Below are 62802 nucleotides of genomic sequence, written 5' to 3' on the forward strand. Positions count from 1 at the left end.
AATGGTCCGACTGTTTATTCTTATGGAAAAAGCTATGTATGATTTAGGTATTTTTAAAGACAACCACTCATCTATATAATTGAATAACCCCTAAAAAGTGAAACCTTATACTCATTGTTCTATTTGGATATTTGAATTCCAAGAGCATGATGGAAGATTGGAAGGAATCTATATTCACAAATTAGTTGGGAGGACAAGAGAGGACAAAGGATGAGAAGAAATTTTTAAAACTAACAAAGCGCGAATACTAAATGATGAGGAATATGATATATAACTTCCGCAGTTTTTAATTAAGATTGTGATGGATTAAGATCGAATATAAAGTATCCCTCCACACTCATGAATGAGTTTGATTCTTACTCTTTTTGCTATCTCTTATCTGATTAGCAATTCAAAAGGAGTTTATTCTTAACTAATACACCTCATCCACTAATATAATAAAAAAAGAGACATTATGTACACAAAAAAAAAAAAAAAAAAGTGATTTCTCTACTTCAGTCATTGTGAACGATGTTTGTATGCTTCTATGCAATTTTTTTTGACGCAACTACTCTATATGTTTCATAGTTGTTTTTCAACTACATCTTGGTTTGATGACGTCTAATATTATTTGGGATGTTTTGTTAGAGGCATAACTACTATTTGCTAAAATTCTTAGCAAAGGGATGGCCGGAAGACTTTCACTCTCAATTATACAATCCACACTTCATGTTTTTTTTTTTTTTTAATATTTTAAGTTTTGTCTTTTTGTAGTATGGATTGTAAAACAAGTAATGTTAAGATACTAAAAAAAACATAGTGTAGATTGTAAAATAGAGAGTGTGAATTTCACTCCTCAATTCTTAATTATGTGTAATTCCTTATGAAAGAAAAGAATTATGTGTGGATATTCTCTTTTTGGACCAGATTGTTTATTTTTCAGGAGTCGAAAGAAATGAATCTTATCTCACTGGCTTGGACATGAAACTGGGACATAAAAGGCGTCAGCAAAATGTGCCACTAAGGCAGACGTGGACATGAAAATGGGACATAAAGGCAAATTCAAAAGCAATGAAATTTGAGTCATCTTGTCACACCAATTAAGGTGCTTAGTGTTTTGTATGGATCTCTATATCACTTTCCGACCAGATAAACAGACCAAACATTAAATAGGAAATGAAAGAATCAATTTCTCATTCTCTTCTGACATATTCATTCAATACTTGCCTCTCTTGTCCCAACCAGGCTAGCTACTAACTTACCAAGTATTATTCATGTGGACCGGTTCTACCTATCATCATATTCAATCTTTCACCAATAGAAAAGAGGTCCAGGTTTATAGCTTAGGTATCAAATTTAGTACTATGCAGTCTAAAGAACCATTTGAAACCAACCTACAATTTATGGTGGATGTACTGTTAAAAAATTATTGACATCATAGAGAGAATTTACATGCACCGAGGTTTATGCTATCTATCACCAGTTCACCACATATGTTTCTCACATCAGTCCTGATCACCTGGTCAGTTGCTGACCAGGTGATCAGGATCGTTCTCACATATACAGGTTGAGAATTCTCAAAAAAAAAAAAAAAAAAAAAAGGTAATCCCTAACAATCATTCGGCATCTTGAATTAGCTTTTAAGGAATGCTAGATATTCCTTAATTATTCATACCACCCATATATATCACCTATTCCTACGTACCTAGGCATTTTGGTATCAGTGCATTTCAAGCAAGTTGAAGAAATGAATCATGAATGGCTTGAATTGCATGTAAGTTCTCTATCACCTTGATTTGAAATGCATTAATAATGGTCTCAAAAATTAATACTTGATTTGATTTGATGAAATATGATAATTTGTTGCTGGTCATCGACATGTTGATGATGGACAATTAGATTCTTAAGATGTAGTCATTTTCTTGTTTGACTATTAGGCCACAATCCCAAGGCTTTATTACAAAATTAAATTAAAGCATCCTATCCTAGTGGACACACTGGACGGCTAAGAACAAAGGAGGGTCGATAACAATACCTTCGTATGGATATGAATTAACTGAAGATTGATGACTTGTTGAGTTGGGGAAATAGAAGATGAGATTGGTAGCTTCTAATAAATTCCTACTTTAGTACATACACTTGTCGAGAAAAGTCTTGCATGAGCCTTTGATAGTCGTTATATATATATTCAATTGATCATGGTAAAAAAAGAGAATTGATCTAGAGTCAAGTTTTAGTGCGTCAAAAGACTGGTTTTCTCTCTTCCTCTCTAAATAAGTATAGAAGATGATGCTCGAGGTAACAGTACGTGTAACACATACCAACTCTAGGCCTTAGTACACTATTTGAATTTTTAAGCTTGATTCTTAGAGAGTTTTTATTTTTTAACAGGTATTTAACCTCATTTCTCAAGTAATCTCTACAACTTATTAAAGCGAAAACTTTTGGCACCCACATCTACAGATACTGATATATATTTGGCAGATAGGATAGAAATTAAGAAAAATTAAAATAGGAAGATAGTTAACATTGGGGAGTGAAATTCACACTCCCTGTTTGATAATCCACACCCATGTTTTTTTTTTTTTTTTTTAGTAACATAATTTTGTATCTTTAGTAATTTAGTTTTGTTTTCTTATAAGAATTTTAATTAAAAAATAAAAATAAAAAGTGTGGATTGTAAAATAGATAGTGTAGATTTTATTCCCTTTAATATTTTTTACATCATATATGCTGCTAATCTATATATATGATCCATTCACATACAATGTCAATAAGTTTGATAATGTACAGTTGCCCACATGAGTAAATTATTGATGTACCTCTAGAATCAAAATGCAGGCAGGAATCTCTGCTTCTAAGCAGTGGCCTATGGACTTTTGCAGCAACCAACCCTCTGAAAAAGAAACCCTAGCTACAAAACAAGAAAATCTAGTTACAAGAATCTCTACCCCCTTTGGATTTTCTTTTTCAACTGACAGTAATTATTTCTAGCCAAGAAAAAGAAATTGCTTTCACAATCAAATTGTATCAACTTTCTACAGTTAGTAATTTGGGAGTTGGGAGTTGGTAGTTGGATCAGTTAGCATGGTAATATTTTCAAACAAACAATTTAACTTTTTACTAAGGAAGTGGTCCACTCATAAACATTTTCAAGTGCTAATAATATATGCTTTGTGCAATTGGAGTATTGGACCGTGATGGTTTTCTTTTTTAATGGAACCAAATTTTTAATTCAGAACTGGGAACTGTATATGATAAACTATTTGTCTACTTGGATTGATTCATTTACTGCCTTTTTAGCCAAAGATTTGAATAAGAGGAAAAGTTTGTCAATGTTGTCACATTGAGGACTCAGCAATTTTGTCAATGTAGCCGTTACATTTGAATTCTAGAAGATTGATTGATGGCAGTTAGATGGATTCAATTTTCGTTTCCGGTGGGGTGAGATGTTTGAAAATATGTCCTTTTTTTGGTTTTCTACTTAATCGTCATAGAAAAATTTGTCATTGTTCATTCTAATTTTATTGTATGTTTTTATCAAAAGAAACTCATGGCTGTCGATAGAATAAAAAGTACAATTACAGGCTCCGAGAATAAAGGGAAGCACCTAGGGTTTTGGAAAAGCACAGAAGAGGTTGTTGTTGCCTGTCCGGCGGCGCCCCAGCGTCGATCATAGGTCCAGGCCTCATCGATGAGTAGTGGGTGTTGCCGGACGGGATTGTGGGGTCTTGGGGCTCCAGGTTTTGGTATCCAGTTCAACCTTCTTGGTCGTGTATGACGTTTCTTTCTTCTCAGGCGGCGGTGCAGGCGGGCAGGATGGCTGGTTGGCGATCGGCGCAGGGTTGGAGCAGGTGGTCAGAGGCTGGATCGTGGCGGCGGTTTGCCATGGATCGTACGGCGCTGATTCCCTCTCCGAGTTTGGTCGATCGGCGAAGAGTGCAAGGGTGTCGAACTTTCTGGCGGTTGGATGAAGCCGGGCGACAAGGCACGGCGAGTTTCTCACTGATACTCGGTGTGGGCTCATCGAGATCTGGCTTTATGCCTGGCTCTGGCCGACAAAAGGTGAGGTTGGTGTGGCTTGTTGCGTGGATGGAGTCTTTTCGGCGGTGCGAGTTCGACGGGACAGATCTATGGTGGTGGTCTGCAGGCGGGTCAACTGAAGAGGAGGAAGATGATTGCGACGGCTGGTCTATGTTTTTGTTTAAAGTAGTTTTCTTGGTTAGGAGTTTGATTAGGGTTTTGGTTAGGTTTTTCTGGTTTTTAGCATGTCCCTACTCTGTTGAGATAGGGTTGGGTCAAATTGAGGTGCCATGGATGTTGTGTTTTTCCTGGGGACGAATTGGTTTATTGTCGGTTTTATCTTATGGTCAATGTGCTGACGAGCGATCCTTGCATGTGGTCTGGCATCTTTGGGACACGATGTGGAAGAGGGCGTTGGTTGTTGTTGCGGTTGTCTATGAGGTGATATCGATATTCTCGGGATTCTCGGTAGCCCAAGGTGTTGGGCGGTATAGGTGGTTAGGGGTTGGGCCCTTTCGGCTCATGGAAGTCATTTATGGTGATGGACCCGTAACTAAACTAGGTTTTAGGGAGGAGAGTGGGGAATTCTTGTCCACCACCGGTCATTCCCGTGTTATGTAATTTGGTTTCATTTTAATAAAGGATCTTATTCTCAAAAAAGAAAGAAAAAGAAACTCATAAGATAAATATTCTATAAAAAAAACATAACTTCAATTAATTGTTTGAGATAACGACTTAATAAGATTATGGTTCATATTATATACACACACGCAAGTTAATTAGATTTCTTGACTTCTTGTGATGAGAAGATTCTTTTTCTTTCCCCAAAATAGACTAACCATTTTTTTCTTCCCCATGCCATCAAGTCATGAAGCAAACACTTGTTGGCTTTCTATAACAAAATCCTAATCACAACTAAATTAGACTTAGCTCTACCTCAATGACATTGGGTAGGGTGAGGACTGGTAAAACCTAAGTTTAAATGTAATCATCAGTAAATGAACAATCGTAGTTGAATAAGAGAAAATGACGAGTATGTGACTCTCGCTCACTATGAATAGATAGCAAATCACAGGGAAAAGGGAAAAAAAAAAAACTATCTCTGCAATTGTTAGTGATATTTTATTAATTTACAGACCTGGCAAGAGTTCAATCCTAACTTATTATCTCATGAAATTTTTAGAATAAATGTAAAAAAAACAGAGAAAATGATAGGCATATTGCAGCTCCAAATATCCCAAAAGCAATGGTTCTAGTTCTGTTTAGGGCCCAAATCATCACTTTCCGTGTTCAAGATCACAATTTAACTGTGCAATTCTGTAAAGCTTGATTAGGGACCTTAATGCTGCCCTAGCTAGTGTTGCTTGGTGTTGTCATTTTCTTTCTTTTTCTCATACCTCAGAATGGTGACTGTTGGAATGACACAAAGTAAAAGCTAGCATATGGAATTCCCTTGAAGAAACCGAAAAATACATAGAAAGAAAGAGGACAAAAGCAATGAGCTGGTGTGTCTTCAAGGATATCATCCAGAAGTTGTTGAAGGGTTTGTGTTGCTTGCTTCGCTGGAATTCAGACCCTAATGTGCCTTTCGTATAATTCAACTTCAAACCAGAAAGGTAATCCAAAAGAGAATGTTTCGAGGAAAGTTCTACTTCTTGGATGGAGGGTACGGTGCATGGTTGTCTATGGTTTGCTTTGTTCTCTTCAGTGTCTTTTAGACTACGAGTACAGGATTTGGTAAGGACTAGTTTCCAATAGTAGGAAAGACTACACGAGTTTCAAGTATCCTTGCAAAAAGTTAACTAAAATGAAAGATCCTTTGTTCATTTGTTCGTTGCCGTTATATGGTTTGTACTTTGTAGATAAACATAATCTCTTGAACAAAATTAAAATAATAATCGTGGTAATCAACCGATTAAACAATCTCTAATTTAAATAATTTTTATCTAAATAATTCTTAAAACTTAAAATGTAAACAGTTCTGATCGTTAATAAGAATCCAGATAAAGACGTCCTAACTTTTAAATTTTAAAATTTTAGCTTCCTCACTTTTTCCCCAATTTTAGTTTCTAAAATTTTCAAACAACTTATTTCCTTTTCCTTTTCTTTTTTCTTTAATTTATTTTAACTTCACAATTTCATATACCTACAGCGCTGTAAGCAAAGCAAGCAAACGGGATTTTTGTTGCTTGTGGGCTGCCCAGACAAGTTTGGTCGAGAGGCCCAAAATCTGTAAAATATCCAGCTTCTGTTCACATATTTTTTTTTAATTTACTCACATTTGTAACAAAATAAATTTTATTCTCAACAACTTCCTTCAGAATCTCTAACCGCTAAACTCTATCTATCTCCCATGAGACTATCTTGCTTCGTTTATCTTTCTGTTGCAATTGTTAATTTGCTGCGAAATTTGAGTGTTGACCAAGTGTATTGATATTGGTATATATACCTAGGGCTTGAGCTTACAGAGTGATGCTGTATGTTATATCTGAATTTCGGATTTTCGATCGGTACGTCTTCTGTCTTTTCTTTTGGAGTTTGATATTTTTGTTAGGGTCTAGGTATAAGACTTCGTTTTTGGGGTTTTATATTCTTGGTGGGTTGGGAGTAGTGCTCTTTCTTGTTGTGTTTTGTTTTTGAGATTTGTGTAGTATTCATTTAACTTCAGTCTTTTACTCTCATTTCAGTGTACTGTACGTTCTTGGTATGTGGTTTCCTTGTTCATACCGGTAGCAAAGGATTAATTGTGACACACACACACACGTATGTATATATGCTCCAACAACTTGTTTCTATACAGTCATGTTATTGTCCATCCCTAAGAGTTTACAGTCCTGATATTCTTTAGCCAATATTTGAAGTTAATGTGGGTTATTAGAAATGTCTGATGACACATGTTTGTCTCTGGTTTTAGTCAATCTTGATCCGAAGTTAAAAAGTTCTTCATTTCTAAACAATTAAAAATCGAAATGATACTTCAAGTGTAGCTAATCGTTGTCTTTTTTTTTTAGATAAATGATTCTTCTGATCATTAGAACTATACGCTGGAGAGTGGAGTCAAAAGGTCTGAAAATAAAAAAAAATAAAAATAAAAAATCTCTCTTGCATTGCAGTGTTGGATCTCTAAATCCATTCTGTTGTGTATATATAAACATACATACATGCATGTGTACATCTAAATCTCTTAATTGTGTATTTGGTGGTATTCATTCGTTTGTTTTGTATTTAATCAATTCATCTATTGTTATTTGTTGAGCAGCAAGAAAGCTTTTCTCAACTGATGGTGGCTACTGCTTCGCAAGCTGCTTCTTTTTGTCCTTAGGGGGTTTGTCTATCCGTTAAAAAAATGAGCTTAAATAACTCAAGGTATCATTATACTTCTCACTATGATAACTTATGTTTTAATCTAGGCTGCAATTTGTCTACACTTGATCATGTGCATGCAGTTCATAATGGTTTTAGCTAGTTTCTTGACTAAGATGAGCAATGACCTTACTGTCATAACTTATGTTTTGATCTAGGCTGCAATATGTCTACACTTGATCATGTGCATACAATTCATAATGATTTTAACTAGTTTCTTGACTAAGATGTGCAATGACCTTTGTTATATACTATCATTTTACTCATAAGTTTTTTTTTAAAAATTATTTATTTATTATTATTATTATTATTATTATTTTAGGGAAGGAGGTCACACTTGTATTGAAATTTAGTAATTAGTACAAAAATAACCCACCCTATTGGGGTTGTCAAAAATAGTCATTTTGCAGAGTACAAAACCTATTCTAGTAACCAGAACAAGCTCCCAACACCCATAATACGCCCACATTTTTGAAAGTCCATGCACTTTTATTATAACAAAAAACCTAGTACTCCAAAATAGTTTAAATGGTCTAACAGGGTAACTAGATCTTTTGTGATTGGAAAAACTTAAAAAGTAATAGGAGCAGAGGATGAAAATCCACCCTAAAGTCCTAAACTCATTCATCTGGAAAAAAAAAAGGGAACAAATCTTTAATTGCCTTTTGGGCCCAAGACAACCCAATCCAGCAACCATCTTTAAGGCCCTTATCCAATATGGCAGCTGTCACGGACACGTTCTTGAATAGGGAATTTTTTGCTTCCCTCAAGTCCGTGATGGCACCTTGCTGCCTCCCATACGACACCAAGACCAGCCTATTAAGCCTCACCTCAGAGTAAAGTGTGCTTTTCACTCGAGTGTTTCTCTCACACAAAGTAGTCCCTCACACCTAAGTGGACAACAATATGGAACAAGAATGTCAACCCACAATACACACACGAAGTACTGAAAAATCCCATCCTTTTATTAACTCACACTTAATTAACAAAGGAATTCGTATTTGGATCTCCACAATACAACCCAGTGCTCTAATACCAGATTGTCACAGACACGTTCTTGAATAGGAAAATTTTCGCTTCCCTCAAGTTCGTGATGGCGCCTTGCTGCCCCCTATATGACAACAAGACCAGCCTATTAAGCAACACCTCAGAGTAAAGTGTGCTTTACACTCAAGTGTTTCGTTCACACCATATAGTTCCCCACACTCAAGTGGACACCAAGATGGAATATGAATCTCAATCCACAACACATATAAGGTACCACGCACACTCTAAGCAGACCACGCAGCTTCAAAAAGACATCAAGCTTGAGAGGCTTTGTCATTATATCAGCAACTTGCTCCTGTGTATTACAATGCACTAGCTCTACGACTCCATCCTTCGTAAGATCACGAAGAAAATGAAATCTAACATCAATTTGCTTATTGTGTCCATGCATCACAGGATTCTTAGAAAGCTTAATCGTTGAACTATTGTCACAAAGCACAGTAATGCATCTGTTCTAAGCATGGCCAAGCTTTTCAAGAACCTTTCTCATCCACACCCCTTGACACGCACATGAGGCAGCTGCTATAAACTCAGCCTCAGTAGTAGATAGAGTAACCATAGGTTGTTTCTTAGATGACCATGACAAATCTCTAGAACTAAGCAAAAACACATAGCTTGATGTACTCTTCCTATCATCCAAGTCCCCAGCGTAGTCACTATCAGTGTAAGCCAACAACTTCTTATTACCCCTTTTCTTGTAAAGAACCCCAAGATTAATTGTTCCCTTCAAATAACTGAGAATTCTCTTTGATACTGCCAAGTGAAGCTCTGTGGGACTCCCCATAAACCTGCTAATAAGGCTCACAACATACATTAAGTCCGGTCTGGTCGCAGTTAAATACATGAGGCTGCCAACAACTTGTTTATACATAGTAGCATCAACCTTAACTCCTTCTTCATCCTTCGACATTTTGACACTAGGAACTATGAGATTCTTCACCGAGTTACTCTTATCCATTCCAAACCTTTCCAATAGCTCTCGAGCAAATTTCTTTTGACTAATATAGATACCATCAGAACTCGAAACACCTTAACACCAAGAAAATATCTCATTTATCCCAAATCAGTCATATCAAACTCAAGCTTTATGGATTTTTTGAACTCATCAAACATGCTATCATCATTACCGGTGAAAATAAGATCATCAACATATAAATTGACAATCAAAAGCTTACCTCCACCATTTGACTTTATGAACAAAGTATGCTCACAATCACATCTCTCAAAGCCCTCCTTGACAAAATAAGCTTCAATCCGACTGTACCAAGCTCGTGGAGCTTGTTTGAGTCCATACAATGCCTTCTTCAGCTTATACACTTTGTGCTGCTCAACTTTCTTCACATAGCCTTGAGGTTGTTCAACGAACACCTCTTCATTCAACTCATCGTGCAAGAAAGCACTCTTAACATCTAGTTGATAGATGTTCCAACCCTTTTGAGCTACTAGAGCAATCACCATTCAAATTGTATCTAGCCTTGCAACAGGTGCGAAAACTTCTGTATAATCAACTCCATGCTGCTGTGCATAACCCTTTGGAACAAGTCGAGCTTTTCATTTGTCAATTTCACCATTCTCATTGAGTTTTGCCTTGAAAACCCACTTCACTCCTGCAGGCAAGCTCGTCAATTCCCATGTCTGGTTTCTTTCAATTGCTTCAATCTCCAAGTCCATGGCATCCCTCCATTTATCACTTTTAACAGCCTCCTTAAATGCAACCGGATCAGCACAAGTGAACATGACCAAGTTGTTTGCATCTTCTTCCTCAGACAAGCCTTCTCCACTCTCATAATCTCGCATCCAAACTAGTGGTCTCCTAGTCCTCCCCTCATCTGAACTTGGTGAACTTTGTTCAAGTGACTCAGTTGAAGGTGAACTAACCACTCCATCTTCTTCTGCATCTGCTCTGCCTTCATCTTCTCTTCCATTTTGATCAACTTCATCCTTCTCTTCATCATTGTCATCCCATTCTAGAACATCAAGGCTAGCTTCTTTACTACTCTTTCCCTAATTCCAACTCACATCCTCCTCAAAGACAACATCCCTACTAATAACAATTTTTTTAGAAACTGGATCATAAAGTCGATATACCTTCTATTCTTCACTCACTCCCAGCAAGACACACTTGAAACTTTTGTCATCTAGCTTTGTTCTTCTGTTATCCGGCACATGCACATGAGCTACACAACCAAATACCCGAAAGTAATCAATTGTAAGCTTTACTGCACTTTAAGCCTCTTCTAGAGTCATCTCTTTCACTACTAGAGTTGGACTGCGATTGAGAACATGCACTGTCCAATTCACCACCTCAGGCCAAAAAGCCTTTGAAACTTGCTTCTTAGATAGCATACTACGAACCATGTTCATTATGGTTCTGTTCTTTCTCTCAGCAAATCCGTTTTGCTAAGAAGTGTAAGCTACTAATGCCATAAGTCTTGCAAAACTCATTGAAGTCAAGGGAAGTAAACTCACCTCCTCTATCAGTTCGTACACAATGAATGTGTGCTCCTGCTTTCTTCTCAACACAATTCTTGTAATTCTTGAAGGTAGTAAAGGCCTCTGACTTCTCACACAAGAAATATATCCAAGTCTTACGGCTATAGTCATCAATGAAGCTTATCAAATACCTCTTGTTACTTTTGGAGATGGGCTTGATTGGACCACAGATGTTTGCATGCACGAGTTGAAGTCTTTATGAAGCTCTCCATAAACTCTTCTTTAGAATGGAGTCCCTGTGTTGTTTCCCCACCATACAATCTGTACACAACTTGGATGGAGTTTTGAGTTGTGGCAAACTATTAACCATCTTCTTGTATTCGAGTGTTCTCAGACCCTTGAAACTCAAGTGACCATATCTGCAGTGCCATAGATGAGTCTTATCTTCTTAAATAGTTTGAAAGCATGTGGAGGTCTTAGGTAGCATCGTAGCAAGCAACACAAACATCCTATTTGCAGTCATTTCAGTTTGCATGATCAAGCCCTTCCTTAGATGGTAAAGTTTGCATCTTCCATGTTGAATCAAAATAGCAAGGCCCTTCTCTTGTAGCTCTCCGATGCTCAACAAGTTATTTTTCAAATCTGGAATATAAAACACTTCAGTGATTACTTGTGTAGCACCACCGACTTGAAGCCTTATGTTTCCTCTTCCTATAACTGCCATTCTTGAGTTATTCCCCAACTTGACAGTCTGCCTGAAATGTTCATTAAAGTCTGAGAACCGCCTTGTTCCCACTCATATGGTTGCTGCAGCCTGAATCAAGAAACCAAACTTCTTCTCTCTTAGCATTGTTAAGCTTCACATAAGATATCAACAACATATTCTCTTCTTCCTCAAGTACTGCGTAGTTTGCTCCTTTTTCCCAACTAGGACACTCATACTGAAAATGCCCTAGTTTGTGACACTTGTAACATTCAACAATGGACTTATTGAAAGGTTGTCTCCCTCTGCCTCTAAAAGCTCCTCAACCTCTTCCTCTACCTCCCGACCTTTCTTTATAAGTAATCTTTAGAGCTTGCTCCTCTCCTCCATGTCCCATCATCCTTTGCTTATGTACAAGAAGACTGCTCTGCAACTCATCAATAGTCAAGGTGTCTAAATTATTAGACTCCTCAATAGAGCACACAACATAATCAAATTTTGAGGTCATCAATCTCAAAATTTTCTCATTGATAACAACTGCTCCCATATTTCTCTCACCATGAACCTTCATCTTGTTAGCTATTGTGAGGGTACGAGCAAAGTATTCATCCACAGTTTCTCCTTCCTTCATGTGGAGAATCTCAAACTTCTTTCGAAGAGCCTGTAATTAAGCACATTTGACCTTTGTTGATCCATGGTACTTTTGCTTCATTGAATCCTAAATATGCTTTGCAGTGTCATTGTTAAGGATGGTCTCCATGATGGTTCGGTCTATTGCTTGAAATAGGTAGTTCTTGACCTTCAAGTCCTTTAATTTATGATCTTCAATTCCCTTGCGCTGTACTTCAGTGAGTTCAACGCCTTCTGCTGCTGCAGGCATCTTATTCTCTACCAAACTCCAGTACTATTTTGATCTCAGAAAATTCTCCATGAGCATGGACCAATGATCGTAATGTCCATCGAACCTCGGAATTGCTGGTTGCACAAAATTGATCTCTGCTGCCATTCTTTTTATCCCTACTTTCCAAGAAAATTGTTGTTTCTTAGCACACAACCAGGCCCCGTGATGGGGCTCTGATACCAAATTGTTGAGAACCTTAAACCAAATACAGTAAAACACAATATTGGGAGAATAATCCTTATTGATTCAAAAGCAAAATCATGGCTTATAAACAGCCTTACAAGATAACTGAATTGGAAATAGCAGCCCACGTTTGCACTACCTATAAACGTGGTATGTAGTTGAAGAAGAATTGAAATCCTAATGCACCACCCTAATAAATAGGGATTATTAACAGAACATTAAAAGCACCAAACCCTAACAACTTGAATAACAAGCAAACCTAACAGTTTCAACAACGCCAACCTTTTATTAACTCACACTTAACAAAGGAACTCGTGTTTGGATCTTTACAATGCCACTCCAATTGGATGGATCTTTCTGAAACTTAGATGTAGTTAGAGTCTCAAGCACTTGGCTATTTATAGAGGGCAGCCTACCTTCAGAAGTTGACAACCCCAACTCCCCTAGGTTCGTGTGTCAAGTAACACACGATTTTATCAAACAGTTGACACCCCTAACCATTTAGGGATTAGATAGATTAACTGCTCGATCTTGCGTGGTTGACAACCTCAACCACCTAGGCTTATCCAAAGGGGAGTTACCCTAAATAATTTTCTTTGACTTCCTTTAGATGAATAGGAGCTACTAACTTTCGCTAACTGCTGCTTGCATCGCTCCTGCATCAGCTTGTTTACACGCGCGCGCGTCAGTTACTTGTTTGCTTGCTTGCTTGTTGCCTTGGCTGCCTGGACGGACGTGGCCGGCAAGTTGCGGCCATTCTAGACAGATGATTGTCAGCTCCGTTTGTCTTGTCGCTCGTTGTGTGCTGCCTCTAGCAGTCCCTCACGTAGGCCATGCATTGCTTACTCTCAATGCATGGGCTTACCATTAGTGCTTAGTGAGGCTAACTTCTTGCCTACTGATGTTGCCGGTGTTAGCTACCTATTGCCTGCATGCTTGGTTAGCGAGGCTAACGCCTTGCACATCCTGTGCCTAGAGAGGCCATCTCTCCGTGCATCCTTGTGCCTAGCAAGGCTAGCTCCTTGCACACTGACTTCCACTTGTCTTGTCTTCACTTGGGCAATCCTGTTGCCCATCAGCACCTAAGGTTGGCGTAAGACATGCTAACGCTTAGTGCTTTCACTCTAGGCACCTTCAAGGGTGTAACAAACCTCCCAACTTGATCTTGACAACGCCCTTATTGTCAATGGGGACTGATTCATCGACTCCGCCTCACTGGCATCGCCCTTTTGACGACCTTCATCAGCTTGAAACTCTTCCCAGAGTTGGTTGACCTTGGCTTGCTCTTCCCTGATCCTCACCCCATCACACATTTTGTCCACTAGGTTGTCAAACCTTGCTTGCCTCTCCATGGCAGCAAGATCGAACCAATCATGTAGTTCCTCATGGACCTGCCCTTGGTGGCCTTCTGCCTCCAAGTCTTTATTGCGAATCTGTGCTTGGTTGCCTCTTACTCCCAAGTCTTCGTTGAGCGACCCAGCGTCAAGCAGCGTGGTCAACAAGGTCACTTGGCTGCTGTTTGAGTGATTACATACGTCAATGAAGACTTCCAAGGCATTTGGATCGTCTTCTAGCATCTCCATCTTGTGCTCAACCCCAACCAGTGGGTTCAACACTAATTGTGTTCAGCAACACCATTGTATTGATCTCGGGTTTGGTTTCTTGGTTGTAAGTGTCTTGTTCTTCGACTATCAAAGGCTGCATTGGTTTCTTTCTTGGTGGAATCTCGTGCCTAATGATTTCCTTAACATAAATAGCAGCGTTGGTGCGATTTCCTTTCTTGAATAGCAATTCAATAGGTGGTTATGGCAGTTTTGTTTGAGGAATAAATGCCCGTATTTGCCTTGGGCTATTGAAAACTGTCTTTGCCACTTGTCATGCCCCTATTTATTCAACCTACATGCCATGCATGTGTGCTGACAGCACCCCCAGGCAGGTCTAGGATGCCTCCATGCATGCTATGACAGACACAGACACGCCCCAAGTTCGTGATGGCGCCTTGCTGACTCCCATACGACACGAAGACCAGCCTATTAAGCAACACCTCAGAGTAAAGTTTACTTTTCACTCGAGTGTTTCTCTCACACAAAGTAGTCTCTAACACCCAAGTGGACACCAATATGGAATAAGAATGTCAACCCACAATACACACGAAATACAGCAAAATCCCAACCTTTTATTAACTCACACTTAACAAAGGAACTCGTGTTTGGATCTCCACAGTACACTCCCAAGATTTGGATGTGTCTCCCAAATTGGATGTGTTTAGAGTCTTAGGCACTTGGCTATTTATAGAGGGCAACCTACCCTCGGAAGTTGACCACCTCAACTCCCTAGGTACGCACGCTTTTCTCAAATGGTTGACACCCCAACCGCCTAGGGATTAGATCGGTTGACCGTTCGATCTTATGGTTTACTGATCCAAGAGGATCTTATATCTATTATAACACAATTATAAAAAATTATAATTATGTTATAATTAGTTATAACTATGAAAACAGTTTCGTAGTTATAATTAGTTAAGTGTTCGAAACTATTGATTGTTAATGGTTTAAACTGATTCTTTTATTTTTAGTTTTCTATTTTAGGAAATCATCTATAGTTGAATGAATTAATCAAGCAATTGAGAGCAGTTTCATAGCTTCAATACTTTTCTTTCTCCAGTCTTTCATATATTTCCTCTCATATTAAGAAGTCAACTTCTAAAGAGAAGTAACGACTCTTTATTCCTACTAAAAGTTCTATCTCCTAGAAGTTTTGGATCAAGTGGTATCAGAGCACCAGATCCGAAAAGGGTAAAGGTGGTTTATGGTCCTAACTCGCGACCGACGCAAAATTTCTAAAGAAGAACTTGTAGGTCCTTTACTTGTTCATCGAAAGCCAAGGATAAAGAGATGAGCAATGACAGGAAAAGTTCCAACACCAAATGGTGACGGTGAGCGTATCACCAAGCTAGAACAATAGGTGGAACTATTATCAGCATCTATTTATGAACTGGTGGAAAGTCTGAAAGCCTCAAAACTTTCACATACATCCCCTTCAAAAAGGAAGGTTGACAATGACAGCGAAGACGAGGAGGACACCATCACAGAAGATATCATTGAAGAAGCGGGTAACCGCAAAAAACCCGTGAAATTCCTGAGTATAATGGTGTCGTTGATGCTAAAAAAATTAGATAATTGGATTGACACATTAAAAACTTATTTAACTATATGTAAGCATTCTAATGCTGAAAAGATCCAATTTGCAAGCTTGAAACTCTCAAGCCATGCTGTTACATGGTGGAAGTCATACCGAAAATGGTACAACGTTTCAGAATTGACTTGGAGTAAATTCAAGAAATTGTTAAGAAAACAATTTTATCCTATTGGTTACGAGGAAGAAACATGGTATAGGTGGCAGCACTTCAATCAAAAGTTCGGTCAATCAGTACAAGATTATACCTCTAAATTCCATAACCAAACTTTGGTTTTGGATATAGATGTTGACGATTATGATGTCTTCATGAAATATATTGGAGGTCTAGCCGAATACATATGGAAAGAACTGAAATTGTTCACCTTGGAGCCACTGTATCGCCATCGAGGCCAAGTACAAAAAACTTGACAAGAAGGATGACAAAGTACAAACAAACAACTGCAAGTAAATCTGATTGGAAGGATAAAGGTAAGCAGATCAAGGATCGTCCAAAACAGAAGAAATATTGTAATCACTGTCATACTAGTGGACTTGTTAAAGACAAGTGCTGGATACTTCATCCCGAGTTGAAACCCAAGAACCAGAGGAACAACCAAGGTAGGAACGACAAAAAGGTCACATTGACAGTGCAACAGGCAGAAGAGCTTCTAGATTTGAAGCAAACCTGACACTACACTTGCCCTAATGACGACACCAACAGAGGCTGCAGTTGCTTACAATTGTGAAGAACTATTCCACTTGAACATTCAAGTGAAGCAGAGTGTTGTCTAAGCAATTATCGATCCTGGAAGCCAGAAGAATATGATTTCAGAGGCTCTAGTAAGAAAGGTAGGCTTAGAAACAATGCCTCACCCTAAGCCTTATCCACTAGGGTAGATTCAGAAGGATATTGACATGCAGATAACAAAGCAATGTACCTTCAAATTTGCGATCACTAATTGTTACAATCGATGAAGTGACATGTGAGGTGGTTCCATTGGACGTATGCCAAGTCATATTGGGTAGTCCATATTTATGGGATCGTGATGCCATAGGAGGCTTCGCAAGTATCATTTGCTGAAGGATGGAAAGGAGTTTCACATCAACGCTTGTAGGCCTCAATCTACAGACAGCTTATTAACAGCTAATCAAGCCAAAAGATTAGTTAATTTTTGTGGACGATTCATTTTGTTAATGATTCGACCCCAAGATCAATATGTTGATGCTGTGACTTTGTCAGCAATGAGTTTGACGCCTTCATAATGTTCTGATATTGGAAAATTGCCGAAGGATTTCAAGGATCTTTTTTAGGATGTGCAAGGATTGCCATTGCAGAGAGCCGTAGAACATGAAATTCAATTAGTCGGAGATTTACCTCTACCAAACTTAGGTTTATATCACACTTCTTTGATGGAGAGTGTAGAGATCAAGAATCAAATACGAGGACTTCTTGAACAAGGAGTTATCAAGCCCATTTGCTCACCATGTGGTTCACCAGTGCTACTTGTGCCCAAGAAAATGGAGGGTGGCGTATGTGCGTTGACTATAGAGCACTTAATAAGATTACCATCAAGAATCGGTTTTCGTTACCGAGGATTGATGATCTTTTAGATCAATTGCATGGTGTTCGTTACTTCACCAAACTTGATCTCAAATTTGGTTACCACTAGGTACACATCCATGAAGAAGAACTTGGAAAACTGCTTTTAAGACAAAGCAGGGTTTGTTTGAGTGGTTGGTTATGCCCTTCGGATTATGTAACGCTCCAGCTACCTTTATGCGGTTGATGAATGAAGTACTTCGGCCTTTCATTGATGACTTTGTCATTGTTTATCTAGATGACATCCTTATTTACAGTGTCACATGGGAGAACCATATTCTTCATATTGCTCAGGTTATGGAGGTTTTACAAGCTAGTTAGCTACGGTTGAACGATAAGAAATGTGAATTTGGGAAGCAACAACTTGTATTCTTGGGGTTCATTGTTGGTGCAGGAGAGCTCAAAGTGGATCCAGAGAAAGTACAGGTTATCTCTCAATGGCCCATACCCTGTTCAGTGACCGAAGTTAGAAGCTTTACAGGTGCATGCCAATATTTGAGAAAGTTTATTCGACATTTCTCTCAAATTGCAGAACCATTACATTCTCTTACAAAGGCCAATCAAAAATTTGAATGGTCAAATAAAAATGAAGAATCTTTCAAGTTATTTAAACGGAAGATTACTCAGGCCCCAGTGTTAGCATTGTCAAATCTGCAGAAAGCATTTGAAGTGGAAGCAGACGCATCTAATTTCGCAATGGGAGCCGTATTATTTCAGGATGGCAAACCAGTTGCATACCATTATGAGATGTTTGGTAGACCAGTTCAGAACTTGGTAGACCAGTTCAGAACTCTCCAACTTACGACAATGAGCTTTATGCACTGCATCAAGTAGTCAAACATTGGAGAGCTTACTTGTTGGGGAAAGAAGTTGTGGTTCATTCAGATCATAAACCTCTTCAGTATCTAACTACACAATCTAAGTTACAGCAAGCTCGGCATATGAAATGGATGTCTTACCTACAACAAGTCAATATTGTGATTAAGTACAAGAAGGGAATGACTAATAAGTTGGCAGATATGTTATCTCGACGCCCTACACTAATAAGCTCTGCATTATTGGTGGCTATGCAGATCCAACCTATAGTTCCTTCAGAGTACGGAAAAGGGTATGAGACAGATTTAGATTTTCACTTAGCTTATGGAAAGCTGCAACAAGGAAAGACTAGTGAGTTTCAACTGAAGGATGGACTAATGTAAAAATGAGCAGAATTATGCATTCCAGAAGACAACGATAGATTGCAGTGGATTCGATAAGCTCATACTTCCAAAGTAGCAGGACATTTTGGGGTAGAGATGAATTTATTGAATCTTCGTCATTATGTCTATTGGCCAAAGATGCATCTCGATGTTTGAAGATACATTCGAGGTTGTGTTTTGTGCAACACATCGAAGCCTTCTAGTAGGAAGTTAGGATGGTATCTTCCACTACCAGTACGTAGCCGACCTTAGGAGAGCATTTCAATGGATTTTCTTGGTGGATTACCTAAGACCAAGTCTGGATTAGACTACTTATTTGTTGTAGTAGATCGATACAGCAAAATGGTGATCCTCATTCCATGCAAGAAGACTATCATAGCAGAAGGAGCAGCTAAGTTGTTTTTCCAACATGTTTGGAAATATTTTGGCCTCCCAACATCGATTATATCTGATAGAGATAGTCGATTTTTAGGGCACTGGAGATGATGGATACCAGGCTAAAACGAAGCACTGCTTTTCATCCACAGACTGATGGAAAAACAAAGGTCGTTAACCGGACAATGGTGCATTTATTAAGGGGTTATAATTCCAATCATTCAAAAACTTGGGATGAAAGTCTCCCTTACTTGCAATTTGCTTATAATCGAGCAATTCATAATTCTACACTGAAATCTCCTTTTGAGGTTTGTTTGGGCTACTTACCTCAAACCCCTATGATTTGGCATTCACTACAAGTGATCAGCTAATGGCTGGAAAGGAAGAAGAAGAACATGTTCGAGCACATAAATTTCTCGAACGAGTTAGTAAGATTCACAATGAGGTCGAGGCACAATTGCAACGGTCACAGCAGCGATATAAAGCTCGTCATGACAAGCATCGTGTGCCATGTACCTTTAAAGAAGGCGACTTAGTATGGTTACACCTTGGAAAAGAACTGTAATTGGAGAAGGCAAGAAGCTCAAACCTATCCGTTATGGACCATTCAACATCATCAAACAAATTGGTGATAATGCCATTAAGCTTGAACTACCACCATACATGCACATGTACTCGGTTATTAATGCTAAGAACTTGAAGTTGTTCGAACCATCTCTCTTGGATGATGATGACAATGATTCCAACAAAGACATTCGTCTCCCGTCACTTGATGACTTGAAGATTGAACGAGAAGACCCTTTGCAGGAGGATTGCATCTTAGAGAAGAAGGTCAATGAAACATGACATGGAAAGTATGAGTATTTCTGCATAGGCAGAAAATGTCAACTTCCCAGCAAATCTAAGTGGTACATTCGGGCTAAGGCAACTACGGAGTTTCCTCATCTCAAGATAGCTTGAGCAGGACCACAAGGTTCCTAAATGGGGGGAGCCATGATCCAGGAAGATCTAATATCTATTATAACACAATTATAAAAATTATAATTATGTTATAATTAGTTATAACTATGAAAACAGTTTCGTAGTTATAAATAGTTTAATTATAATTAGTTAAGTGTTCGAAGCCATTGATTGTTAATGGTTTAAACTAATTCTTTTATTTTTAGTTTTCTTTTTTAGGAAATCATCTTTGTATATAAACTGGAATAGTTGAATGAATTAATCAAGCAATTGAAAGCAGTTTCATAGCTTCAATACTTTTCTTTCTCCAGTCTTTCATATATTTCCTCTCATATTAAGAAGTCAACTTCTAAAGAGAAGTAACGACTCTTTATTCCTACTAAAAGTTCTATCTCCTAGAAGTTTTGGATCATTGACAACCCCAACCACCTTGGTTTATCCAAAAGGGAGTTACCCTATGTAACCTCCTCTAACTTCCTTTGGATAGGAGCTACTAACCTACGCTAACAGCGGCTCGCATTGCATCCACATCAGCTTGCTTGTTCGCTCTCGCGTCACGTGCTTATTGCTTGCTTGCTTATTGCCTTGGCCAGCCTTGCCAGATGCTTGTCAGGGTTGTCATCCTTGCTCCTCGCTGTCTGCTGCCCCTGGCAGTCCCCCATACAGGCCCTGTATTGCCTACTCTCAATGCATGGGCTTTCCATTAGTGCTTAGCGAGGCTCTCAAGTGGCTAACCCAGCGAGGCTAACTCCTTGCCTACTGATGGTACCAACCATCAGCACTTAGCGGGGCTCTCGGCGAGGCTAACTTAGCGAGGTTAACTTCTCGCACATTGGACTTCCTTGTCTTGTCTTCCTTTGGACAATCCTGCTGCCCATCAACACCCAAGGTTGGCACAAGACATGCTGAACCTTGATGATTTCAACCCTTGCACCTTCAAGGGTGTAACAAACCTCCCCTACTTGATTTTGGCAACGCCCTCGTTGCCAATTGCGTCTAATTTGTCGACTCCGCTTCACTTTCAGTGCCCTCTTGATGACCTGCATCGGCTTGATACTCCTCCCAAAGTTGGTTAACGTTGGCTTGTTCCTCCTTGAGCCTCACCTCGTCGCACACCTTGTCCACAAGGGTGTTCAACCTTGCCTGCCTCTCCATGGCAGCAAGATCGAACCAACCAGGTGGTCCCTTAGAGCAAGTTCACCAGTGGGTCACCAGGTCACCTACTATTCACTGCTTTATATGTGTATTTTCACTCTCTGGGTCACAGACACAGTGTATTTCTTGCCCTGTGTCGCCATGTGTAACCCTGGGTCACTTTCTAGGTCACCCTAGTGACCTACAAGCTGAACTGGTGACCAAGGTCTTATTGGAAATTGTGCATGTGACCCAGAGAGTCGAAATAAACACTAAAAAGCAGTGAATAGTAGGTGACCTGGTGACCCAACGGGTGAACTTGCTCTTATGGATCCGCCCTTGGTGGTCTCCTGCCCCCAAGTCTCCATTGCTTGCTTGGTTACCTCCTGCTCCCAAGTCTTTGTTGCCATTCTCATAATAAACTTCATTGCTCCTATCGTTGATTTCAATTACTCTGGGGCTTGCCATGGGTCGTCCACCCAGGTCTTTGTCGTCATCTATCTCGATGACTTCCACTTGTGGTTGTGGCACCACATTGGTCTCATCATGTAGGGCGGCCCATCTCTTCTAAGAGACTCGAATGCCTCGAGTGCTTTCTTGTACAGTGCATACTTCGTGCTCCACTTCTTGTATGGGGCATAGCTTGCTCTTTACCTTCGAAACAGGGCTGAGCATAAGCTAAAATGATTGCCTAGCAAAGGACCTGCCAAAGACTTAGACATCGATGAACAAAAACGATCTCAATCTCTTCCAAGGACATTGCTCGGGTATCAAGGTCGAGGTCGTGCCTCCTGAATATCAGTTGCGACACCATTTTTGTGCAGCGCGGCCACTAAGGTCAGATTCCCTCCTCGATGGATGTGGGCATCAACAAGCACCTCCAGGTTGCTTGGGGGTTGCCTCGAATGCCCTCATGCATGCCTCCTTAAGGCTCAACAAGTACAACGTTCAATATCACCATATTGTTGGCTTGGACTTTCATTTCTTCATTGGAGTTGATCTCTTTGGTGGTGTCACGCCCCGAATTTTGAATAAAGGAATTCAAAATCCGAAACGCGAGAACAAACAATCACAAGAAGACTCTTAGAAAATTTTTCAGATAAACTAAGCAACAAACAAACTGAACTCACAATGTCAATACCGACTCGTTCTTTAGAGTCACATATTACATTACAATAGTTTACAAATTAAATTGAATATCAATTCAACGTGTAACCACTCTCACCAACTCACTACACAGCGGAAGACTACAAGTATAAGCGCCCTTCTACACCCACGTGACGGAAAGTCCACATCAGCTTTGATAACGATCACCCGATATTCTAACCTGCACAATAAACCCTACACCATAGAATAGTGCACCGGGAATGAACAAAACAAACCCGGTAAGCTTTTCAGCCCGTATGAGTAAACTCAAATAAAGTGACTCACGTCACGCATGCTTATAATCTCTCAATTCATGAGATGAATTAAAGCAACAATATTTAATTTCACAAAACACAACCAAACATCAAGTTCATATCATATCATATCATCTCAACGACAAATCACACTCACTTCCCCTCAACATAAAGCATTTGTCAAAAACGATGACCTCACAACTCATTCACAACTCACTACAAGTCTCAAACCACAACCGCACTTACAATTGAATTAAGTAAAATCAGTAATCCCTGCATAGAAACTTAGTTCAGGAGATCACATTAAAAACAAACAATAGAAATCATATAAATCCCTGCATAAAGTTTAGTTCAGGAATTTACATTAAACAAACAATTCAAAAGACAGTAATCTCTGCATATAACTTAGTTCAGGAGATTACATTAAAAACAAACAATACAAAAGGCAGTAATCCCTGCATAGAATTTAGTTCAGGAGATTACCAAAAAAACAAACAATACAATACTAGAAATAATAAAAACATTTACTAAAAACATCCATTAATAACGCCAACCACCACACAGGTCATCACACCCACACAGGTCATCACACAGAACACCACACAGGTCATCACACAGATCACCACACGGGTCACCACACAGGTCGTCACACAGATCACCACACATGTCAACAACTCACACTAGAGTCGATGATCACCCATCAACACCAAACTAAAGTCGATAGTCGATGTTCACCCATCGACTCAGACTAAAGTAGATGATCACCCATCAACTCCCAATAAACACTAGATCCGAAGATCAGAAAACATTTACAAAGAATCCCACATGACTCAAAATGTTACCCCAACTCAATTACTCTTTCAACACGACAAATCAACAAGCCCCTGATGTAACGAATTTTCCACAAAGTGTAAACGCACAAAACTACATTCTGAATAATTCACAGTTCATACGCACATCACAATGTCACGCCATCCATATATATATTCCACGTAAATATATATATATACGTAATCATTCACGCAGGAATGACCACTAATACCAACTATAGTTTTATAAATTAACTACTCGAAAATCACTTTATATCAAAACCATGTTTTAACTTACCCATGAACCGTTGTCGATCAAGTTCATATATTTTAAAACAAATAATTGGTTTCGAAAATGATTTCTCATGCTAACAATAAAATATACTAAAATAAAACATAACTAATTTATCAACCGAAACACCGTGAGATTTACTCACCTCAAATCCAGCAGCGTCTTCAATACAACCCAAAATCACAATCACAACCGTCCGCCCAACCAAAACCGTCAATCACCTAATCAAATAAGATCGCAACTTAGCAAACAAATCACAAAACACACTTAAACGACAATCCAACGGTTGGATTCCCACAGATCGTCCTTGGGATCATCCTATCAAAATTATACGAAGATCCAACGGTTGGTTCCTCACGGATTGCAAACCGAAGATAATGCGTAAAACCGAAACCCTAGCATGCATTAACTTTCTCCAAAATAACCTTATAATATATCAAAACGACCGTATCGATGCGTAGATGAATAAACTGAAAACAGAACACAAAAAGGAAGCTGGACGCGCCGCCACGCGCCGTTGGAAGTGGGCGGTCAACGCTGGCCAACCACCTCTGATGGCAAAGTGACCAACTACAAACTTGTTCAAAATGAAGAGATGAGCCACTTTCATACCTGGAGTTAAGTGAGATTCGGTCTAGATCGTCCTAGATCAAGCCTGGAAGTTGGATCAATCTCGTGCGTTTGATCAGATCCTAGATCGAATCAGGGACGTTGAAAACTTCAAACCTTGATCTACCACTCTACACTCAAAATCGAGATGCAAGGCCTATATGGGGATGATCAGCAGGAAGAGGACATTCCAAAACCGTGAAAAAATCGGCCGGGAAGTCGCCGGAGATCGGAAAACCGGTCGGATCCCGAAAGCATAACTTTGGTCGCTCCGATCTGCTACTTCCAGCCGTTATCGTCGACGGCAAGCACCAAAGGGCGGTCGGCGACGTTGGTCTGAGTCCGAGACCGGTGGTTGAGTCGCCGTTGGTGGCCGGAGGTGGAAGATTCAGTCGGGTCGGATTCCGGGTTTCGCCTCGGGTCGGGTTGCGCGGAGGAGAGAGAACAGAGAGAATCTGGGGAGGAAAATGAGAAAAAGGGAAATTTTGGGATTTAATGAAAAATCCCGGAATTTCTCATATTTATAGAAATTTCCTAACTTTTCAATCGTTCATAACTTTCTCATACGAACTCCGATTTCCGCATTCCACATGTCCACGAACTCGTATCAACGCGCTCTACGACTTTCGTGAAGGAAGTTTTCATAGAATCCTAACGTATAAAAAGTCAACCTTCTCACCCCCCTAAAACCATACTTTTCGAATAAATAATCGTCCGAAACACTTCCGCTCCACCCTCGAACAACGAAATCGTACAACGAACACTTTATTAATTCCCGGAAACCATTAGAAATTAATAACGAATTTCCGGGGTCTTACAGGAGGTGGTGAGGGCGGCAGTTCTTTGGATCTGTAGGCAATGTCGAGCTTTGTGGCTGCATTGGCATAGGTAGCACTTTAAACTTGAATTGCTGCTTTGAGAGGCAGTTATGGCAGTTTTCCTTGAAGAATAACCACCTATAACTGCTTTAGGCTCCACTAACTCACCCTTGCCACTTATCAAGCCCTTGTATTTTTGACCTGCATGTCATGCATGCATGCTGGTACCACCCCTAAGCAAACCTAGGACGCTCGCATACATGCTGACGGCCCCTCCATGCACGCTGGCAGCCCCCTTCAGATCTGACATGTGTTCTGCCACCAACAAGGCAGCAGCTACCTCCACCCTTGCGACCCAACCATGAAGTAAAATAATTTGTCCCCCTCGGACATATTATGTACATCAAACATCGGGGAACAAAAATGCTTACAGTATTAATGTATGCACCTCTTCATCTTGAGATTCATCAATGCTTCACGCGCCACCCATGCGGAATTGCATGGCAAGACTGATCTCGTAGATCCTTCTTCAATGCCTCCCAATCCATGATTGGAGGTCTTCCTTGGTCTTCGACTCTCGTGCGCCACCATAGCTTTGCATCCCCCATAAGATACATGCTTGTCATGGCCACTTTCTCTTTGTCGTTGACATGAACAGCCTTGAAATACTACTCCATGTCCCACAAGAAGTTCTCTAACTCCTTGCTCCTAGGAATAACTTTGGTTCCGGTACCTTGATCTTGGGAACACCACCCCTTGCACTTGCCCCGCTTTCATTGATGCTAGCGCGCTTCAGCAATCCAATGTCGACATCAAGAACCTCAAACTTTGCCTCAGCCTCTTGCGAAAGGGCTTTGATTTCATGGATGGACGTCTCCATCCTCTCTTCCAACTCGTGCATGTGGCCATCACATGCGACCCGCATTGATGCCAATTTCTACCTTAATTGTTCCACTTGAATAGTTAAGCTTGCCTCTAATTCTCCAATCGGCATGCCAATGACTTATTCAACCCTTGCAATTCTCTTCTTCAATGTGTCATTGACATCCACCATCTCTCGATCGGCTTCAAAGTGGACTTCCTAAGCTTCCTTCCCCCTCTTTAGAGCTCAGCTTCGCCTAACCTTATCCCAGAGGTAGGCCGATCTTCTCCTCACCCTCGGCAACACAATCTAGCCACAAGGCTTACGTAGCTATAACTAACTTAATCTAACCCGGTGCTCTGATACCAGATTGTCACGAACACGTTCTTGAATAGAAAATTTTTAGCTTCCCTCAAGTCCGTAATGGCACCTTGCTGCCTTCCATACGACACCAAGACCAGCCTATTAAGCAACACCTCCGAATAAAGTGTGCTTTTCACTCAAGTGTTTCTCTCACACAAAGTAGTCCCTCACACCCAAGTGGACACCAATATGGAATAAGATTGTTAACCCACAATACACACGAAGTACGGGAAAATCTCAACCTTTTATTAACTCACACTTAACAAAGGACCTTGTGTTTGGATCTCCACAATACACTCAAAAGATTTGGATGTGTCTCCCAAATTGGATGTGTTTAGAGTCTCAAGCACTTGGCTATTTATAGAGAGCAGCCTACCCTCGAAAGTTGACAACCCCAACTCCCCTAGGTATGTGTGTGATCAAAGGTTTCTTGTGGAAATTTTAATCAAGAATGTAAAAGAACTCAATGCATTATAGAGAATAACTTCCTTTTGTCTTACACAAAAGAAAAGGTTTATAGAATAGGAATTGTATTCAACTGCCTGCCCAATTCATACAATGATTACGGTTTATATACAATTAATGGTTTCCTAAAATAGAAAACTAAATATAACAAAAAGGTTTCTAACCGTCAAATTTGAATGGCTTAGAAAACCTTATGTATTGCAGCTGTAAGCTCATGTAAGGTTGAAAACTAATTAATGATAATAATTAATAAGGGCTAAAGTCTGTTTAGTCCCTGTACTATGCCTCTCTCATCGTTTCAGTCTCTGACATTCCAATTTAAACTGAAAAGTCCCTGAGGTCTCAATTTCGGTCTAATAGGTCCTTTCCGCGGGAAATTAGGAATTGGCCTTGAGTGAAATGTCCAATATACCCCTCAGTTATTTCTTTTTTTTCCTTTTTAATTTATTTTTTTTCTTTTTTCTTTTTAATTTCATTTTTCCTTTTTTATTTTTATTTTTTTCCTTTTTCCATTTTAATTTCTTTTTTTTTCTTTTTTCTTTTTCCTTTTTAATTTCTTTTTTTTTCTTGTTTCTTTTTTCTTTTTCCTTTAATTTTTATTTTTTTTCCTTTTTCCATTTTAATTTCTTTTTTCTTTTTTCTTTTTAATTTATTTTTTCCTTTTTTTATTTTTCTTTTTTCCTTTTTAATTTCTTTTTTGTTTTTTTTTTCTTTTTTCTTTTTCCTTTTTAATGACCATCTTATTCTGCTGCATCAGTAGTGCCACGTCGGCGAACCAATCCAGATCAACCCGAAACCCCAATTCTTGTTCTCCCACGCCAGCGACCATTTTTCTTTTCCATCACTATTCTTCTTCTTCACTTCTGGTTTTTGTCAACTTGGCCATGAAAAACCACCATTTCAACCAAACCCAAAATTCAAATCACCATTTTGAGCAAGACCCAAAAACCTCAGAGTTTGAAAAAATGGTAGTTTTCAGTGAAAAGTTAAAAAATGGTAATTTTCAGTGAAAAGTTTCCAAATTGAGGCTTGATGTGGAGAGAGAAAGTGGGGTTTGAGTGGGAGAGAGAGAAGTAGGCTGTGAAAACAAGAGGGGAGTGGTTTAGTGGCAAATTTCCGAGCTGATTGGGAAACAGATGGGTTGTGGAGTTTGATCGGAATGGGATTGGTGGGTTGAGGAAGTAGAAAGTAGGCAAAACGAAAAAGAAAAAAGAACTTAAAGAGGAAAAAAAATTAAAAAGGAACAAAAAAAGAAGAAGAAATAGCAAAAAAGAAATTAAAAAGGAAAAATAAAAAATGAAAAAAAGAAATTAAAAAGAAAAAAGAAAAAAGGAAAAAAAATGAAAAAAAAATTAAAAAGGAAAAATGAAAAAAGAAATTAAAAAGGAAAAAGAAAAAAATGAAAAAAAGAAATTAAAAAGGAAAAAGAAAAATGAAAAAAAGAAAAGAAATTAAAATGGAAAAAGGAAAAAAAGGAAAAATGAAATTAAAAAGGAAAAAGAAAAAAGAAAAAAAAAAGAAATTAAAAAGGAAAAAGTAAAAAAGGAAAAAAAAGAAAAAAGAAAAAACTGAGGGGTATATTGGACATTTCACCCAAGGCCAATTTCTAATTTCCCGCGGAAAGGATCTATTAGACAGAAATTGAGACCTCAGGGACTTTTCAGATTAAATTGGAATGTCAGGGACTGAAACGATGAGAGAGACATAGTACAGGGACTAAACAGACTTTAGCCCAATTAATAATTATTATTATCATTATAATTATTCTAAATATTCTCCTGGATCATGACTCCCCATTTTGAAGAAGCTGGAGCTCCTGCAAAAGCTAGAACTGCAAATGAGGGAACTCTTGAATTCCTTTTTCCTTGTGAAACCACTTTGACTTGCTTGGCAATTGTCCTTTTCGACCAATGCGGTAAGATTCTATCTGACCACGTCGAGTCCTAGTGACTTTCTTCTCGAGAATGCAGTCTACCGCCAATGGGTCTTCCCTCTCAAACCACAAATCGTCAAGTGCCCCAGTTGAGAATCCTTAACATTTTCATCATCATCCAATAATGATGGTTCAAAGGGTTTTAAATACTCAGCATTTATTACTGAGTGCATTTGCATGTAAGGTGGCAGCTCAAGTCGAAATGCATTCTCTCCAATCTTCTACGAGATCTTGAATGACCCATATCGAATTGGCTTTAATTTCTTTCCTACACCATGTAATCTTTCCTTGCTGAGCTTTAACCAAACCATATCACCTGCCTTGAAGTCATGCTAGAGCCTATGTTTGTCATGTCGCGCTTTGTATCGCTGTTGTGACTTCTGTAATTGCTTCTCAACTTCATTATGAATCTTTGAAATGCGCTCCAAGAGTCGCTGTGCCTTTAACCTATCTTCCTCTTCTTCTCCATTTTGCTTGTCACCAATTGAGAAGGCCATATCAAATGAACTTGAAGGTAGGTAGCCCAAACAAACTTCGAAAGGTGACTTCAAAGTAGAACTATGAATTGCCATATTAAAGGCAAATTGTAAATATCGTAAACTCGCATCCCAAGTACGAGGATGCTTAGAGTTATATCCTCTCAACAGATGTACCATGGTCCGATTTACCACTTCTGTTTGTCCATCCGTTTGAGGATGAAAAGCAATACTATGTTTTAGCTTTGTGTCCATCAATCCCCATAAAGACTTCCAAAAGTGACCAAGAAATCGGCTATCTCGATCCAAAATGATAGAAGTAGGTAACCTGAAATGTTTCCAGACTTGGTGGAAAAATAACTTCGCTGCACCTTCTCCTGAGATTGTCTTCTTACAAGGAATTAAGATCACCATTTTGTTGAATCTGTCCACCACAACAAACAAGTAATCAAACCCAGTGGTGGTTGTAGGCAAACCACCCAAGAAATCCATTGAGATACTTTCCCAAGGTCTATTTGGTACAGGAAGTGGTGTATACAACCCAACTTCCTCGAAGGTTTTGATGTGTTGCACAACACACAACCTCGAATAAAGCGAGAAACATCCACATGCATCAGAGGCCAATAAACATAACGTTGTAGATTGAGTAGAGTTTTGTCAACTCCGAAGTGACCTACACATCTAGAAGTATGAGCCTCCCTAATCCATTGCAATCGGTTTCCATTGTTGGGGATGCATAGTTGTTTTCCCTTGAACATTAAGCCATCCATCATCTCAAATTGGCATGGCTTCCCATGTTTTAGCTTATCAAAGAACACTTTGAATTCTGGATCATTGTCATAACTTTTTTCGTACTCAGAAAGTACCACAGGTTGGAGTTGCATAGCCACCAATAAAGTGGAATGTCTTGGAGGTCTAGACAACATATCTGCCAACTTGTTTGTAACACCTTTCTTGTACTTGATAATGATGTTGAATTGTTGCAAGTAAGACATCGACTTAATGTGTCGAGCTTGCTACAACTTGTACTATGTCTGTAAGTACTGCAAAGGCTTGTGGTCTGAGTGCACTATAGCTTCTTTACCTAATAAGTAGCATCTCCAATGTTTCACACACTGATGTAAGCCAAACAACTCCTTATCATAGGTAGGGTAATTCCGCACTACAACATCGAACATCTCAGAATAATACTCAACTGGCTTCCCATCTTGCTTTAAAATTCCACCTAAGGCGTAATTACTCGCATCTGTTTCTACCTCAAATGGTCTTTGCAAATTTGGCAAAGCTAAAATTGGAGCTTCTGAGATCTTCTTTTTAAGTAACCGAAATGTATCCTCATGTTTATCTAACCATTCAAATTTTCTTCCTACCTTAGTCTATTCAAATAATGGCCCGGAAATTTGAGAAAAGTGGTGGATAAACTTACGTAGATACTGGCAAGCTCCCATAAAGCTACGCACCTCAGTTACTGTACGAGGCCTAGGCCAATTTGTGATAGCCTGCACCTTGGACGGATCAACTTTCAACTCTCCGTCACCAACTATAAAACCAAGATACATTAGAGAACTCTTCCCAAACTCTCATTTCTTCAAATTCAATCGCAACTGAGATTGCCTCAATGTCTCCAACACTTTTTCAACATGAATCATATGTTTTTCCCAAGTAGGACTGAACGCCAAGATATCGTCCAAGTAAACAATGACAAAATCATCAATGTATGGACGTAGCACCTCATTCATAAGACGCATAAATGTCGCTGGAGCATTGCATAAACCAAACGGCATTACGAGCCACTCAAAGAGGCTCTGTTTGGTTTTGAATGCGGTTTTCCATGTATCTTCTTCTTTGATTCTGACTTGATGATAACCAGACTTCAAATCTAGTTTAGTGAACCATCGAGCTGACTGTAATTGATCCATTAAATCATCTATCCTCGGTAATGGATATCAATTTTTAATAGTGATTTTGTTGAGAGCTCGGAAATCAATACACATATGACAGCTGCCATCTTTCTTTGGGACCAATAATACTGGGGATCCACAAGGTGAGCAACTTGGCTTCAATACTCCTTGCTCTATTAGCTCATTGACTTGTCTCTTGATTTCTTCGCTTTCTTCCACCGAATGACGATACATACCCAAATTAGGCAATGGAGATCCTCCAACGAGTTGTATCTCATGGTCTATTGGGCGCTGCGGTGGTAAGCCTTCAACATCCTCAAACAAGTCTGAGAATTGTGATTGTAACTCCTCCATATCGCGTTGTTGCCGAGGAGTAAGCATCATAGTAGATAACACATATGTAGATGGAGGGCTTTCTCTTGGTCGAACCACCAATAAGACGAACTTGCCACAAGCATTCACCATCCTTTTAGCTTGATTAGCACTGATCAAACTATTATTAAATGAAACTTTGCTGGCGTGAATGAAGTACTCTACTCCATCCTTCAAAAATCGATACTTTTGAAGTCGTCGATAGAACACTGCATCACGATCCCACAAGTATGGACTACCAAAAATTACTTGGCATACATCCAATGGCACCACCTCACAAGTCACTTCGTCAATGTATTCTCTAGTAATTGCAAACTTGAAAGTACATTGTCGAGTAATTTGTGACTCAACATCTTTCTGTATCCACCCCAACAGGTATGGTTTAGGATGAGGAGTGGTTGTTAACCACAACTTTCGAACTAATGCCTCCGAAATGAGATTCTTTTGGCTTCCCGGATCGATTATAGTGTCTATCAAATCATGCTTCACCTATATACGAACATTAAACAAGTCTTCGCGACCTTCTGGATGAATAAGCTTCTAGGTCTGAGAGTTAACTTTGTGTCTGGTTGCACCAGTTCTGGAATCTCCACAGTCTTGTTAGCATTCAATGCCTTTTTAAGATCTTTTCGATTACTTCTTTTCTCTTTTTCTTTCTCCCTAAGCTCGGGATGAAGAATGTAACAGGTTTCTTTGGTATGACCTGGTTTGTTGCAATGCTCACATTTTGTCTGCTTCTTTCCAAAACTTTGCTCCCTATTTTTACTAATGTAACTCCCAACTTCAAACTTTCTTGAATTCCCCTTGTCCTCCTTTTTGTCGACTCTCTTGCTCTTTGATTCAATGGCTGTTGCCATTACTAATGCCTCTTCAACGTTGAACAATCGCAACTCTTTGCGAATATACTCTTGCAAGCCCCCGATAAACTTCATGAGGAGTTCATGGTCATCCAAGTCTAGATCCAGCACCATAGCCTGATTTTGAAAATCGGCTCCATAATCTTGTACCGACTATCCAAAACTCTACCTCAAATGCTGCCACTTGAACCATCTATCCTCTTCGAAGCCAACAGGGTAAAACTGCTTTCTTATGGCTCGCTTAAACTTTTTCCACGTCATAGTCGTTATACTATAACATTTGTTATAAGCCTTCCACCATGTCAAAGCATGCTTGGTCAACTTTAATGTTGCAAAGTTGATCCTCTGATGGTTATTATACTCATAAATAGTATAATAAGTTTCTAATTGGCCAATTTAATTATCCAACTTCTCGGCATTGATAGCACCATCATATGCGGGAATATCGATCTTAACATCAATTTTAAGACCATTCATAGAAGTGTTGGACTTACCAGCTTTATCGGCACCCGATTCCTCCTCTTCGCTTTGATCTACACCAGACTCCTCTACAGACTCCTGTTCCTTGTCAGAATCATCCTCTTCACTAAAATTCACCTTTTTCTTGGTTGTTTTAGTAAATCTCGAGGCCTTCCTTCTAGAACCTTCTGGAATCTCATCTAGCGATTTACGTGCAGAATCCTCTACCAACTTTGCCGTCATCAGCGTCATCTTCTCCATTTGTTGTGCCAACAACGCAATCTTAGCATCGGTTCCTTCTTCTTCTGCCATTGCTTTCTTCTTCTTTTGTCGAAGAGCTTTTTCTGAAATTAATGGTCCAACAAGTTCTTCACCTGAAACCTCGATTTGTTTGCTAGTTGAGACCATAAACCACAGGCTTCAGCAGAATCTAAGCTCTGATACCACTTGATCAAAGGTTTTTTGTGGAACTTTTAATCAAGAACGTAAAAGAACTCAATGCATTATGGAGAATAACTTCCTTTTGTCTTACACAAAAGAAAAGGTTTATAGAATAGGAATCTTATTCAACTGCCTGCCCAATTCATACAATGATTACGGTTTATATACAATTAATGGTTTCCTAAAATAGAAAACTAAATATAACAAAAAGGGTTCTAACCGTCAAATTTGAATGGCTTAGAAAACCTTATGTATTGCAGCCGTAAGCTCATGTACAGCTGAAAACTAATTAATGTTAATAATTAATAATTATTATTATCATTATAATTATTCTAAAGATTCTCCTGGATCAGTGTGTCTAGTAAAACACACTTTTCTCTTACAGTTGACACCCCTAACTGCATAGGGATTAGACCAAGTAAGTACTTGATATTATCAAGTGTGGTTAACATCCCCAACCACCTAAACTTATTCAAAATGGAGGATTACATCAAGTAACTCTTCTAAACTTCCTTTGGATGATAAACACTGCTAATTTCTGTATCCCTCTTGCATCAGCCCTCATTGCTTTCTTGCATCATTGCTTGCTCACTTGCTTCATTGCTTGCTTGCTTATTGCCTTGGCTATCATTGTTTGTTTGTCGGCGAGCCTTGGCTGGTAGCATGTGGCCAGAATCGGTCAACCTTGGCCAACACTGGCCCGCCAGTGTCCTACAATATTCGGCATGTTGTGGCCAGATATGGCAGTTCTTCACAAATTGGCATGTCAACATGCTTCTTGCTGTGTGTTGCCTCCGGCAGGCCCACACAGGCTATGCATTGCCTATTCTCAATGCATGAGGTTTCCATAAGCGCTTAGCGAGGATACCTCCTTGCCTATTGATTGTACTAGTGCTAGGCAACGCCCTGCCTGCTACTTTGCTAGTGAGGCTAATGTCTTGCACATTGATCCCATATGTTTTGCTTCATTTTGCAGCCCTTGCTGCTCTTCAAACCTAAGGTTTGTGAGATTCCAAATTTTGAAGTTGCTTTTATTTTCGAGGTTGTAAATAGAAAGTTGAGGATGCCACGAGTTCGCAGCAATTTTTAGATTTCTGAAATATTTTTAAGGAATTTTTTTAAGTTTGATTGGAAGAAAATAGAAATGGTAATCTGGCGAATTCTGATTGGTTGTTGGGTGACAAGTGGCATGTGGTTGGTGAAAGGATGATGATGTCATCAGAATGAGTCAATCATCGGACACATGGCGTGTCTAGAAGCTAGGTTGTAGTTTGCCTGACAAGTGGAAGAAAGATGTTGGTGGCTTCCTTAGATTTTGACCTGCGGCAACAAACCAACCATTCATGTGTTGACACATGGCAAATCCTTCCCTATAAATAAGATGTTCAGCAGCCATTTCTTAGTACCAATTTTCAGAAAGACTTTCTCTCTCTACTCTCTCTCCTCTTTTTCTCTGTAATTCTCTCTCTAAAACTTCGGCGGATCATAACTTTTGATCCGTAACTCCAATTCAAGATCTGCTAAAAGTTACAAATCTGTCTTGATGCCTTATTTCTATCCATGGAGTTTTGATTTTGATCAAAATGTTATTTCTAGAAGGCTCATATTAGGAGGCTCGGTTTACGACCAGTATTCTAGGAGGGGATTCGTATTGTCAAGGAAAGTGGGTTGTGTGATATGTTTCAAATATTCGTATTTGCTATAAAAATGGTGAAAAATCATGACTTTAGCTATTTACGAAATATTCCTCTATTTTCAAGTGAATCGTGTCTAATTGCGAAATATGTGGAGTTTATTTGTATTATGTGTTGGATCCATTGTTTGATTTGTATTGGAACATGTGAACTTCTTGATTGGTTATGTCGAGGTAAGGATATGTCACAGGTGATATAAGGCTAGAGAAAGCCATTAGGGTTCCATGGGGTATACTAAATTGAAAGATAACTAATAAGAAGGAATGATGCGATGTGATGAATTGTTGTGAGTCGATGTGTATACTATATACTTCTTTCTAGCGTGTGTAAAATGACATGGCTTTACTGGCATATTACATGATCTATTCTCTGAGCGTGAGGTTTTGCTTAGTCACCCATTTTCTAATACCTTTTGCAGACAAATACTTAGAGTTTGTCAAGCCGGAAAGGGATTGGACGAGCTTAAAATGAAGAGCCTAGAAGGAAGGCCTTTATTTAAATTATGATTTGTAACACCGACACCTCAGATTTGGCATTAGGTGCTTAAAATCCACTGACACCGAGTCTGGGACATGACAAGGTTGGCGCAAGACATGCAAACACTTAGTGTTTTTGTATTGCCCCAAGATGCACTTCACCAGCTTAAACACGTCACAGTGCCACGAATCTCTAAGACATAAACCGAACATTCGATTTACATTCTTGATAACCACTAAGCATTTTGTTTAATAAACTTTTTGTAAAAGCACAGCGGAACGTAAAAAATTTTTGAGGTGAAAATCTTTGAAATACTAAAGTCAATTTATTCGTCTAGAACTTGATATGATGTTCACTCAAGGATAACGAACTTCAAGGAATAAGAATATATTCATCTAGGTTTGGCACACGACTAGCTTCCAACAAGTTCCAGAATACAAATTTCAAGAAATAGAAATCAAAGTAAAGTCGGGAAGACGATTTACCGAACTTATTCAGTTATTCTGCACACCCAGCTCCGTCCACTATTGTCCCGTTACCAGTGCAAAGTACATGCATCCACACTGTTGCAGGGGTGAGCTTTCGTCCTCGCTGCTCAATAGGGACTCTACCCTGACTAGATTTGAAGACCGATAAATAAATAAATTTTGGGTTGCCCAGTATGAAAACATGCTTAAACTAAATATTTCAAGGAACGACAAACTTTTTAAAAATGCACTCTGACTCGAAAATCGATGCAAGTTACTCAAATAAACACACGGAATCGGGTCGTCATTGCGATCGCTCACCGTCCGACCGGTATAGCCAACCCTCCGGAGGTTTTGTGGATCGAACCCAAGGAAGTCAGTGCCACCCTTCGCTTTCAAGCCATCAACATTTCTCATACGGTTTGGTTTGTATGCTTCACATTTTAACTTAACCAAGCCACACAACTTAACATGCATCGTATTAAAAACAACTTAACTAAATAAAATCACATATCGAGGAGAGTCCTAAATCCCTTACCTGGATTCCGATGCTTTCTCTCACGTACTCCGAGAGTCGCGAACCTTTTGTTCCTCAGGTAACTGGAGTCCTAAGTTCCGACATACTGATTGTTAATAATCTATTGAACAAGTATTCGAAATCTCGACGTTAATAAATCGTCCTACCAACTTTTCCTGGTTTGACCAGGAGTTGACCAAGGTTTGACTACCTTTCCATTTGGACCAGGATTGATCAATTTGACCAAGTTTGACCAATCGCGACAAGTTTGACAATTAACCCAAATTACCAAACATTCACTTGAAATTACAATATCGACCAAATATATTAGGTGCACCCAAAGTTACTAAGGCCACCCAATATATTAATTTCTTTTCTTTACTTACTATGACTTTAACATATGCACATGTAATGGAGGAAATTATCCCAAATTTCCCAATTTCGTTTACAATTTTTGTCGGAATTACTATGGACACCCAGTACTATTCCCACACAATTTCGACTCAAATGAGGTTTGCCCAAAATACTAAGGGCACCAAGACGACAACTTGACCGTTTTTCAAACCTTCACAAACCATTCTGGGTAGCGAGGCTAATCTGCCAAACAGGTGTGCGCGCGAGTGCAGGGCGAGGCATGGGCTGGCACAGAGGCTAATGCTAGAGCAGGCACAGAGGTGAGGTGAGGCTAGCAGGTGCAGGGGCGCACGCAGGTGCCGGCAGAAGGCTGAAGAACGACTTTGCCTCACCGTGATCCATGAAGAGAGGATCCATCGCCACCACCGTGTAAGTCTCCAAAAGTTTGGCGCCGCCAAGAGACACCAGCGCCATCACATCCTTGGGGAATATGAACCAACCCTCTTGAGATGCCATCGACGCCTCAGCCATGCGGGGAGAGGGGCCAATAGCAAGTGGAGAGGGAGAAGATAGGAGGGACAATGAAGTGGAAAAGGGGTAACAAGATATGGAAAACTGGAGAGGGAGGCCGTACGGCAACATAGAAAACACGAGAGAGAGAGAGAGAGAGAGAGATCTCGCTCGGACTTACCAAATTTACGTATTTGAGAAACCATTATACCAGACAGTGATCTCAATGAGGCAGAATAACAATGATAACGTCTTTTAGGGAATCAAAAATTAGGAGATAATTGAGTTGTATTTTCATTGATAATAAATGCCTTTTTTTTTTTTTTGAATAAAATAAATGCCTTTTTATATAAGTGATTATAACAAGAGAATATGAGTCTTACATGGAAAGTGAATCATACATTGAATAAAATATATCCGAGAATATATGTAAGACTAACTCTATTACAACTCAGACAAGTAATCAGAGCTTGGGTCTGACACACAAACTAGATGTCCTTAAACAATTGTTATATTTCAATCGAAAGCAATTACCAAATTTTGATGGAATGCACTAATACTGTTACTTCTAATATTTGACCAAAGATAATAATAATAAGTTTAGGTAATTTCTATTGAGAATATAAATTATAAGGTAAGGTGAAATACTTGTTTTCTTTTTTCGGATCGCTATCATAAGGTAAGCTGTTAGGTAAGGGCACAATCGACCATCTCAAAAATGAGCTCACTCCCAAAAAGCTACAAAAAGGAATCAAACGACACCGTCCCTTGCAAAACACCTTCTATAAGTTCCATACTTCCCCAAACTAACCTCCATACTACAATATTATAATTTTTGGATATTCTGCGGTCCTATAAAATCTTCACACGTCAACGCCATTTTAGTTTGGTGGCGGGCCCCACCAAAAGGTCAGTCCACCAACTCCCCCTCACCAACCCCAACAACTGACCCAAACATTTCTCTCTATATTGCCTTATCCTCAAAACATTTCCACCAAAACATGTCGACCGAAAAATCGGCACCGGCGCCGGAGACGCCTCCGAATTTCTGGGGCGACACGCCGGCGGAGGAGTACTACGCCTCCCAAGGGGTGCGCAACACCCAATCCTACTTCCCTACCCCCAACGGCCAGATCTTCACCCAGAGCTTCCTGCCGTTGGATCCCGACCTCCCAGTCAAAGGCACCGTGTTCATGACCCACGGCTACGGCTCCGACACCGGCTGGCTCTTCCAGAAAATCTGCATCGCCTTCTCCACCTGGGGCTACGCCGTCTTCGCCGCCGACCTCCTCGGCCACGGCCGCTCCGACGGCCTCCGCTGCTACCTCGGCGACATGGAGAAGGTCGCCGCCACCTCCCTCTCCTTCTTCCTCCACGTCCGCCGCAGCGAGCCCTACCGCCGCCTCCCGGCCTTCCTCTTCGGCGAGTCCATGGGCGGCGCCGCCACCATGCTCATGTACTTCCAGTCCGACCCCGACACGTGGACGGGCCTGATCTTCTCGGCGCCGCTCTTCGTCATCCCGGAGAACATGAAGCCCAGCAAGCTCCACCTCTTCGTCTACGGGCTCCTGTTCGGCCTCGCCGACACCTGGGCGGCGATGCCGGACAACAAGATGGTCGGGAAGGCCATCAAGGATCCCGAGAAGCTGAAAATCATAGCGTCCAATCCGAGGAGGTACACTGGGCCCCCCAGGGTGGGGACCATGAGGGAGATTGCTAGGGTGTGCCAGTACATACAGGATAACTTCTCCCGCGTAACGGCGCCGTTTCTGACCGTGCATGGGACTGCCGACGGGTTGACGTGTCCGACGTCGTCGAAGCTGTTGTATGAGAAGGCATCGAGTGTGGACAAGAGCTTGAAGATTTACGATGGGATGTACCATTCGTTGATACAAGGAGAGACTGATGAGAATGCCGACCTTGTGTTGAAGGATATGAGGGAGTGGATCGATGAGAGGGCGGAGAAGTATGGACCTAAACCCTAAATTACTAAATGTGGGTTTTGGGTTTGGGATTAATGAGATGTGACAAAATGTGTGTTTGATCGTAATGTAATAATAAGTTTATATCTTTAACTTAGTTTGGTACTCCTTAAAGCTAAATGCAAAGGTGTTCAAACTCTGGCTTTGATCCAAAATGAGGAGTGAGATTCAAATTATATATTGATCTCTAAAGGGGTTCGAGGAGATTCGAACTCTGGTTTTATCACGAGAGACGAGTACATCCTCAATCGATCAGTTTCTTTATCTTTGTTTTTTTCGATGTAAAGTTTTATATCCTATCTACTTGGTTGATTTGAGAAATTTTTGCTTCCTTTCATAATCTATAGTTTGGTATCATGCAAATGAGATAGGTAGCATACTTGCTTTCAAGGGAGATAATGACTTTCAGCGGTTGGAATTTCTTTCGGTTTGTTAATGTAAAAGTGAAGCAGAGTGTCTAGAATGACCAAGAGAGATCAATGTCTGAATTAGGCCTCATTTCCTGTTCTTCGTTTCCATCAAGTGTATTATAAATGGAAGAATTAGTGATGTCCCTTGGTGGCTCAATGCGATTGATTGTGCTGATGTATGTGCTCATGTATGAACCTCTTGTAAATGGATTGTCCTCCGACCATTTTGTTGTTCAATCTTTGACTACTCTATTAAGGTTTTTTGGTTGCTTGTTCAGGGACCCCCTTTTTTAGTATTTGATGTTTGATACCACACTAAATTACTCTCCTTGGAGTTGTATATATACATCGATCTTGATATACTTAAGGTCACGAATAAGTCTGATAGAAGTTTCATTTTTGAATTTTGAGCATTGAGGTTGGACACCTAATCTTTGCAACCTCTTTTCATCAGCTGGAAGTACGTGTTGAAGCTAAATGATCACCAAATAGATTAACTTTGTTCATCAGCAGCTATCTAAAATGAAAAAAACTAAAACAAGAGGAATCTGTTCAATATATATATCAAATATTCAATTTGCCTTGCGCTTAAGCACAGCAAGAAAGGTAGTTGTTCCCATGGAGTCGAAGATGGAGGGTTGCTCTTCAAGTTTCTTACGATACAAGTCAAAGAGCTCATCTAAAACTAATTCATCTCCAAAGTGCTGCTTGAAGAGTTCCTCCGTGACGGCTCTAGAGTGAGACGCAATCAGTTGGGCATTTTTCGTAACTGTGTCAAGTTTCGGGATCTGAGGTAAGTGATCCACACTCTCTATGCTGAAACATCCATTTTTCTCCACAACAGCTTCCAGTTCTTGGGGAGACATATGATAGATAGGTATGTTAAATGAATCTGCTTTGTCTTCACTAACTACTCCCTGCATAAAGTGAAGCCATGTAGCAGCAGAAAGGAAGAAATTAAAATTATCCTCTGCAATTCAACATATATAGCAACAACCAATTATGTCACATATATGGGACATGTATCTCTTCAATTGCTTCTACATATAAAATCTTTAATCCTTTGGCACAAATCAATATTGAAAAAGTTGATTAACCAAGCTAGCTAGTTTAGATAATTACCAAACGTTCTCTATCTCGATTGATTCTTGGCGCAAAGGGTTTATGGCAGATCGGATGAACTAATTTAAAGAATAAACAACTTCAATGATTGAGCTACATGTTGGAAAATTTATCATTCATCTCCGGGTTTAGCCTATATTCCATTTCTGAGTTAAAACATATTATGGATTGATTTTTAGTAGTATTACAATAATATTAAACAAAGAGAAATTGTTAATCGCTTACCTTCCTAGCCATGTCCGTGAGGGAAGATCCTAAAAGCCGATATGTGACATTAAGAAAAGAATGAGAATCATTTGATGAACCTTGAAGCTGATGACCAGGAATGATGAGTACCATCAAACCTCCACACACAATCTCTTGTGCCCTGGCATCCAAAAAGCACTCCATGTCCTCAGCATGCTGCGCTTGATATGCCCTCACTACTTCATCCGTGGAATTTAGATAATGGATCCGACCTTTATTCCAGGCAGGGCTATCTTTGTCCATTACCTCTTTTGGCACTCTCGAAATCCATTGAAGGGCGTAAGAAGAGTAAACAAAGTGAATGGAAGCTCTAGGAAATAAGCGACCATAAAAAGAACCAGGCACCCCCGCGGCATAGTATCGCTGCCTGTTCTGATCGGGGAGGGACCTGAAGAGCATGTTGAAGTCATTACAGGTGTGATCGTTGAAGAAAACTTGAAAGTCTGGGATTTGTGATGCACTCAGCCGCGGCACTTGGCTTTGATACTTGGACTGCACGGCTTCAAATATGTTTTCAACTGAAGAAAATGTATTTGGCCCAACTGAGCAACCCAGATCTGCAATGTTAAACGTGTTGTTCGGATTCGATAACATGATCTTCTCTATGTCAAGGTTTTCTGCAGCTGCCATTTTTATAATTTGTTTGACAACATCCACAGCTCCTCTCTGCAAGATCAAAGAGGAAATCAATTATACTCTTAACTGTAAAAACAGTTAGTGAAGTGTATGGAAAAAGAGAAAACCTGGTAAGTGGAGTTGTTGGCATAGCTTTTGGATCCATCTCCACCTATCATTGGATATGCTTCACCTTCTTCACTCAATTTACTGATTTTCTCTGCTGCCATATCTCTCTCTCTCTTCTTACTGTAAAACTCTTGGATATTGGTAAACTTGTATGTTTTTTTTCATCTTTACACTCAGGTTCATATAGGATTCCAGATTGTATACAGAAGGAAAGTCAACACCTACACTAATTAGCCCTATGATTACAACCTTATCCTATATATCAATATATCTTATCCTACAACTCAATCAAACAATTAATCTAAATTGGCACATCTCAACAATACTCCCCCTCAAGTTGGGGAATAGATGTCTCGAATACCCAACTTGTCCAGTGAACTGTGGAATACTTTACTAGAGACAGCTTTTGTCAGAATGTCAGCCAATTGATCTTCAGTTCTTACATGTGGCATGTCAATGATTTTTGACTCTAACTTCTCCTTGATGAAATGCCTATCCACTTCTACATGTTTGGTTCTATCATGTTGAACTGGATCGTGTGCTATATCAATGACTGCTTTACTGTCACAATATAAGTCCATGGCATATTTTGGTTTGAAGCCTAAATCCTTCATTAAATTTCGGAGCCATAACATCTCACATACACCATGGGTCATCCCCCACGGTATTCAGCCTCTGCACTTGATCTGGCTACCACTTTCTGCTTCTTACTTCTCCATGTGACAAGATTAATTACCTCCCACAAAAGTGAAGTAACCTGAAGTGGACCTCCTATCCGTGAGAGAACCAGCCCAATCTGCATCTGTATATCCAGCTATCTCCAAGTGATTATTTTTAGAAAACATAATCCCTTTACCTGGAGTTGACTTCAAATATCTCAAATCTCTATTTACTGCTTCCATGTGATCTTGACTTGGTGCATGCATGAATTGACTTACAACACTCACAGCATATTCAATGTCAGGATGAGTGTGTGAGAGATAAATGAGTTTGCCTACCAACTTTCGATATCTCTCTTTGTTGGTAGGCGCTTGGTCTGGAAATTCTGTTAGCTTGTGATTTTGCTCCATTGGTGTATCTGCTGGTTTACATGCTAGTAAACTTGTCTCTTTCAGTAGATCAACCACATATTTTATTTGGGATAAGAAGATGCCCTCATTTGATCTGGCCACTTCAATACCCAAGAAGTTCTTCAATCCTCCAAGATCCTTCATTTCAAACTCTTATGAAAGATGTGCTTCTAGTTTCTTCACTTCTTCTGGATAATTATCTGTCACAATCATATCATCAACATAAATGATAAGAACAGTGATCTTATCTTTCCTCCGCCTCAGGAACAGTGTATGGTCAGACTTGCTTTGTTTGTAACCAAACTGTTTCATAGATTGGCTGAATCTTCCAAACCATGCCCTAGAAGATTGCTTGAGGCCATAAAGGGATTTCTTCAATTTGCACACCATTCCTATTTGTGAGGCCAGAGAGTAGCTTGGAGGTAGATCCATGTACACTTCTTCCTTTAAGTCCGCATGAAGAAATGCATTCTTTACATCAAACTGTTTTAGAGGCCAGTCTAGATTTGCAGCTAGAGATAACAATACTCGAATGGTATTGATCTTGGCAACTGGTGCAAAGGTTTCCTGGTAATCAATTCCATATGTCTGGATGTACCCTTTTGCAACCAACCTAGCTTTATACCTGTCTAATGTCCCATCAGAAGCATACTTTAGTGTATAGATCAATCTGCACCCTACAGTTCTCTTTCCTGCTAGTTTTGGTATTAGTTCCCATATATGATTCTTTTGCAAGGCTTCCATCTCATCCTCCATAGCTTTATTCCACTTAGGGTCTGCCAATGCTTCCTGCACTTTAGTTGGAATAACAATAGCAGATAAATGAAACACAAAGGACGCATATGACTTGGATAGCCTATGGGATGACATGTGGTTGTTTATTGGATATTTGGCTTTGGCTTTAGGATCTGCTTCATATTGAGCTTTTGGTTGCCCTATATTTTTTCAAGCTGGAAATTGGTACACATTGGTGGTATTACTTGGTCCTATTTCAGGGGAATGTTCAACATTTGTATTATCATGGGATTGAAAAGCAAGGTTAGTAATTACCTCTGGATTATCCTGAAGAGGCATTGGAGTCGATGTAGTAGTAGAAGGGGGGAGGGTATCGTCTGTGTCTGTAGATTCTAGTGTTAGCAACTGGTTTCCACCCTCAAAATCACTAGATTCTATTTTTGTGGCTGGTGAAGGTTCTGTTTCCGTAGCTTCTGATACTAGTGAATGATTATTACTCTCAGTCATCGTAGAATCTGCTTAATCTGCGCTTGCAGTTGATAACTTGTTACTATGTACTTGTTTGTCCACTATCTCAAACGGACAAGATATATTAGAAGACTGCTTTTCTACATCACAATTCTCCCCTTAAAGAGGAGTCTTCGGGGTAAAGTAGAGATCATGTTCACAGAACGTAACATCCATAGTAACATATGTTCGTTTAGTGATGGGATTAAAGCATCGATATCCCTTCTGAGTAGAAGCATAACTTATGAAGACACACTTTTCCGCACATGCCTCCAATTTGGTCCTTTTAATGCGAGGAACATGAACATAGGTCACACAACCAAAGAGTTTTGGAGGAAGAGCATGGGTAGGCGGCAAAGGTAAATGTTTGGAAAGGGCTTGGATATGAGTTTTTGGTGGTGGACTATCGTCCCCAAGAGAGGTATGGAGAGCTTGTGTGGGAAGTTGATTTATGAGGTAGTCAGTAGTGAGGATGGCATCACCCCAGAAATATTCCGGCATATGAGCTCCAAGCAACATGGATCGGGCAACTTCAAGAATGTGGCGGTTCTTGCGTTCCGCCACACCATTCTGCTGAGGTGTATGAGGACAGGTGGTCTGGTGTATGATTCCATGGGTGTTGAATATTGGCAGAAGGTATGTGTGACATATTCTCCACCATTATCTGAGTGGAAAACTTTAATGAGAGTTTGAAATTGGGTATGGATCATGACATGAAAGGTCTAAAACACAGAGAACACATCACTCTTATGTCACATCAAATAGATCTACCTCATTCGGGTGCAGACGCCAGTCATTAATAAAGAGAATAAACCATTGAAGGAATGGATGGATTTCAAAACTTTTTAATTAGTGCGGAATAAGTTTAACAATTAAACTACTAACTAAACATAAAATCCATTCCTTTAACCCATGATCTTGGCTTATTGTGATATGTATATAAACAAAGCATGCATAGTAAGGAAGAACAAAGAGGGAGTTTATGTTCTACTCACCCTTGGAGCGTGATTTTAATCCGATCCAAGTGAACCACCAAAGTTCCTCTCCTTGATCTCTCCTTGTGTTTGTTTCCTCTACCTTGAAGCACCTTGAATTAAGAACTCCTTCTTGTACTCCTTCTTGTGCTTGTAATCTCCTCCTTGATGTAACAAGTAAAGCCACAAAAATATATGGCCTCTAAGGATCTTCACCAAGTGAATCAAGAGATGAAGAAAGATGAAAGAAAAGAAGAAATTATGCAAGTGTTCTTCTTTCCTTTAATTTCTGAAAAATGGACCAAGAGAGAACTCTCTTTCTCTCTCTCTAATCTGAAAATAATAGTGTGGAGACACACTTATTTCTTTGTCCATGCTTTCCCTTTTATATAATAGGAAATAACTCCAATTACTAAAAGAAAAATATTGACTTTCATAAAGCCAATATTTTGGCTGGTCCATACATGTTATTGGGCACTAAAAATGTGTCTTGGGCTTTCATTTAAATCTCATTTAGTGAAGCCCAAGTCCACACCAAAAAACCCGACAATCGTTTAGGCCCAATAGGTTCGGTTTTACCCGAAAATCCTAATTATGTTCAAATAATAAATCTAATTAATTATTTGCTCATAACCAACTCTTGTTTAATCTTCTTCATATACAATCTCAAGGATCCACTTATATGGTGTGCGATCTCTTAGGTTCTAATTAACAAGGCAGTGAAGTTTATAGAAACCATTCTATTTTGTTTACGAATCAAAAACTCCATTTTTGATTCTCCCTTGTTATTAGGATAATAAATGTTTATTAATCCTCGGGGACTTCACAAGTCATGAGTGACGTCTTGCAACATATCATGACTACCCTAGTTAATGTAGAATGACAAAGAACCTATTCAATTGGAATTACAATACAATACGGTCCTTCTCTAACACGATGTTCTAAATCACATCATCGGGGTATGGAATTGATATGTCAATCCCCTAATGTGATTTTCATTCTTATGTGATTCTTAGAATGTGATTAAAAACTCCTTTTTAAATCTCATTCAATGCTTTGGCCAAAGACTCATTGAATCACATCTTTGAACATACACCTTATTTACTTAAGGATAGAGATTCCTTGTTGTACACTCACATGTCTCCATGACCGAATTGATTATACCAATGAATGCATCTATTATATCCATTAAGGGACACAATATTATTGCATCATCAAGAGATAATCCATTCACTCATAAGACAACTATGGTGTCTCAGGTCAAAGGACTAATTTGTATTATTGCAATTTAGAGTTCAAGTTTGACATGTAAGTAAGACTCCATACAAGAACTCTAATGATCGCGTTCAGTGTACTCTTTAAGTTAAGAGCACCCACATACTTGTATTAGTGTCTCTACACAAATGACAAGAGACATATCATCCTCCATATTGAGCATACATAGTATGTGCTAGTCTTTCCGGATTATCAATGTCCAAGTGATAATCCTATGACTAGGAACCTTTTAGGATAAGAGTGTGAAAGAGTAAAGGTCTCACACATCTAACTCTTTAGATTACTTTCTCTTTAACTCATATTCCTTGGACCTTGTTCAATCAAATATTAAATATAAGCAATGAACAATAAACTTGCCCTTTTGATTAATAATAATTACAATAATAATTACATCAAAATGATTGTTTTAGGACACAATTCCTTCAACCATTTCATACCAGATGGGGTTGCTGGACACGACCCCCAATTAAACATCAGAGTGAACCAAATCAAAAGGTGCAATACTTTTATTATAACTCAAAGGATAGTTCACACAGTGACTCTTGCCTAAAATACAAGTATCACATTTAAAGTCTGATGCTTAAACAATGAAGGTAGTAGAGTTTGAAGATAACCAAAAGATGGATGCCCCAATCTTTTATGCCACAACCAGATTTTTTCTACTTCCGTAGACGAATGTTTATGAACTTGATTCACTTCACTTACATGGCGATTACCAGCATATGTCATCTCCATGTTGTACAATCCCCCCTTCTCAATACCACGCCCAATGATTTCCCCTTTTAGGATGTCTTGAAATATACAACACTATGGGTAAAGAATCACTCAACAATATAATTGTTTAGTTATATGTTTGACAGACAAAAGGTTATGTGATAATGATGGCACATGTAAAACTGTATTAAGTGTAATAGAATCTATCAAAATGATAGATCCAGCACTAGTAATAGGATAGGAAACACCATATGCATTGGTTACGCCGAATCAGTGAACTGGGGTCAAATTTTGAAGGTTCCTAGAGTCATTAGTCATATGGTCTGTTGTGCCTGAATTAATTATCCACATATCTTTCCAATTAAAGTCAGAAATACTAGACAAAGAGGAACTTAGTGTACCTGAATCAGTCATGAAAGCAAAGGTAGGGCCACCAATGTAATCACCTTCAGTTTGTTCCTTCGGAGCTGGTGAGGCAATATGAAGGCCCATCTTAGGGCTGATAACCTCTTGCCTCTTTCGCTTGGGTTTCCTTACGACGGGCAACATACCCCTCCCACCATTCTGGATAACTTTTCAATTGAAAACAATTATCCACAGTATGCTTCAGAGACTTACAATGAATGCATTTCGTAAATCCTGGAGTGGGTGATTTCCAAGAGGAGGCAGATGACGAAGACTGGGGATTATGTACATGTGGTGGCTGGTATTGAGTGTGCATGGCAGATCCTTCAACAATTGTTTCAGACATCATTTTTTGAAGCCTGTTATGTTCAACACTAACTTGAGAATAAGTCTCTTCAATAGAGGGCAGCGGCTTTGTGTTCAGAATTCTACTTCTAACACCGTCGAGGTGTGGATCAAGTCCTGCTAAGAAGATGTAGACACGATGCTTACTGACCCTTTCTGCCATATAAGCAATAGATTCTGCATCCTTGAGCCGGAGAGGATCTAAGATATCAAGTTCTTGCCAAATCTTCTTCATTTGGCTGTAGTAGTTATGAAGAGGAGCTCCATTTTGTTTGGTGGAAGCCGAGTCAATTTGGAGTTCATAGTTTCTGGTGTCATCTTGCGCAATAGAGAAAGTAGTCTTGACAGCATCCCATATCTTTTTAGCTATCTCCAGTCCTTCATAATTTCCTCGTACATCTCTGTGCATAGAATTGAGTAGCCAAGCTTGAACAAGACTATATTCTTGTACCCAAGTCTCATAGAAGTCTTCATCTTCTTCCTCTGAAGGTGCCTTTTTCTTGCCAGTGAGATAACCAAGTTTATCTCTACCAGTAATGTCCAATTTGGCATGTTTAGACCAAGAAATAAAATTGGTGCTATCCAATTTATCAGGAGCGATGGAACCATTATCGTTGGATGATAATTGTCCTATAACATTAGGTGACTCCTCAGATGCCTTCTTGGATGGCTCATTGTCGAGAACCATAATTGCTGCTTCTGTTTTTTTTTTTCTCTCCTTTTTTTTTTCCCTTTTTTTTCCTCTCTCTCTCTTCTTCAATAGATCGAAGCTTTTAAATAAATAGATGCAGCATGGCTTTTAAATAAGGACTAAATACTTGTTACTCCTTGTACTTTTCTCCATAAAACAGTTCAGTCCAAAATTTTTAAATTAAACAGGTTAGTCATTATTCTCTCTAATTTTCACACAATAGGTCCAAAATGACTATTTTACCCCTCACTTTTTTTTTTGATTTTTTTTTTTTAATTTTTCTCTCTCTTTTTTAATTTATTTTTTTTCTTTTTCTTCTTCTTCTTCTTCCTCTCTCTCTCTCTCTCTCTCTACCGAGCCACCCTCCGCCGCCTTTGCACCTCCTGCGTCTTCCGCCTCCACCCGGCCAGATTCTGCCCTATCTGCCTCCTCTTCTAGGACCTCCAGAGGCGTAGTCCCGATTGCACCTCCAGAAGCACCACCACTTGTTGTTCTCCTTCGGCGCAACAAAATAGCTACAAACCCAAAAAGAACAACCAAAATCCATCGAACCCATCAAACAAAACTTCAAACTTTCAAATTCACATTATTATATAAACAATTATGAGACCCTAAAACCCAGATCCGTGAATCGAAACCAAGATCCAATCACGAAAGCAATGCAAATTTCCCATTCAAATTCATCATCTGGGTATTCAATTTTGCCTTCTTTCACACATTACCAACCCCCAATTTCACTAGCTCGCTATTCCCGAACTTCCTCTTGTTCTTCTTCTTCTTTTCCAGCAATCTCACATACTCATCCCCATCCACCTCTTCAACCTTGACGGCCTTTGGGCTGTTCCTTAGCGACGAGAGTGACGAAGAAGGAGGAGCGAGGCCTCTTTTGGCGGCTGCGTGAGTAGACATGGAGGAGCCACTGGCGGTGTTTCAGAGAAAATGCCATGGAAAGAGAGCAATCAAGAAAAAAAAAATAATAATAATATATATATATATATATATATATAGAGGCCGGATCGAGAGCTGACGTCCGCAACCCAGAAAAAGTGCAGACGTCGCTCCTCCGGCGTCGGGAAGGCGGCGATCGCTGCGCTGCAGGTGCCGGACGCACCCTCTGAACATCCCGGACGACCTCGAGCAAGCGGCAAAGGCGAAGGTGATCGGAAACTTAGCGGTGTGCTGCGAGCTCGCCGGAAACCATGGAAGCCCATCGAGCTCGACGTCGATCCCTTCGTCGACGACTCCAGCCGCTTCTGAACTGCTTCACGTCGTGGCCTGGTTTTGTCCGGCAGCAGAAACGCCGCCGTCGCTGCTCGATCGAGGCCGGAGGAGCGACGTCCGCACTTTTTTTGGGTTGCGGACGTCCGCTCTCGAACAGTTTTGTATATATATATATATATATATATATATATATATATATATATATATATATATATATATATAACTAAGAGAGAGAAGTAGAAACTAAATTAAAAATAAAATAAATAAATAATAAAAAAGAGAAAGTGAGGGGTAAAATAGTCATTTTGGACCTAATGTGTGAAAATTAAAGAGAATAAGGACTAGGGTGGTGCTATTCACACATCCATTTTCTCTATTCACACACCCCCTCTATTTTTATATTACTTTAATTCAATTCCGTTTTATAAATTACCCTAACTACCCTCCCTTGTAATTCTATTTCTTTTATTTTTTATTTTATCTATTTGGCAAGTCAATCATGAATCAAACATCATTATGCAATAATTAATTTGCTTTTACCTATAAATGAAGGAAAAATAATACGTTCATTAAGTGGAATGACCTATATTATTAGACGAGAATATGCTTTCCAAGTAATTACATTCATCCAACTGAATCTAAATTGCAAAGTTTGTTCTCATACAAGTAGGAGAGGTAAAACACATGCTTTACTCCCTCGTTGTCTCGGATTCCAATATTGCACCTAGCTTACTAGAGTTTCTTATCTCTTATAGATTGGCAATAAGCCATTTTCAAACGAAGTCTGTAAATTTGAGAAATTTGTGGGTAAAAAAAAAATGGAGTATAGTTCAAAATTAATTGTTTGAATAAGACTAGCTTGAGGGGCTAGACAAATGTAGACACACGCATAATCAATGGTATGAACGCTTAATTTAATGTATTTTAGATAACTATATTGAAAGAACACTGACCCATAAATAATAAGAATGTATTACGCAAGGCTGAGGACAAACTTTGCAATTTTGATTCAGTTGGATGAATGTAATTACCTAGGAAGCATATTCGTTGTCTGTTTAATAATACAGGTCATTCCACTTAACGAACGTATTATTTTTCCTTCATTTATAGGTAAATTAAAATTTTGATTTATTGTATAATGATCTATTGATGTTTGATTCATGATTGACTTGTCAAATAGAAAAAAGAAAAAGAATCAGAAAAAAGAAAAAGAATCAGAAAAAAAGAAAAAGAATCAGAATTGCAATTGAGGGTAGTTAAGGTAATTTGTAAAAAAAGAATTGAATTAAAATAATAGAAAAATAGAAGGGTGTGTGAATAGAGAAAATTGGTGTGTGAATAGCACCACCCTAAGGACTAACCTGTTTAATTTAAAAATTTTGGACTGAACTATTTTATGGAGAAAAGTACAGGAAGTAACAAGTATTTAGTCATTTAAATAAATAACCTTAGGTTGCAGCTCGTGGTCGTCGTCTGAGGCAAACAAACAACCTCCTAAGTTCGCTGGTCAGTGGCAGACGGCGACTGAAGGTCCGGCGTGGCCCGATCCGGTCTGGTAGCTGTAAGGTGGACTTCGGGTCCGATACTGGCTTTTTGGGTCTTTGGCGAAGATACAGATTCAAGTTGATGGTGATTGTTATCAATGATTGATAGAGGTGCTGCAGATTGTCAAAACAAAACGATCTTGTAGATGGATGAAGTGGGTATACTGATATGGGTATTGGGAAGACTTATACTTAGTCTGGTGGTATGGGTAAAAAGAAGAACTACAACAAAGTTCTTACGATATTTGGTATTTTGGCAGTGGAATTAAGGTATGGTAGATATGGATATGGGTCTCAAGAGCGTATTGCTCTGATACCGTCTTAGATATTGGTAAACTTGTTTGTTTTTATTCATCTTTACACTCAGGTTTATATAGGATTACAGATTGTATACAGAAGGAAAGTACTTAACACCTACACATAGGGCTTATGATTGCAACCCTATCCTATCAAACTATCTTATCCTACAACTCAATCAATCAATCAAACAATTAATCTAAATTGGCATGGCTCAGCAACAAAAATAAGGACTATTCCTTACTTCATACGGGTTTAAGTTTTTTAAAGGTAAATTATTGAGATCAGATGGCAAGTTGACATTGATGTCTATTTCTTCAGCTATGTTTATGAACAGCAGATATGATGCTGGATTGGCATACATTCTTGGCGATATCTACCAGACAACATTCCAATGGCTTAATTAATAGTAGCAGTGGCATAAAAGTACTTTATTTTCTGCTTCTTCGACAAGTTTGCTAAATCATTAATTATATATAGCTTAATCACCGAGCACTCGAATCATGTAAGATAATTAAAGAGATGATTAACTATAGATTCATGAATAATAGCATGTTCAAATCGATAAATGTTTTTGTTTTTTCCTTTGGCTGAATGAAATTTTCATTTCAAAACCGGAAAGACGGCGGAGAGGAACTTAAAATGCAGGGAGACCATCACTCCATCAGCCCTGAGAACATGCAATACAGAGGGTGGAGGGTGATTCATCGAGTTTTCACATTTCACCCCTCTTTTTGCATCGCAAGCCAATCAACAACAGCATTTGCAGATCTTCTAACAAGTCGTACTCCACTTACAGTTATAAGCTTAGACAAAAGCCAACGAATCTTCGACACAAGAGGGTGGATTCCCCAATCTACCTTGAAAGACCTATCCAAAATAGACTTAAAGAGTATTTCAGAGTCAGTCTCCGAAACCAAAGAAGGGAAATCCTTTGATTTACACCACATGATAATTGCATTTGATAAGTATAGAAGACTTCGCAAACAATTGGCTACATCTTTCAAATGGTGGAAAAAAAGAAAAAAGAAAAAAAAAAGTTAATTAATTTTAAGTCCAAAAAACATGGCTGGAATTTCTATGCCTTTCAAATTCCTCTTGGAATAGAGACCTCCTCAAACTTGAAATTTGAGGACCTTTATATGAGAGAGAGAGAAACTTCCTCAGCAAGGGCTGCCCATGATTCCCTAACAACCAATCAAGACTTTACACATAGGGCACCCTTTTGTCTGGCACCCTTTTGTCTCTTCCTTTACCAAAATTCTTATGATCTACTTCAGCTCTACTATTACTTACAATTATTAAAGAAGCGTAGTGGGCCCATATTTAGAGTTTGTTTATTTTAACATGTTTCAGTTATAAATCTATCCTCTATACTCATATTGAAAAGATCTGTAAATTTTGTAGTGGCAAGTTCAGCCCTGCAGAACAAAATTATCCTACAGGAGAAAAAGAAATCTTGGCTGTCAAGAAAACAATTTTAAACTCTCCAGCTTTTCTTGGAAAACCCTTTACTGTACGCACCGATTGTGCTAGAGTGAAGAATTTCAAAAATTTTAAACTTGATAAAGCTGCTGATAGAGGAAGATTAGCAAATTGGCAATTATTTCTTAACCAATATGATTATAATGTTGAATTAATTGCAGGAAACAAGAACTATCTTCCAGATGCATTAACTAGAGAAATGGCAATGTTCAGTCAAAGAGATGATGACCAAGGTCGCAATCCCAGAAACAGAAGAACTAGGAAAGAACCTAAAAAAGCTGAGGAATCAAAAGAAAAACTCCTCAAAAGATTTTTGCTAAGTCCAAAAGGACTAGCCACAACTGATCAATCCCAGGGTAAAGGATTGGCTGGCCCGTCTCAAACGGCAGACGGTAAAGGCTCATCAAGACCGTTGAAGGCTGTTGCTTTACCAAAAAGCAAATCAACTCCAACTGAAGTTATAAATGTTTTTAATTATGAACTAGAAACCTTTGTTGATCCTATGTTCAGAACTGGCAGGAGGCTAGCATACCACCAGAAGGCAATTTTAGATAACCTCTTATTTGCCTTTCAGGAAAAAAAACAGTGGAATCATGTTCCCGGCTCTGTTTGCCTTAGTTGAAGAACTCCATGAAAATGCTAGACCACAGTTTGCAGAAGTGAATGAAAATACACAGCAAAGTGCTGTCCAGAATGAAAAAATCCAGTATATATCTTGAAGATCCTGAAAGTGCTAGAGTTCCTGTTTTAGCACTAACAGAACCAGATTGGTTTGACTTTCACAATCTCATTGGAAGTCAGAATTTTGACTCATTTCCTCCAACTCTCTTCATAGTCCCTGGACCTTATGTTGGAAGGTATGTAGTCAATGTTCAGAGTGAACTTCTCCAAGAACACAAGCTGTGACTTGTTGAAATTGTCCATAATCTCTGGACAAAAACCAATGATCGATGATCTCAAAGGATTACCACCCATCCTAGTCAATACAGTCAAGAATGTCAGAAAAACTGACTGTATCCTCAGGTTGAAATTCAGATCGACTCCTCCAGAATGGATCCATAATAGAAATGGTGAAGTTGAATATATTTCTTCATATCATTATGTGAGGATTATCCAAGGAAGGTATCTTCAGCCTGCATGTGTGGGATACAACGGCCAGCCAAACTCTAGCATCCCTTGGATGAAGGCCATGTCCCTAGACTATATCCAAAAGATAATCGAAGAAGATAAAAAAAACACATTCCTGGCAGCAGGAGAGAAAATTATAATCACTGCCTATGATCATCCTAAAGTTGAGAGCAGTGACCTTTTTCTGTCGCTCAAGAGAAAGGAAATTGATTCTACGTTAGCATGCTTGCAGTGGATCCAGAGACTTGAAAATGACAACCACTACAAGATGTATGCAGATACGGACGTAGAAGATAATGAAGTTAAAGCCAGGATGGATGACAACTTTCTTGTCCTAGGCTACAATTCAGAAACAGATGAAAACATGTGAAGCAACAGGTGTAAAAAGCACCGAAAGCAACTTTGGCTTTTCCTAAAGATGCTTTTGCTTTTCAGAAAAGAACAAGGTGAAAAAACATTTCACCTAAAGGAATCTGCTTTTCGCCAACCGACCTCCATCATCAGGAGCACTCACAAAAGCAGAAAATAATAGAGTTGTGTTGTACATTTTTATGTTTTGAATTCTGGTTATTTGAGTTCCGCTCCCTATTTAAGGAGCTTTAAGTTCAGTTTGTAAGGCATCAGAAAATTGAGCAGAATCATTTTTCTCTCAAGAAGTAAGAAAAGCCATAGTAGCAGTGTGATAGTACCAGGGTTTCCTGTAAGTCGTTTGATGCGGTGTGCATTTTATTTCAAGTAAGTACCTGCATTTCAATTATGAGTAGCTAACTAATAAATTATCTGCAAAAATTATCTGTTTACCTTACCATTTATCAAGCTAAGATTATTTTCCCAAAAGTGATTCCGCCCTGAGAAGTAACCATTTAGACAGGAAGTCGTTAGGTGAAAATGTGGCATGTTGAAGGCTAGATCTTTTGCTTTAGGATTTTATATTGCAGGCTTGATAACTGAAGAAGATAAAATATATAAAAGTAGAAAAGGAAGAAGGGACACGTGTAAACTTCTTAGAGGGACATCCCAAAACCTGGTCAGGAGGTGCTAACCACACCTGGTCAGTCAAGTACTATCCTTGGGCAAAGGCTAGGTATCACTAATACTAAGCACGATATCAAAAATATGTTCTGGGACAGGCGGGGCTGGGATTTTTATTTTTTTAAACTTGGTACAGATAGTACCGAAACCGAGTGGATTTGGTACGGGCCCGGGTTCATTTAGGGATTAAACTTTGTCTTTTTTTTTTTTCCTATCACTTAATTGCTTGTAAATTTTCTAGATTCCAGAATGCAAAATCTGGATTTCTACCCGTCCTAACACTAAAATCTGCAAATTTGACACATTCAGTTATGCCTTAAACAAATCAAAAATTGAACAATCTTTTCAATCACAAAAGAAGAAATGAAGACAAAGTTTAATACACACACACTAAAAAAAACCCTAGAGAAGCTCTCGCTCTATATCGCTGTTTTCTGTGGTTGAGCCTGTCCGGTTGCGCCTCGGCGCTGGCAATGGCCTCTGGCCTAGCCGGTGCACGATGTGTGCGGCCGGATGGGTGTTTTGTTCCGTGATCGTATCTCAGGCTCGGAGGCTGGGTTCGGGAGGGGTACTATTTCTTCTCTTTTGGCTGAAAGCAGTGGCTGCGTTGAGGGCGTGGGATTGGATCGGAGTTGGATCGGGGCTGTGCCGGGTCGAAGTGGTGATTGGTGGCAGTCAGTGGTCGACGCGTCGGGTTCGATGGCTTGGTGGCCTGGATCGGAGGCTGTTTGGATGGATCGATGGCTTACTGATGGTGTGCTGCTCGGACGTTCATGTTGGTTTTCGCTGCAGAGCTTCCCGTCGATGGCTGGTGTGGGGTGGAGACCGCGACGGGGTTGTGATGGTGGCCCGACGCCAGTGGTGGGGAGGCGGAGTTGGGGGGATGCAGTCGCTGCCATGGAACAGGAGGGATGGATCTGGTCCTCTTGCTGGGCTGGTCTATTGGGCTTGGATGCGGCCTGTAGGCCCAATCTGGGCTGTAGTTTGGGTTTGGTTTCCCTATTGGGGCCCTGCCTTAAGTTTTAATTTATTTAATTATTTATGGTTTTTAGTTATCTTGCGCTTTATGCGAGCAATAAGTCCCTACGTGGGACTAGTCGGGCTTTGTGCCTGTATGTGCACTCAAAGTGCCTTGTCTGCTCTAGGTAGGAGGCGAGTTCCTTGCTTTGTCAAATGGTCGCTTCCGCCTAGTGGTAGGGTGAAGCTAAGTGTCGTCGGTTTTATCTTCCGGCGGCAACATAGTAGGAAAGCTGTGCTAAAGCAGGTACTTATGCTATGTTGTAATCGTGTTACATATAAAGTTATCTTTCCGTTATGTCACCGCTATGTCAAAGCAAATAGAGTCGCCAGTAGAGCGCTCTTTGCTAGTTGGTGCATTGTTGAATACTGTTATTTGGTAGAGACTCATGATATTATTTCAGGATGTTTTCTAGATGCTTCTTGTAATCAGGGGTTTAGGCTCATTGTCCCCCCCCCCCCTTGTATTCATCAGTTTCATTAATCAAGGCGTGAGGGCAGCCGCACCAGCCCTTTATTAAAAAAAAGAAAAAAAAGAAATGAAGAATGACAAAGAATCTACAAAGTGCAAAGTTTTTAGTATGAAAATCCTGCAGAAAAACAATCTGCACCTCAAACAATGATACATTGACACTATCCAACGTCTCAATCTCCCACTGGTAACTTCCCAAACAATGATAATACCAAAAGAAAATGACAAAAAATGTGCATTGCAAGGGATTGCATTGGCTTCAATTTGAAGAGGCACAGAGAAGGTGAGGTTGCGGTTGAAGAATTTTCAAGCCCAGAAGTACTTAAGTGGGGCCGAGCAACTGACTTCTTCGATCTAGCCATTGAATCGAAGAAGTTCAAGAAGAATTGTTGCTTTGGTGATGTTGTGATGAACTAATTAACTGGTGCCACTACTACAATATTAAGCAACATCAATGCTTTGATGGGCATGATTGCAACAAACGTGGGTACTTTCACTGTTTGAGTGGAATTAGTGAGATAATGTCCACGATTGCTTACCAATGGCCATTAATATACTTATTCTATTTCTAGCTATCGACCTCTCTCTCCCTCCTCTCTTCTCTCTTCTCTGTTGTCAGTCCATCACTTGCATCTGCTTCTCTTCTCTTTGTGCTCATTGAAACCATCATCCAATGAATCAATCCTTCAAATTGTTAAGCCTCAGTGTCTCGTCTTAGTTCTCAGCGGATCTACCAATTTTGTATGAGTTTATGCTTCTAATCCAAGATCCCCAATTATTTCATTCAAAACCCTAATCTCTCCCAATCTCCCTTCAGCAGCTATGGCCGCCGAATTTACAGAGAGAGAGAGAGAGCAATAGCAATAGAAATGGGTAAAGAGGAAGAAAAGGAGATCGAGACGTATTTTCAGAGACATGACTGCAAGACTAATGTGCAGTTGCGAATATAAATCAGACTTTGATTGCCTCTCACCTCCTCTCTCAACATAAGGTGTGGTCAAACCATCACAATTATGAATTGAGTTTTTCATTGTGAGGTAGACACTTGTGGGTTTATTTACTGTTGTTTATGAACAAATTTTGATGCTTTAGATTGAATTGGATTTGGGTTTTTCTCCAATATATTGTTTGATTAGTTGTTCATGGTCAGTGATCATTTGGCTCATTAATCATTATCCTTACTTTATTGAAGGAGAAACGCGCAACAATTTTTGTACATGGCCGCTATGAAAACCCAACAATAGTGGTTCTTGAGGAGAAGATCAGGTCCAGTATCCAATTCATTTTAGTATTCCAAAGCCTGCTTGTGGTTGGGGTATGCTTATATGTTGAATGTTTACTAAGGCTGAGCTTTGTTTTTGACCTTCTGTTGTTGATGGCATTGGTTTCAAGTGGTAGGCATATTGTGACAACAACATATTGCTATAGGAAGGCTCGATATTTATTGCGACCATCCTTCCCAAAATGGGGATCAAGGTATGGTTTACTGCTATTACTTTTAGAATGATAAGTCATCCTGAATTTTTAGTAATAAGATAGTTTCTGTTACTTTTCAATTCGATGCTAATGCTTTTGTTAGTGATTATACTTGTTACCCTCAGATAGTCCTTTATATGAATTGATTATTTTTCTGTGTTATGTTCCTTTCAAAATAGAAATGGATCAATGAGTGACAAATTACTGACAATTTCATTTCCTTGTGTTGTGTTGTTCTGCACATTGCAAGTATTTAATAAGCTACGCTCTTGTCATTGTAGTCAAGATTGATGACTAGCATTCGGGCTTTGAAAAGGTTCATCAATTGTGAACTGATGCATAATGAATCTCTGGAAACCCAATTACACGGTAAAGTTGTTATTTTGTTTTTTGGTTTTACGCTAAAATGTGCACCCATCTGTTAAGTCCATTTTCTATTCAAGTGTCGATTTTTCAATGGATTATAGACATAAGATGCTTGAACATGGAATTCTGCATATTGGTTGTGGATATTTGCTACTCATCTTATATGCCTTATAGTAATAGTATGCCATTCATTTTCTCTTGAATCTATTTCGTGTGCCTTACTTAGACATAACAGATGCTCTTTTTAATACCTATTTTTTGTGATAGAACAGATGCTCGATTTAATTTTCTAGTAGATGTTGGTATCTTTAAATATTCGTAAAGATTTTTTAAAAGGTAAAGTAAGGTATGCTAATAGCAGTTGCTTCGAATTTAGCTTTTTGTTCAGATTCATGCCTCTCGGTTACTATCACTTGTGCTTAATGCGTTTATGTTTTTGGTATTTAACCCCTGATCTCTTGTGTTTATTTGGTGATAGCTACTCGATCATCATGCAAGTTCATAGTTGAAAATTTCAGAGAAGATTTTGTGAAGTTTCAATTAGGTGCAGTGTTTTGTATAGACATTAAATTGTTGATATACTCTTAAGGTATTAAACCTCACTGGGGTTGACAACTTGTAATAGGAACGATTGAACAATGTAATTTTTCCCTTAATATGAGGTATGAAGAAAGTACAAATTCCAAAAGCTGAATTTTATATAATGGATTATAAAAGGAATATTAAACATTTTCTCTTCTTATGTTTGAAAGCTGAAGTCAATACTAATTGTGTCCATCTACCCACCATTGTATTGGTGGTCCCCACAATTTCAGAATTGTAAAGAAGTCACGAACAAATTAATACGAGGCAAATAAGTTGCAAACAACCAGCCTACAGCGTACTGACCTTGATAAAAGTGGCTGCAGCGTTGCTATAATTGCTGGACACGTTTATATGTGTCGTTTGAGGTTATTTTGTCACGAATGTTGTGTGTGTCTTTTGCCCATTATTGTAGTAGTGTGCTATTTGGTGATGAATTTATGACTTGATGATCAATGAACGTTGAATTGGTACTTTGATGAGTGATGAATTGGAGAGAAATTTGAGAATTGTTGAATTGGGGATTTAGGGATTTAGCATTAGCCTTTGACAAAGTGAATGACTGAATGATTAGTTTGTTTAGGGATTAGGCTGAAAAAATCGTGATAAGGTTTCAATCTTACGTAAAATCATATATAGACCAATTACACTCAGCCACGTAATATAAATAACAAAAGATTGAATTTATTTATTAAATTCAGAACGGGACAAGCCTAAACAATAGTTTTTTATTTTCAATCCCAGCCCGTTCCGACACTTTTCGGGCCGCTATTGATTCGGTTCTGGGCTTTTGGTTTTGGGTTCCGGCCCTAAAGGGTTGATATAAGCAAACGAGGCAAATTGTTGGGAAAGCTTTGTATGTGACAACAAGAGGTAGATATTTGTCGATACATACATATATAGACTCAATGATAGTTGCCCACATGTTGGCCTGACCTTGGTGGTAAATTATTTTCAAAATGACCTACTTGTTCCCCAAAGAAACCGTTCAGGGTCGATATAAGCAAACGAGGCAAATTGCTGGGAAACCTTTGTAGTTGCCTTTCTCGGTGTAGGGTTTTGTTTAAGTACCTCTGCATAGAATTGGATCGCAAAGCCCAAGCATGAAAAATAGGCCAAGAAGTGCCAATCGAAAAGCCCTAATCATCTCATACAAAAATGGGGACAAAAAGAAGAGATAGGAATGACGTGTGTAAACAATATACGGTTGTTTGTGACTTGTGAGGGAAGGAGGGATGGAGCTGGTAGCTAGGAGCTAAGAGAGAAGAGTAAGAGGGACTACGTGTTGAACGGCGTGCGTCCAGTTTTCGAGGTGGGTAATGTATGATGTAGCCTTTACGACCACGTGGGTCAAACCCCGCCGTCCATCAGCGAACCCGAGTACGTCCACGGCCACCGGTGCAAATTGTTTAGGGCAAACCTGTGAATAAATTGATTTAATATTTAATAATAATTCAGCGGCCACCTTAAAGCCCTTTGAGAATGGTTTTGGACCGTCTAGAGCAAAGTTGGGGGCAGCTAGCTTTGTGAGTTGGTGCCTACTCGCGATCAACAGATAATCTTGTATATTATGATTTTGTGCTTGAATTGTTTTGTATCCTTCACTTGGGTTGCTACTTGCTATAATCTTACTATGTACTTTAAGACTTTTTAGTTTTTACTCTCATAAAGCATAAGATGACTCACAACTATCTCTTATGTGGATGATGGAGACAGAACTTTGAAGCATCCAAGCAGAGCAAAGAAGAGGTCAATTTGACGGGGATGGTTGCCCCGGACATTGCCTCTAGCTCTGGTTGATTGAAGTGCTAATGAAATTTTTCACTATATGCAAATTGAAGTCATTAGGAGATGGGTGGCAGGGTATTAACGGGCATGCTCGTTTTAGTTTCTAATAAATAAGCGCATTTTAGGATAGTTTTTACTAGTACTTTAATTTTGACATAAAAAACTATCTCTTAAATATTGAGTTTTTTTTTTTAAAAGGGGTTCAGAAAATCTTTTAACAATAGAATCTCTTAATAGTAACATTTTTTTTTTTTGGTTGAAACTCTTAATAGTAACATAGAATGATTCAAACACAAGGTTCCAACGCTCTGAAATATTGAGTTGCATGTCTGAATCTTTATATCACTTCATTTTCATTATAGACGGTCCTAAAAGTACATGTTTTTCTTCCCCCACAAATACCCTACCCATTTGCCCATTTGGTTAACATGCATCACTTTCGCACTTGAGGCGTGCGTGTCGCACATGAACATTCAGATAGCTGTGGTTCTTTTACGGGTTTCCCAGGTCAACATTGCTATGAGTTGGATGACTTGGATCGAATGTGTAACTTGTGTTCATTGATCACCTCTTCCATTACACTTCAACGTTAGTCCTTGCGAGCAAGCAAGGTTAACGAAGCCGTATCAGTTCACTGCAAACTGTCCCTGCGAGCAAGCAAGGTTAACGAAAGCCGTATCAGTTCACTGCAAACTGTCCCTGCGAGCAAGCAAGGTTAACGAAGCCGTATCAGTTCACTGCAAACTGTCCCAATTCCTTACTATCATATTAACAAGCTTCCAAAGTTCTTGGTACTTGATGCTTTCAATCTTTGGAAGGACGAGAGTTCCTTCTTAGCTATATTGGTGCAAAGTTGGAAACTACATGTGCGTTCAATAGCCAAGGTTGGTCCTTGGTTATAAAAATTGTTTTCAATAATAGGGACTAAACGTGCAACTGCCGCACACCTCCATTGTCTTTATGTGCATCCCACTCATTGGTATCTAAATTGATGGATCTCTAAAAATCTCCTAGTCAATTATCATATAGAAAAATCACAATCACACGGACCCAAAGCTTAGAATGGTTGAAATTCTTCATAGACAAGTCGACATTTAGTATGTTGATTAATTAGTGTACGTTCTTAATATTGAAGAAGAAAAGAAAGATTTGAAGTATAAGACTAAAAGCCCCCTCGTTTTGACTTGAGAAATGTTCCGGCTGATTTAGGTTGGGGAGGGAAGAGGATGCTTATTTTGAAACAATAAGCTTGCAACAAACACAAACTCTTGTGCCACGGTGCCACCCACCCCTGCGAGAAAGAAGAATGAAATTTGACTGTTGTTATTAAAAATGACGATAAGGATCTATATTTCAAACTTTAAAATTAAAATTTTAATACAAAACTTGACTCGTCCATATATAGGAACGAATCATACGGAATAACAAAATAAGTCAAATTGAAAAAAAATAAAAATTCAATTCCCTTAAAATCTTAAAATGTTGATTTGACTGCCTAAGTGCTTTGATGCAGAAACTTTCTTATTATTCCAATTTCCAAAGGTCAAATATTTTTTTTGGTCTGTTCCAAAGGTCAAATTCTAGATTTTTCTACCTTATATTCTAAATCATATGTTAATAGAAATACTATTATCCTTCTCTTTTAAGAGTGAAGTTACAGTGGATGTGTTTGGTTTCTGCATCAAAGTTGTAACACCTCTGAATTCATGTGAAAAATTACAAATACAATGTTTCAAAATTCACACCTCCAAAATCAATCACTCTTGTGTATACTATAAGAGCAACTCAAACAGCTACCCCATATTTTGATTTTTCTCTATTTTAGGAAAAAATGAGCCTCTTTTGCTCCAACAGATTCTCTATAACTATCCATATTTTAGGGATAGTGAGGAAAAAGAAAACCAAATTCCCTATATTTACAGCAATCTCTAAAATTTCAAGAAAGAATTAAGGAGATTTTAGATATTGCTGTAAAATAGGGAATCTGTTGGAGTTGGAGAAGAAAAAGATATTAACGCTTT

At 39.2% G+C, this 62802-nt stretch overlaps 2 protein-coding genes and 1 long non-coding RNA gene across 6 annotated transcripts; 2 read left to right on the forward strand and 1 right to left on the reverse strand.

Annotated features, from left to right (window-relative positions):
• The first annotated feature begins 38109 nt into the window (after positions 1–38109).
• LOC133739304 (caffeoylshikimate esterase) lies at positions 38110–39456 on the forward strand. The gene has a single exon (XM_062167055.1). The coding sequence runs from the start codon at positions 38155–38157 to the stop codon at positions 39136–39138; it is 984 nt and encodes a 327-aa protein (XP_062023039.1). The 5' UTR covers positions 38110–38154; the 3' UTR covers positions 39139–39456.
• A 537-nt stretch (positions 39457–39993) lies between these two features.
• LOC133739313 (loganic acid O-methyltransferase-like) lies at positions 39994–41878 on the reverse strand. The gene is made up of 3 exons (XM_062167064.1): positions 41657–41878; positions 40893–41579; positions 39994–40462 (listed from the first exon to the last, which is right to left on the reverse strand). The coding sequence occupies exons 1-3, from the start codon at positions 41756–41758 to the stop codon at positions 40118–40120; spliced, it is 1134 nt and encodes a 377-aa protein (XP_062023048.1). The 5' UTR covers positions 41759–41878; the 3' UTR covers positions 39994–40117.
• A 14877-nt stretch (positions 41879–56755) lies between these two features.
• On the forward strand, positions 56756–59099 carry LOC133739320 (uncharacterized). 4 transcript variants are annotated; one of them, XR_009860547.1, is made up of 3 exons: positions 56796–57606; positions 57762–58045; positions 58296–59099. It is a non-coding gene; the product is annotated as an uncharacterized LOC133739320 (long non-coding RNA). The 4 variants fall into 4 exon arrangements; XR_009860549.1 differs by having other exon boundaries at positions 56796–57560; XR_009860546.1 differs by having other exon boundaries at positions 56756–58045.
• Positions 59100–62802: the final 3703 nt, after the last annotated feature.

This window comes from Rosa rugosa, chromosome 1 (genome assembly GCF_958449725.1).
Source record: "Rosa rugosa chromosome 1, drRosRugo1.1, whole genome shotgun sequence".
Classification (NCBI taxonomy): Eukaryota; Viridiplantae; Streptophyta; class Magnoliopsida; order Rosales; family Rosaceae; genus Rosa; species Rosa rugosa.

Coding starts and splice junctions, on each gene's coding strand:
- LOC133739304 (XM_062167055.1), top strand. CDS start 38,155: ATGTCGACCGAAAAATCGGCACCGGCGCCGGAGACGCCTCCGAATTTC.
- LOC133739313 (XM_062167064.1), bottom strand. CDS start 41,758: ATGGCAGCAGAGAAAATCAGTAAATTGAGTGAAGAAGGTGAAGCATAT. Junction 41,580..41,656: donor CCAACAACTCCACTTACCAG/GTTTTCTCTTTT, acceptor TTGATCTTGCAG/AGAGGAGCTGTGGATGTTGT. Junction 40,463..40,892: donor TCACGGACATGGCTAGGAAG/GTAAGCGATTAA, acceptor CACTTTATGCAG/GGAGTAGTTAGTGAAGACAA.